This window comes from Akebia trifoliata, chromosome 3 (genome assembly GCF_017979445.1).
Source record: "Akebia trifoliata isolate Shusen 1 chromosome 3, ASM1797944v1, whole genome shotgun sequence".
Classification (NCBI taxonomy): Eukaryota; Viridiplantae; Streptophyta; class Magnoliopsida; order Ranunculales; family Lardizabalaceae; genus Akebia; species Akebia trifoliata.
Window position 1 is genome coordinate 51,649,972 of NC_141377.1, and position 64,772 is coordinate 51,714,743.

A 64,772-nucleotide genomic window follows, 5' to 3' on the forward strand; every position below is an offset into this window, starting at 1 on the left:
AATAAGATTCTTCGATATCTATGTGGAGTCGATATGGATAACAATGTGAACAATCCAACTGCATAGTGAAATTTCCATGCCTTAAAAGAACATCCTTTAAAAATTTCAAGCCAATCTAATAATCTTTACAAGGAGCGTCTCTAACCCACCATCTTCAAAACATTTCATCAAATTGACATCTTCAAATTTGAAGATGGAGGTCCCCTCCAACCAACATCCCCTTTAAAACACTGTTCATCCTACAAAGAGAATGAAATTGGTTGGGAACAAAAATGATGTTTAAAATATATTCAATGAAAATTTGACATTTATGAAGAAAAATAAGAACAAATAGTTATTTAGAAGGATAAATTCTCAAATAATTACTGAAGTTTTCAAAAATATCATAAGTGTTACATGTATTGACATAACTACCACATAATATTGACAAAATATTATTAAATAGTTAACATTACATGATAATTTTGTCAACATTAACAACATTTCGGAAATACCAATTTTTGTTGTTGTAATTATTTGAAAATTTACTTTATTTAGAAAAGATGAATAGTGATATAGAAACATCCTTCCAAATTTCTCTCTATTTGAAAGCGTAAATAGTGATATAAAAGGGGTAACTTCAAAAAAGAAGACCAGTCGGAATTAGATTCAAAGGTTCAAAGGTCTCTATCTCTATAATTGAACTTTCGAAACTTGATTCGATTTTGAAGTTGGACCGTTCAATAAACCATCGTTGAGATCTGATGTGGTCGAATAAGAAGTATAGGATCAAACCTAGACTTGCCAACATAATCTTTTTGAATAAATACCTTATTTAACCATGGTCCATTGGCAGCCCTACTTGACAGTTGTATTTGCATTTTTGGTGTTGGACCCTCTTTACTCTGTACTCTTGACAAGCCTTGTTGCCAGCCTTCGAAAGTGGTGGTGTCCACAAAATAACACCCAACGCCAATCCTAAGATTTCGAAATCTTCGTTTTCTGTTCATGGATTCCACTGGGACCTGTACTGGCTGTACGTATCAAATCACTCTTCTTTTTCTAAGAGTTTTTTTTTTTTTTTTTTTCAAGTGTTATTTACATATTCTTCTCTAAGAGTTGGAAAACTCTTTTCAAATTTTATTTTTAAAATTTTGATACAAATTCTTGTGTTACCAAAGATTTGGTAATACTCCAAACAAGATTATAGGTAGTAGGGTTATGGTCATCAAATGTTTTTTGACTAAAGGCAATCACACTGACTGATGATGACAGAACAATGCTTTTGAATTTTTTGAAAAAAAAAGATCAAAATGATTTCCTCACAATTAAAATTACTAAAATGCCATTATGTATATTTTTAAAGGAAAATAAAGATATCATGTACATCATTTGATCAAAAGATCAAACACTATAGACTTCATCTTATCCCTAGGAACTTGGTAATGGTAAGGATTCGATGCTGAATTTTGCTCAACTAATTTAGGTTCAGGGGCGGATTAAGGATTTTACCCATGTGGGGCCAACGTAAGAGTGAAAAAAAATTGTGAGAGCAACTTAGATTTATTCATCGCTATTTTCTGTCGCAATAGCCCATTGTTGAATTAACGGGCGGATTTGAATTGCTAACTTTGTGAAGACTTTTTATTGTTGGATAATGCAATGAAATAGACTAGGTGAAGTAGAATTTAACTCTTTTAACACAAATGCAAATAGTTCTTTAGGTTATATCGAGTGTGGAAAAAAATAGAGTGATTGTCAAGATTGATTTCCATGAATTAATTTTTATTCGAAGTTTGTAGATAAAACAATTGAAGGAAAAAAAAAAAAAAAAAACGTAAAGAAATGCTAAAGCATATTTGTAAATGATTTGTTACACCCGTATTTGGATCTAAGTCTTGAATATTAGCCCTTCCGTCGAGCATTTTTCATTCATGAATCTGATTATGCTCTATAACATTGGCAAAATGATCAACTATTGTTTTCATCTCTTTCAATGATCTCATTGAAGGACAATCAACGGTTTTTTTCGATCAACGAGATTGACAATTAAAATTGACGTTTCTAATTATTGAGATCGGCGTTTTCAGTCGTAGAGGTGACAATGGAAAATGCGACATCTCAACAATTCAGTTGTCAATTTTGATATTGACAATTCAATTTTTTTGACCTTGACGCTTGATAGACCTTCTCGAAATACCAAAAATGCATATATTATAGTAATGAAATGTCATAGCCCAATGTATCTTATTGTGATTTGAACATGTTGCGGCTCCTAAGACGAAGCTGTCTTCCATGGACAAAGAAAACAAAATATTCAATATCTTTTTGCGGGCCTACTTCAAGATATAGTACCTTCTCCAACTCAGGGTCTTTTTTCTCTCACTCGACCTTTCGGAGGCGAAAGACCATGGGGGAGTGGAGTAGAGGATTTGGTCAACTCATCAAGCTCATGTCCTAAAGACAACTACTTCGTATCTAGTCCCCACCTAAGAAAGAAAAGTAGAACTCAAATCAAACATTATAATTAAATCTTTGAAATTTTGAGTATGTCACTCTTCTTTCATTATTTATTCTCACAAATAATCCAAAAATATTAAAAGTTATATTCAAAATTCTAAGTATAGTATTCTATAATTGTCATTCACTATCACAAATCGTTGGAAGAAATCGTAATAATCATCTAAACATTCAAGTATGTTAAAAGAGATAAGATAGTTTTTTTTTTTTTTTTCATTAAAGAAAGGGGGCATTAAGAAAGAAAAAGAATTCTATAGCTAGATGATCAAGATACTAACTAAAAGTAAAGGGGAATTTTAAAAAAAAAAAATCCCTTCCACAGGGTGCATTAAGTAATTTTTCCTATAATTAATCTATATTGATTTATCTTTTTACCCATAGATCCAACTCACCTTAATCCCTAGTAGAAAAGCCTTGGTTTTTCCATCCAAATTACTATCGCCTTCTCTATATAAAATAAATAAAAAAATTAAAAAGAAATTCCTATATTGTTGGTGAGGTTCGTAGGTTGAAGTAGATAGGATCTTAGTGTAAAAATATTTTACCTAAGAAGTTGAAGATGCCTAATTTTATATAGAAGAATTAAAGATTTTTTTGTTATAGGTTGAAGGTGAGGGCATTTAAATCATTTTCATTATCTAGAAAAACGACTAAGGTTAAAGTGTTGTGTCACCAGATTGAAAAAAATGCGGAGGGGGTATTTCATTTTGAATCATGCTAAAATGACTTCATCATACATTGCATTCAACACTGTACTACCGTGACAGTGAACAGATAGCCATAGATTTCTTTCCTTGAGATATAAGTTAAAAAATCAACGGTTCTCTATGCACTGCCACTTCAGCGCAAGTTGAACGCAGTGTCCAAAGAAATCAGTCCAGCATTTTACATTTCTTAATTACCAGCAAAGGAAAAGAAAAACGAATGAGACGAGTGTGGTCATGGGGTCCACTAACTGGAGCCCCGTGAAGAGGTCAGACATGTGGGGGTGTTTTGGTGGGACAAAGCGTGCTGAAGACGTCTTTATGAAAATTATGATAAAGATAGCTGAAAATTTTATGAAGCATACTGTTGGGTTTACCAACCTTGTACAACTATTGATGAACGTGCTTCAAAATTACCATATCAATCTGATACTTTTGTTGTGTGTATATATCCAAAAAAGGGGTGAGTCAGAGATCTACTAGCATTTGATGCTCCTTTAATTTTTTTGATAAAGACACCTTTTATCTTAGTTCAACAAGTACATGTTAGGGGTGTCATAGGTGCACATTTAAAGGGAATAAAAACCGAAAGAGCCGATTCTAGATTTCTTTGTATTGGATTCGATTATAATCGGATCTCTTGAAATTGAGTCCATTGAGAATTGAAATTGATAAAAATTAGTAAGATTGAATTATTGAAATCGTTTAAAGGAGAAAGTTTTTGATAATTCTAATTATGATTTTATTAATTTGAAACTAGAACTAATCCTAATTCCTTCAAGAATTGAAGCGAAACCAACTCATTGACACCCTTAATAGTGTTGGGTCTCCTCTGATTCTTCTCATCTTGTTCAATTATGTATTCCAACAGGAGCAAAGCTAGGATTTTACTTTCGTGAGAACAACTAAAAGAACAAAAATTTGTGGGGGGCAACAACGACGGATTTTTTTATTATCTATCGGGATAATTCATGTGTCTTAGTAGTCTTCAAAATAATAATAATAATAATTGGGGGGGCTTGTAGTCCAGAGAGTTGGAGAGTTACCCAACTCCTAATGAAAATAAATAAATAAAAATTTCTATTGACGGTTTTCTTAAGAGAAATTCTATTGCCATACCAACTTTTACTAACGACACCTTAATTCACATGTAAATGATTAAAGATTAGCACACATCTTGAGGTGGCATTAGCAAAAGTAAGTGTGGTAATATCAATTCTCTTTTTTTAAGTATTTTTTTCTCACGAAAAATGCCCAAATCAACTGGTGTATATTAAGTTTGTTGCCCAAGAGAGATTTACCTAGTAAACCTAGCGGTTGCGCTTTTATGACAAAAACTCCCTTGAAATTTTGACAACTCCAAGGGAACTTTGATTTATGAAGTTTGTTGCCCACTAAACTTCACTTTATCAAGTTCATTACTGAGCAAACCTTAGAGCACGATCCACGTCATAAATTCCTAATTTTTTGTAGTTAATTTGTTATTTACCATATCTTGGAGTGGATTCTAACCACATTAATTTGCAGAGTCCAAAAACAAGATCTGACGTACAAGATTATAAAGGAAACAAATTCTAAGAACTTTAAAAAAAGAATTTGAAAAAAAAAATTAATTTTTACCGTTAAATTTTAATTTTCAAATTTGGAGTTCGATATCCATCCATTTTTAACATCTACTATCAAGATCAAATATATTTATTCTTTTAATTTTTTCTGTTGAATCTGAGTTTTTACATGCAATATATCTGTGTTGTTGGATTTCTAATTTAATTGGCCATGTGGGCCCAATGACCCTTAGTAAGATTTAAAATCTTACTAAATTAGTCACGGTAATCTGATTAATAGAGTAAGGTTTGTCCATGTGACAAACTTGTTAAAGTAGGGGAGTTTTTGTAATAAAATTGCAACAGATGTCTGCCCAGTAAATCTCTCTATTACAAATTAGGCTGATTTGATGGCAAGTTTATAAAAGTGAGGCAATAGTGGTGCTCTGGCACGGACTATATGACACGTGGAATGTGGTGGAGGTCAGATGTCAGATTGGCATCCAACGGCCGTGAGTACCATCTTCGCCATCCTCAAACCTTTTCTTCCAAACTTTCATGTGGAGACGTGTAGTAGTGCTACCACAGCGATTACACTACCTTCACGTCGAAATTACGTAATTGCCCTCACTTTCAATGTCATAAAAACTTGAATTTTGAAATTGAAAACGACAGCGCAACTCGTAAAGGCCCTACTTTTGCTTTTCATAATTTCAGAATGTCTAAAGTACCCTTTAGCATTACTTCAATTAATGCCTCTAAACAAACTTTCACTTTTCAAACCTACTTTCAAAAATTAGGTCTAACCAAGACCAAGTCTAATTAAAAAAGGACTTAAGGAGATAGCTTTTCTTCTTGAAACAGCTAAAACATTCTTAAAATTTCACCCACATTTCAAAATAGCATAAAATATGTAACTTCTCGGTGTATCCTAAATTCAATTAATGAAATATTGATTTCCATCAAATGATGCTAGTCATCATCATCGATTCACAAAGATGGAAGGCTTGTTTTAGAATGATTGAATCATGTTTAACTAATTATAATCTTAGTCATGAGTCACAACGTGAAAAACTTCATATTCGACAGTTCAAGACCGTTAAATTTCATAAAATTCAATGGATAAAGACTTTAAAATTATTATAATTTTTTTTCCGACTAGTTAAAACCTTCAAATTAATAGAAGATTAAATAAATTCAATGACTTTAAGCCATCAAATCTGGGGAACATAAAAAATTTCAAAAGCCTTGCAACACCGAAATTTGATTTGAAATAATGAATTAGACACTTTCATTCACCCACTATATTAAGGATTTTTCGTACGACATCAAATAGCGACATGTGGCAAACGTGAGACATATTCGTCAAGCTCTTGTGTTTGAGAAGGGAAGAAAATTTGACCTACAAATATTTACCTTTAATTAAGATTGGAAAAAAGAAAAATCGAACATATAAGATAATAAATCTCAAGATAAGATGCTGGGGAATGGATGAATAGGCCGGTTGAATTGAATCCTTGAGAATTAGGAATTCGATCATACTTGGGAGGATCAAGGGAAGTCCTTAATAAGGAGGAACCACTCAAATGGAAATGGCTAAATTTAAGGAGAAAATTGAGGAGGATCAGAAGGAAGAAATATCTATAAATACAAAAGGAAGGGTTGCGAAATAAAATACGCAATTCCCTGTTTCTATACTTTATACTATTTTTCATACTAAGATTCTAACTTAGGCAACGAAGAGGTGTTGTAGGCACATCTAGGAGCACATGAATAGAATTCAACAAATTAATGAAAATTTGAAGTAATACAAGTTTTATCTAAAAAGAAATTAAGGATTTTGATATCATTGTTCAATAACGTCTTTATGAATATACAATGTTTCAAAAAATATTATCAAAATACTATTGGACGATGACAATAAAACCTAACTTTTTTTTACATTAAAAAATAAATATAAAGATTATTTATGAAACAAACGTAATTTTATATGAGATGATAATGTTCTTTTACAAGCATTAGATGTTAGCACTTTAACAACATCCAAAATTGTGTTTTTTACTATAGATATTGCAAAAAACATATTTATTTTATTTTTTAGTAAAAAAAATATCTTTGTAAACTATAGTACTATGGTCATTGTCCAATATCATCTTTGTAAATAATTTTTATTTTTATATTTATAATGGAGGTGTTTGGACTTAAGTTCAACTTGGGGGGGGATGAGCTAAGACTGGAACCAAGGTATATGGGACCCTCCCCTGGGCATGTGCTACGTCCGTACATCACACGCACTAGGTAAGAAAGGGAATACCCTCGTGAGTGGCCCCGAAGAAATATGGTTCATACTGGGTATCAAACACACAAATAATTTTAAATTATTTATGAGTATTTACACAATTATTATTGAACAATAGTAATGATACCGCTTTTTATTTATTTTATGTTTTTACATTTATGGGACCCTCCCCTGGGCATGTGCTACGTCCGTACATCACACGCAATAGGTAAGAAAGGGAATACCCTCGTGAGTGGCCCCGAAGAAATATGGTTCATATTGGGTATCAAACACACAAATAATTTTAAATTATTTATGAGTATTTACACAATTATTATTGAACAATAGTAATGATACCGCTTTTTATTTATTTTATGTTTTTACATTTATGGGACCCTCCCCTGGGCATGTGCTACGTCCGTACATCACACGCACTAGGTAAGAAAGGGAATACCCTCGTGAGTGGCCCCGAAGAAATATGGTTCATACTGGGTATCAAACACACAAATAATTTTAAATTATTTATGAGTATTTACACAATTATTATTGAACAATAGTAATGATACCGCTTTTTATTTATTTTATGTATTTACATTAAAGGATCTATTAACATTTAAGATTTTTTTTTTATAAAAATAATGATTTTAGTGAATACTACATCTAATATTTGCCTTAGAGAATAGTATTTCCCTATATACCTGCACACTACATTTCATCATATCGACGAGGGAGTGTATAGGACTTTCAATTAAGAGTTGTGATAATCTAACACCCCCCTAGCCCCCATCACAAAACTGTAGACCATTTGCCTCGGGATACATAAGAAAATATTTATGATTCTACGTATCTCAAGGCAAATGCTCTACGATTCTATGATGAGGGCATAGGGGGACATATGCAGGGGAGAGCGTCAAAAAACATTATTCTTCAATTAATCATTGTTCAAATTAAATTAGGATTGATTCAAGGCCAATCCAATAGCAATCCTATTGGATCTGTGCCTAAGTTTATCCAAATAAATTCTCAATGGTTAAAATTCAAACCATATGGGAAAGTGACCGCTAATTGATAAAATGTAAAAATTGGTCACCATTAATGGATATGAGGAGTAGACACTGATGGTGATATTGATGTTAAAGTTGACATTTTAAAAAAGAATAAAGAAAAAAAGTATAGAGTTTCAAATCAAAATTATAAGAGTCGTGCTGGAGTGACGTCTGGCTCGAACCTCGTATTGCATTTCTTGACATAAAAGCGGATAGGAATCATAGATGTTTTTTCACTCTTTGATGTTTCAGCCAGAGGTAACTGCAGCATTATTCAAATTAAAAATGTAATTGGGTCAGTTTGATCTTATAATAGATATGCTCGAACCACTAGACCCAATGCAAACATATTTGATCAAATCTTGGGTTCAACCCAAACCGTTAATAGAACTGTAAATTTGATTTTTTGTGCATAAATGTGAGTGGAAAATGGTTTTCTGTGAAAATACAAATTTCAGGTGTACGATTGCGCATTTTTCCATCCAAACAAATTTTTTCGCAAGGAGGAACAATATTTTCTCTACCCATTTCCCATTAAAATGATTTTTCCCTCCTAATTCTCTCATGTATGGATCCCAAAAGTTAAAAACAACTCTCCCTTTAATATTTTTCTAGGTGCAATGAAATACTGAAATTCATTGTTCTAAGGAAATTATTTTCTCCAGAATTCATATTTTCTTGAAAACAAGTTCTGTGAACTCTGACAAACAGCTACTTGCTTATACAGTTTGAGACAGGTCTTGTGAACAAGAAAACCTTGGGAGATATCAGTCTATCCTGTAAAAAGGGGTATTTTAGGTATTTTCTGTGTTTTCTGCTGCACAACTGCGCTACGAAGTAACTCGTGGAGAGAATATAAAATGAATATAATTACGTCTTTGCCCATTCTCCAAGTGATTTTGATGGGTTAATGAGAAAGACATTGTTTAAATATACATATATATTTGTGCAGGTGTTGTCTTCTTGTTCTGCTCTTCTGCATCTTTAATGGCGTCCTCTGCTTTTTCTCTTTAAACACAACCAAAGAAGAAGAAACTTTATCTGGCTTAAAAATGGCGAGGTCGACTTTCTGATATTTAAGCTTTTATAGAGACCAGAAACCATCAATGGGTCTGATGCTTGGGATCAGACACCAAAAAAGTGGAGGTGGAGGAGTTTCAGTGAGATGGGTTTCTTTGTTCTGCATTTCGAGTTTCTGTCTTGGAGTTCTGGTCGTTAACAGGTCTTCTCTTTCCCTCGATCTTTGCCTCTCTTTCAGCTTTAGATTTGCTTTTCTTTTTTCTCTGCTTCTGGGTTGTCTTGGAGACCTTCAATGCTGTCCTCTCTTTTGTTCCTTTTGGCTGTTTGGCTATCTGGATATCGGTGAAATTTTCATATTTTGATGTAAAAATGACATCTTTTTGTGTGTGTGTGTGTGGGTGGGTGGGTGGGTGGGGGGAGGGAACTGTTTTGGAATTTGGATTTCTGGATTCAAGATGCATGAGTATCCATTTTTATGATCTGGGTTCCCTTTATCTTCTATCTTAAAGTTTTTTTATTTGAAGATTATGTTTTAATTTCTGGTGTTGGAGAAGAGGAGAGTGTCTTAGCTTTGTGAGTCGTGACATTACAACATATGGTTAATGATTTTTTGTTCCTGGATGCTCTGCTGATTCAACTTTGTGTTCTTATGAAAGAATTATTTATTTTGGTCTTTGCTTTTGCATATTCTGAGGATATCAGAGGTATAAGAAACAATTGATCTAAATCCAATCAATTTGACTTAAAACGTGGTTGAGGGGATTTCATTGTTCCCTGATCTGAGTGGTTTGTTGTCAATGAGTGTACCACTGATTGACATTGATCCCTTTTCCCTTGGTCATAATTTGTGTGTATGTATGGCTTGACTGTTACTGTAGATTCTAGATCAGCTAGGATATCCTTACCCTTGTGTTTAGGTCCCTTACTGTCCCCAAATAAAGAGGACTTTGTCGTAAGGTTAATCATTGATTTAGTAGGTATTTTAGTAAGAGTGGAATTAATAAGTTGTTAGGAATTTTTATTTATAGAAGGATGTAAACCCATTAATAAAAGGTAGAGAATATTTGTTTCAATCGTATCCTTGGTGTGTTATGTGTTGAGCATTAGAGATCGCTCTTTCTCTCGTTTGAGTGGGTACGTTAGGAACTAGGGAACTAGGTTCCTAATATTAATTTTAGTATGTTCACATTAGAATCTTTAACTTACATGTTCCTAATTGGGGCTGATATTTTTCTTTGTTGCACATGACCAAATCTCCTCAATGTTTCTTCCCTTAATTTATCACCTATTGATATTATTATACTTTCACGAATGTTAATTACTAATTTTATCTTTCCAATCATCCATATCAATGTCCTCTTTTCTTTTACACTCATATATGAACATTTTGTTTCTTAATTGCCCTAACATTCAACTCCATTAAACATAATCGGTCTTATTGGTGTCTTATAAAAGTTTCCTTTGTCGAGTAAGATGCGATCATCATATAGAACTTGAGGAGTATGTCTGTAGTGATGAATGGGGAAATTTGTATAATATTACATAAAAAAAGGTTAAGGATCTTGCTCACCCCCTACAAATTAAAAAGCTATGAAAAACATATGGGTTTTGAAAAGTTCAAGGCAAGGATTTTTACAAATGGATTTGCATAGTTTTGAGGTTTAGGCTGTGAAAGTTCCTTATAAACTTATTGCACTATCTCTTTAAAGTAATTTAGGATTCTATTGCATGTTATGCTACCTTACAGTGTGCCCAGTTTCCACTATATTGTTGTAATGACATCTCTTTGACTAGAGTCATTTGTTTCTTGGTGATGGTCTTGGATTGAAATTTCTCCCCTTTCAAGCATTTGTCCCCTAATCAGTCTTTTGGACCATTAACTGTTCATATATGCCCAGCCTTGCACTCTATAAGGTGTTTATTATCACGAAGGAGATAATATTTGTCAAAGTGGTAAAAGCGCCATATTTTCATGGGGATTATGTTAATTTTTATTTGATTGGTTCGTCTGCTAGGTTAATTAGTTACTAGATAGGAATGATTGCAATTTCTTATTGATTAACACCTCATATTTCCTGCTGAAGAAATTTTTACATGTTTGTAATTTACTATATGTGGATTATATATGGGGCCAACTGCTTACGGCGGCTTGTTTATAGGTTATGGGATGTTCCTGGTCCAGTCAAACTAGATGAGGAGACTTCATCTCTCAACACACATCAACGAAGAGAGCTTCTACCAGCAATTAGTTGTGGAAAGAAGGCAAGTTAGACACATCGAATGCTGATGCAAGCTACCTTTAATGTATTATTAACTTGTGAAAATAATTTTTCTTGCTCTATTTCAGGAAAATTCTATTCAGGATGGAGATATTCTTGATCGAGTTTCACAAACACATGATGTAATAATGTAACTCTCTGTATTCCTTCCAAGTTTCTAAGATTATCTTTCTTTTCACTACCTTCTCTCCTAGGGCTTTTTCAGTTGGATTAACTTCAAAAGCATTTCTTGGTCTCTGGGATTCTAAGTTTATTTAGATAATATATATGACAAATGGGCTTTAGAGCCATAGCTCAGTTGGTTTGACACATTGTAAAACAAACTCATAAAATATAAATATAAATATATATGACATGCATCTCACGATGGTTGTTTTCAGGACTTTGGACAAAACAATCTCCACATTGGAGATGCAACTAGCCACAGCTAGAGCAGCAAAAGCAGGCAAACAGGAAGGATCTCCAATGGTTACAAAGCAAAAAACTGAGCTATTGAAGGAGCACCAGAAGGTTTTCTATGTTATGGGAATCATTACTGCATTTAGCAGCAGAAAGCGTAGGGATTCAATCAGGGAAACATGGATGCCCCAAGGTTCAATTCATAAATTTGTCTCTTCTATCATATATACCTTCATAACATTAGAACTAGGAATTGATCAAAAAAAACATTAGAACTAGATGTTAGGGTATAAAATGGGCCGGGTTCAGGCTGAATAGGAGTATCTCCATATCTAGATCCAATTTTTTTATTTATATGGATCTGAATCCTTATTCGAATCCGACTCGGATCCTACTAAACTAAAACTATATCTGAATCATTTTACTTTCACTTAATCCGAATCCGCATCCAACCCTACTGAATTGCTTGATTCAGATTTGGGTCGGATAATTTCAGACCGTTCGATATTTTCTGCTATATTTCTTTTCTAATTGCTATACTATTCTATTTTATCATAAAATTCTTTTATTTTATAAGAATTCATGTTATATTAAAGTAGTAGAAAAATGATATTTTGAAAAACATAAAAATATTTTTCAAAGCAATTTATCATTCGGATATGGATCCACATCCGACCCGAATATAATTCAGATCAAGGGAGATCAACCCATATTTGACCCATTTTTTATTTGGATATACTCCAAGGGTCCAAACCCGCTAAATTCGGATTGGGTCACTCAGATTTCGGATAAAATCCTACTGCCATACTAGATATGGACTGATGTCCTTTTCGGAAATAATTTTGTTTTTCTGGGTTATCATTATTGCCAGGAGAGGACTTGAGAAAGCTGGAGAAAGAAAAGGGAATTGTAATGCGGTTTGTTATTGGCCACAGGTACGTTAGTTAAAATTGCAAGTTATGAGCATTTGTTTACTTTCTTCATGGTCATTGCTTTGACATAATATGCGGGATTCTTTTTTGTTCACTAGTGCAACCCCAGGTGGTGTCTTGGACCGTGCTATCGACGCAGAAGAGAAACAGCATCAGGACTTCCTAAGACTGGTTTGTTATAATTTTCGATTTCTAAGGTAAAATAATTGAGGAACTTCCTTGGACTTCTTATGCAGGGTTGGGATCTTTTCTTTTGCAGGACCACATTGAAGGGTACCATGAATTGTCGTCAAAAACTCAAATATACTTTTCAACAGCTGTTGCACTGTGGGATGCTGATTTCTACATTAAAGTTGATGACGATGTTCATGTCAATCCTGGTTACTTTCTTCAACCATATTCGATTCATCTGAAACTTTAAACAATAATGAATTATTAAATCAATTGGGTTAGAAACTTAATTTTTCTTAATACATGACAGGTATGTTAGGTTCAACTTTGGCACGTCATAGGTCAAAACCCCGTGTCTACATGGGTTGTATGAAGTCTGGCCCTGTCTTGGCACAAAAGTAAGACTTCTAAACCTTATGAAGTCTTTCCAATTTAGTTCTGCTTATTGGCTATGTTTATGCTTCAATAGAAATGCTTGATAGAATTGTGACTATTCTATGTAGAGGAGTCAAGTACCATGAGCCAGAGTACTGGAAATTTGGTGAGGAGGGAAATAAATATTTCAGGCATGCAACGGGACAGTTGTACGTAATCTCCAAAGACTTAGCTACCTACATTTCGGTTAATCGGTAAGATCATATTTCCGGGGCACCATTTTGTTCTTTCTAAATGGTCTTGAAACTGCTCAAAGGGCAATAATATTTTCTCTTGTAGAAACGTACTTCACAGATATGCAAATGAAGATGTCTCTCTAGGTTCTTGGTTCCTTGGTCTAGATGTTGAGCACATCGACGATCGGACTCTCTGCTGTGGGACTGCACCAGGTATTAACCTTGCTGAGACACTGTTTTACAAGAAATGGCTTTGTGTAGATAGATGTGCTCACGGGCTTCATGTCCTTTTCAAGTTCAGAGTTTTGAACCTTTAATGAGTTCATCCATAAACACACTTTCAAGCAGTTACCATATTATGATTGATCAAATGTTCTTGGAAAACTTAGTTGCGATGCTAATAGGTATTAGGTACTTTAGTTTCTCAAGCTCTCCATTTGATCCACAGTAGGCCATTCTGTGTTGTCAACATGGTATTAAATCTCAAAACATTTCCATGAAATATACCGAAATGTTTTCATTTCCACTGCTTGACAGGAAATTCAACTAATAATAATATTTGAGAGCTGCTATTGGCACCCCAACTTCTACTCATTACACCCCAATTAAAAAAAAAAAAGTGAATGGTTGAGAATAAGTAAAAGTTGGGGGCTGCCAACAGAAGATCTCTCTTTGTTTTTTATTTTTTATTTTTTATTTTTATTTTTAAGATTTCTATTTTTTAGGTTTAGGATTTTAAATGAGCCTAATCTTAATTGTAAACAATTACTGAAATTGTTTGATATATTTGAATTGTGTGTTTTAATCTTTAATTGGGGTGAGATAAATAATTTAAGAAATTGGGGTGCATGTTGATGTTTCAGTACCCTTTCTAATTTGATTTGTCAACTTTGTTCTGCTTTTCTCTCTAAAGAGCAGAAATTTGGAAACATTTTCAGTTGAGAATTCCCTTATAAATATAACTAGTTTTGGACAGATTGTGAGTGGAAGGCCCAAGCAGGAAACCCTTGTGCGGCATCGTTTGATTGGAGTTGCAGCGGCATTTGCAAATCAGTAGAGAGGATGGAAGAGGTACACCAACGTTGCGGGGAAGGTGACGGAGCTGTCTGGCATACCAATTTCTGAAACTCTTCTTTTATCTTTCCTCATTTCTCTTATTGGTTGTTGTAATATAGTTGTCAATGTGTCCAAAAACCTTGTTCGGAACCATGCCATCTACCCGATTTTTGCGCATAGATGTCACGGGAGGGGATGGGTATACAGTTAAATTAATTAATTTCATACATACTCTCCCTTCAATCAGTTAAAATATTGGAAAGCACCATGAGTATCAAATTTTGACCTGAAAAAGGATTGTTGCTCTCAAATGATTCTGATACTGAGAGAGGATTAAAATTAAAGAAATATATCAGAGGGAGAATTGTTTTCTTTGTAAAAATGATTTTTCCATGAAAATGTACAGCCAAACATGTGGCTGACTTTTTTTTTTTTTATATCCAAGTAAGCTAAAGGACCCTTGCGGAGGGACTTTTTCTAAATAGTCCCTAAGTTTTGGGTGCTATCTTAATAGTCCATTTAATAAACTTTTCTTTTCTTAACAGTCCCTGGATCTCATCTCCCACATATCTCATGATTGAATATTCCAACTGATCGAATTCGTCGAATTATTATTATTATTATTATTTTTGGGATTTTTGGCATTTCAATTGAGTTTCGGAGACTTCTTTCCGTTGGAAAGGATTTAAGCCTATTGCTTAGAATTTCATTGCATATGGTTAATCTCCTATCTTTGTAATTATAAATGTATTGATAGAAGCCGGAGGAGGACTAGAGGAACCCCAAGCAATACAAGCAAAAAAACAAAGAACAGAAGTGCAAATACACAATGCAGATCGATCCTCACACCATTACAGGGAGCTAAGCTCCCTTGCTTAATTGAAAACAAAGTCCTTACTCATCTTGTACCAATAGAAGAGCAGCTCCAATGTCTTCAATATCACCTCATGGATTGAGTTTTTAACTGCATGAAAGGCTCTTTCATTCCTCTCCTTCCAAAACCTCCCAATAAATTGCTATAGGGAGAATGGTCCACAGATCTCTTTTCCTGCTAGCATAGGAACATTGACTCTGCCCTTGAAATAAGGAAAAGATTGAACTGGGGAACACCCACTCGACATGGAAAAGGCAAAGAAAATGACTCCACACACTTTGAAAACGAAAGGACGATGAATCAAGCTCATTTTCCTGTCAAAGACAACAAACGTTTAGCCATTGCACACCCTTTTAATCTGATTTTCCAGAGCGAGAATTCTGTCGAGAGAAGCCAACCAGATAACAAAAACACTAAAGAAGGAACGAGGCCAGACCAAACGGAAATGGGGTCGCAATGTGTGTGGAATGATCACACAGAAAAGACTATTTCCCTGTTTTTGCTCCGTTCTCTCCTATCTTCCTCGATAGCCTCAATATGGGTAGAATTGATGGTTTAAAAAATGATGCTATTTCGTTGATCTCCCAATCATTGAGATTATTTCTAAACCCTAATTCCAGGCTTGCCCATTGTCATTGCGAGTTAGACACCGTTCCACCATTCTATTTTTATTCAAAGACAACGGGTAGATGAAAGGAAATTGTGAAGATGAAGGAGACTCACTACACCACCTGTCTTCCCAAAATCAAACCATGCTTCCTCTCCCTACCCTGAACTTTATCCCCTTAAGAGACCGAGGAGACACTTTCAGCACATCTTTCCAAATATTGCACCCACAAGACGATTTAGGCTCCCACTCTCCCCTACTTTGCACTGATTCTTCTTCTCCACAAACTCCTTTTCTCCTGCAAAATGCCTAAGTGTTTTTAGCTCTTCATTTCCACGGAAAAGGGAGCTCGTGGGGTTAGAAATATCGAAAAAATTGCACAAAACTCAGAAAGGAAATGAAAGAACAACTAATTCAATTACAAAGTCGGGTTATGGATCAGTCGCTATATTGTTCCCCCTTAAATCAAATTAAAAGGTACTATTTTTGGACTTAGGCCTTCAATGGCATTAAGACAAAATCACTCTGGCCATAGAACCACCAACAACAATTGGAATAGATCCTCTTCGGGTGAAGTTTTATCGTTTAGTATTAGAATCCAAATTTGATCTGTTAACAATTGGCTTGTTTGATAACAATTGCTTCTTTTGGTTGTGTGTTTGAAACTTGGTGATATGTTGCTGTTGGGAAACTTTTGTGAGGTTGAGTCCTGCGATAGTAGGGACTAGTCTAATTCCAAAAGAACACGGAGATATCCTGCGATAACTAAAAAATAATTGGATGGAGTCACCATGTCATATCCTTATCAAAATCAAAATCTTAGTGACCCAATCATTCTCTAATCCCCGCTCTCAAAATATGGGAACTTGCTCTTAAATAATCTTATTTCATCTATCATATTAAATATATTTTTATTTCTTAATTGCTATTAGTCATGTATGTCCTCAGAAGAAAATATTCTAATGAAATATTGTTGAGTATTACAACTGAGACAACAATAGTTGAATATTTAAAATATATAATATATATATCTATATATATATATATATATATCTATATATAGATTATCGTAATTACAAAATTAATTTGAAACATTTAAAGTAGAAGAAACTTCAATCATTTAAACAAATATTGATTATTTAATTACAAGGAATAGTAATCATATGGATTATGAATTATTTTGTTGTAACTAATTGGAGGTGATGAATAGCATAATTACACTAAGTCAAGCTATGTTAAAGGGACTGAAATTATAACAGCCATGGACCATAGTGAACCATAATTGTATTGTTCAATACAGAGTTTATTAAATAAAGTGTGTTTATTTTCTTAAAAAGTTATTAAATTTGAAACCGTAATAGAGGTGTTTTCTTAAGAAAGAGCAAGTTGGGATGAATTTAGAAAAGTAAATGAAACATAGAACAATGAAATTAATATTTGAATATATTACATATAATTCAATATGTAACACTTTGGAAGCGTTCTGCACCCCAAGGTGTTCCCACATTCACATTTCCGCTCCGTACTCTGGACTAGGGTTACCTAATTTGTTGGTGAGCTACCGAACTATGTTCAAACTAGTTCGTGGTACAATTTGCTATCAAGTCATCAAATGTAGCAAATTTAATGAACTGAATTTTTCTTAAATTTTTTACATGCCCCTCCACATGTTGTTAGTATTTGAGACGCCCCTCATAATATTAAACTGATAGCATGTTCCTTTGACTTTGTTTTTTATTGATAGATTAAAGAAAAATGACTAAAATACCTTCATCTTCAATCGATACATTTTTTTCTTTCTAAAATCTGCAATCTTCAATCTCTTTTTCAACTTACAAATCATAATGCCATCATCTCTGTCTATCATGGTTTTTAAACGCATCCGAGACCGAGACGTATCACCTAAGTTAACTTGGTATCGGAGTTGAACGAGACCAACTCACAAAATCATTTTTTGATCGAGATTTATGACTCATGTTCATTTTTTTTTATTTGACTCACGAGACATCTCAAACGTATCGGAAAACTCGTCTGAGATGACTTAGTATCGAGCCTAGACGAGATGAGAAGAGATGAAATACCGAATTTAAAAATCATATTGTCTACCCTAGGAATCGGGTTCATTTTCGATTAACGAACCATGAACCCAAATTCAAACTGAGGGACCCATGAATAAGGTAACATAGCTCTAGACACAAAGATTCAAATCCATGCTTTATAATTTGTTTCCAAAGTTATCCGATTGGAAAATATTGGATCTCTTGTCCGATCCGATCCATCCACAGCCATAAACTATATAAGCAGTCCGTGATAAAGTATTAAACCAGTAATCCCCATAATCAAACTTGTTCGAAGAGGCACCATCGCACCTAATATTCGCTAGAGGTTCGAATATTCCAATCAGCAACGTTAAAACCTAGAGCATGGCCATCCAATCCATTTAGTCTAAAACAAGGCTAACCCTTTATTTATGAGTAATTTAGGCAAACCTCTTCGATTTTTTTAAATTTTTTAAGAAACCCTTACTTTATCAAATTGTTGACATAATCGAACCACCATAGCTTTTTTTTTTTTTTTTCCTTTCTTAAATTATGAAAATATCCTTTTTTATCTAGAACTATAAAGTCACGTTAGTTATTATTTAATATTACAAAAAGATCCTTATAATACATTAAATAGTAAAGTATATAAAATTAGATTATTTATTTAATTTTTTAAATAATTATAAAATATTTAAATCATGCATAAATCCTAATTTATGTAATACATGTGCGCCTGCACATCCCACCTACAAGTAATCTATAAAGAACTAATACAAAATGACCGAAAATTCCCTTATCCTCAATCTTTTGATTATTTTTCTCAAAAAAAAAAAACATTGATTTTTCAAAACTTCAAATTTATTTATTTATTTTGCGTTTTGTTGACAACTTCTCCAACTAGTTTTTTGAACGAATTGTTTAATTACTCTCTCCATCTTCTTCTAAATAAATTAAGTTTTAAATTCACTAAATATATCAAAATATTTAAGAGTTGTGAAAATAAACATATTACAAAGCTTGAAGAGTCCAATATTGTTATTAATTATCTACAACTTGCATTGATTATCTTTATCCTTTGTACATACTTTTCATTGTTGCTACCAATTAAATGATCCCGTAAAATATTCAGATCACAACGACATGAACAATTCATCGTTGGTTATGTTGCAAAAAATCTATTGAACCTTATTATTTAAAGGAATGGAAAATCATACAAAAACTGTTCATAGATGAACCAGAAAAAATGTTTTTTTTTTCCTCAAAGATTTTAGCGGTGTCAATGGGTCGGTTCTGATTATAAAATAACTGGAATCAAAACTAGAAACGCTAGTAAGTCGGTTCGGTTCTCAAGAATTGAAATGAGAAAAAAATATTTCAAACTATTGTAAAAAAAAAAAATTCTTTTAATAGATTAAATCATTATCTACAAAAATTTCAACTTTACTTCATTTTATTCTATTAGAGATAGAAGTTAATGATTTTCTTTTTTCAAAAATTAAAAATTCATCTTCTTTACAAATAATAAACTTTTAAAGGAGATGCTCATTTTAAGTTCTAATACATAATTTATATGAAATATTGAAGAACTTTTATGTAATTTATATTAATTTTAAAATATAAGAAAATCTTAAATCATCTTTAATATTTAAAAAAAAATGATAAAATATCTATTTCGAGTACTCGAGAGTAATCCTCAGATAAAATCTAACAATTTCGACTCATATTAGCTCGATTCCATTTTAGACCCAACTCTAATATATTCCAATAATAGATTTTGAGTACCCATTGACACCCCTCAAAGATTCCAGATATGAAACTTGTTTTTTAATGTGTTTGTTGAGAGATTGAAGGTGAGGATATGGGTCATTTTTTATTATAGTCTCTTATAGAAAGCCAAGGTCAAAGGGTCATGCCATCAATTTAAAAAAGTTAAGAGGTTATTGCACAAATATAGAAGAAAACTCAAGAGGGGTATGAAAATGATTTGAGGATTTCTTAAGCATTAGGTGGCGACTCGTCTAAATTTAGCCGCGCAACAGTAAGTGAAGGATAACAAATTTGGGCCTACAGTAATCTTAAGAACGTAACTCTGTACCGCTTATCGCTCAATCCTTATCCGAATATCTGCAAACACTTGTGTCTTCTTCTCCACCTCCTCTGCTCTGCGCCTCTCATTATTAACCTCTCCACCTCTTTTTCATCTAAAACCTTAGCCAAATTTAACTGACCCTTTTGTCTTCTAGGGTTTTTTTTATTTTATTTAATTTTATTCGTTGTTTTAGTCTCTCTCTCTCTCTCTTGAAACCCTCGAATAGTCTCTGTGCCATATTGTCTTTAATTCCGATTGAATCGAGGGTTTCACTTCTGGTTCTCCGCTTGAATTTAGTGGATTTTTTATTTTTTCGAATTTAATGGCTTTGATATCGGTGATGGTTGAGATTTTGGGGAGACCGAAAATTGGGGATGTTTTGGCGGAGTTGATGTTGTTTTTGGGTCCTCTTTGGATTGCATTTCTTGTGGGGGTTTTAATTGGATGGATTTGGAAGCCGAAATGGGCGAATTTGGGGAGAGATAAATTGGATTCTTCAATTTCTAATGATTCTTCATCTCATATTAACTCATTGTCTCTGGGTTCGATTTTGCCGCCATTATTTAGTTTTGCATCGATTTCGAGCTTTAATTCATTGAAGGTGCAGCTGCCAAGTTGTGTTTCTCGGAATTTCGAGGATGGGGCAAAGGAGACGTTTTCAGTCCAAACCATTCATTCTGATTGCAGGTTTGTGGATTTTCTTCAACTTCGCATTTATTATTGTTGAATTTTGATAAATAAATAAATTATCTTTTAAGCTTATATTGGAAGGAATTACTTGAATTGGAGGATTTGATACTTAAAAAAACTATTTAAAAATTAGGATTGAGTGGTTTGATTGAAAAAGTTATGTTGGATTGTTGGGCATTTAATCCTTCTTTGTATTCTCACTGTTTTTTTTTTTTTTGGCTCAGTTCATCTGAGCACGAAAGGTTGGAGCTTGAAAGAGAAAACCCAATGGTTGTGACGGGAGAGGATCTAGAGCATTTATGCCAACTTGTTGAGGTGAAAGATGGAGGTCCCGCATGGATACAGATGATGGATCGTTCTACCCCAACTATGAGTTATAAAGCTTGGCGTAGAGACCCTGAGGTAGATTTTTACCTCTCTTAAAGTGTTTCACTATGGGGACATTGGCATTTGAAATTTTAACATGAATACAAATTGTAGAAAAATTATGTTTTCGTATTTCCACTATTTTGTAAGTAACCATTGTTAATTAAGTCTTTTTTTTCCCGTATTGGTTAGACTGGTCCCCCACAATATCGTAGCAGCACTATCTATGAAGATGCTACACCAGAGTTGGTGAGGGACTTCTTCTGGGATGATGCGTTCCGAGCGCATTGGGATGACATGCTTATACATTCTTCGACGTTGGAGGAGTGCCCCACCACAGGAACCATGGTAGTACATTGGATACGGAAGGTATGGGTGTTGCTGTAATTCATTCTTTGGATGGATACCTTGTATTGGTTGCATCTGCTTATTGTTCTTTATGTTGTTGTGGGGCACAGTTTCCCTTCTTTTGTAGCGACAGGGAATACATAATAGGCCGTCGAATTTGGGAATCAGGAAGATCGTATTACTGTGTGACAAAGGTATGGCAACATAAATCATTTAAAAATTTTGTGGGTCTTCCTTCTCTTGTTTAGTTTGATCTTTATGTTGAAGTTGGGTGAGGACATTTAGTTAATTATTTATTGCTATCTCATGTCGAATCTCTGCTTTAGAAGTCAGGAAGATCTCCAAACTAGTAGGTGATGAATTTGTTGAGGCTAGTTTTCCTCTTAAAACTAGGAAAAGGAAATGTCTCTAAGAAGATTTGCGAAGGAGTGGGTATCCTTTATTTGTTTGTTTCTTTTCCTCTTAAAACAAGGAAAAGGAAATGTCTCTAAGAAGCCTTGCAAAGGAATGGTTTATAAGCATAAAAACTGGTTGAAGATAACATCGATCCCCTTTCTTTACTTGGATGAACACTTTAGTAATTGATAATGGAAATTTTACATTGCTTCAAGGAGCTAATACTGTGTGCTAGTTATCTGCTGAATATCTCCCCATGTAACAAGAACTTGGCAACATTTTTTTATATATTATTATTTTAGGTATTTTCATGGTATTCTTTTACTTTTTGAATTTGTCTATTTAGATGTCATGAAGTCACAATGTCAGATAACTTGTATCCATTTCTGATACTAACACACTGACCGCTTGTATTAAGATATACTTGGTTTTTGTTGTTTTTAACTTGTGAGTGGTGTTAAAAAATGCTACGTGATCTAATAGAACCAATATACTATTAAAAAAAATAGAACCAATATTGGGGCAGCTGCTCCCTATCTGACAGTATTTTGAGCTGAGATCATTTGTTACACCCAATGATCATCATATCCCAAAAGTTTTGAGTTAGCTTGTTTCAACTGATAATGCAAGGGTTAATTATGTTCTGTATATTTTATGGTTTCTTAATTTGTGACAAGCTATTTTTCTTTATATTTCAGGGAATACCATGCTCCTCTGTGCCAAGGCTCGACAAACCAAGACGCGTTGACTTATATTATTCAAGTTGGTGCATCCGGGTAGGTAATTAAAGCTTACCTTTCCCCCCTTTTTTTCATTTCTGCAGAAACTTGTCCAGTATCCTGTATGATCAGTGGTATATAATTCTACGATTTACTTGATAGAGTTGAATGGAGGAATAAGACTCGTTTGGCTGACTCCAGTTTCAGTGATGATGATGACAATTTGAATCCAACTATTCAAGTCAAATCTTAACCCAAATGATTTGGATCATATCCCTTTAGATAAAATCCTATGATTTCTTTGTGAATCTTAACATTCACAATTATCTTAGGGGAACTTATGATTTAAATAAAACATGGGGTACATTTTCAAGTGCAGACAGTGACTGCTATGTTTTACTCTAAAATACTGTAGATAAGAAAAAGAAAAATGGTGGATGTGGTTCTACTAAGTACATGAATGGCAAGAAATGCAACAATACAGTTTGAAAGCCTCAGGTTGTTGATCAGAGTTTTAAGTTTGGCAATTAAGTGATGCTGCCTGGGAAAAAGGATCATCCCAATAAATTTTTATTCCTTCTTCCTTGACTGCTTGTGATCGTACATGATTTTCCCTTTTATAAAAAAAATAAGTTTTTATTTTTATCATAATGCTTTAGAACTGCCTATTGGGATTGCATCATAGATTGTTTTGTTATTATTTGTTGGCGCCACCGCACAACTACCTTTTTCTTTTATAATTATAAATTTATTTCAGAAAAACAGAAGAATGTACAAAGGCAGTCGAGGTGACTGACCTAAAGTAAAGAAAAAGCAACAAAAAGACTACCTGGAGCGCACAGACTCCCATCTAAATACTAAGTCTTCAAAAAATACACCTTTGAACTCAAAGTAGAGTTTACACTAAAAAAACACAAACGGCCCAAGGATCGATAATCTAATATCCTGAAACTCTGATTCCATAGGATGTCTCATGGTGTACGTCTACCATGATACAATAAACTTTATTTGTGATTCAGCTGGTAGATGTACTCCATGATACTATGTTCTTCATTCTTTTTAGTTTTCTTGAGCAAACACAATAATAAGATGTCTCATGGTGTACATCTACCAGCTGAATCACAAAGAGATGGACAGTTGACAGCATGTGAAGTGCTACTCTTCCATCACGAAGACATGGGAATTCCATGGGAAATTGCAAAGCTCGGTGTTCGACAAGGAATGTGGGGTGCTGTCAAGAAGATTGAGCCTGGTTTACGTGCCTACCAGAAGGCTAGGGCATTAGGAGCTTCACTCTCTCGGTCCGCTTTCATGGCTCATATCAACACCAAGATCAATGCAGATTATCTGAGGTCTTTGGAAAGCACCAGCAAATCGTCCGAAGTTGAAATGCTGAATTTATCTGAGAAACCATTGGGGAGGAACATACCCAAACTCCTGGTTATTGGTGGGGCTGTTGTACTTGCTTGTAGTCTTGACCGCGGACTTTTGACGAAAGCAGTTATATTCGGAGTGGCCAGAAGGTTTGCAAAGATCGGGAGGAGGTAGTGATTCAGGTGTAAACACTGCAATCTTTACATAGAACTTTTTGGTACTACTTTCTTGGCCCGACTGAGCTGCGCAATGCTGGGATCATCCCTTAAGCAGATGAGAGGTTGCATTTGTTTTTTCTGTTTTAATTATGAAGCCGGCAAAGATCTTGAGAGAGAAAGAAGTGCAATATGGTTGTATTCGGTGGAAATAAATAATCATGTTTAAAGATATGCTGGCACATTCATGTACCCGTTTCCACTGTTCATTTAAATTTCCTTATTCATTTATTTTCCTCAAGTTTTTGGTATGCAAATACATGGCTCCAGTCTCCTCATGCACCATTGCATTTTCTTACTGAAATTGGGCCATGCCATACACATACAGAGTAACAGAATCACATTTTTTTATGAAGACTTCACCAACTAAGTTATTGAGCGCCTTCAAATCATTGCTGCTGCTGTATATGGTCCAAAGGTTACAAAAAGACCAGTAATCTTAATCATCCAATATAATGGCATAACCCATTCCATTGTCTAGATTACAATAATTGAATGGTCATGACCATGACAACCAAAAGAATGAGCTGACATTCATGGGAGGGACCTGTTAAAAGACCTTTGAAAAATAAATATGCCCATTCACCCCTTTGGGAGTTTTCTCAATCAGAACAGAACTATTGTTTAGTTAAACAATGAAAAGGAGCTACGTCTAGAGAAATCGATCCAAGAACAAAAACAAAGAAAAGTATGCGAGATGCAGTCACACACAAAACAAAGATTTTATGTGGTTCCCTCAAGTTTGAGGTACATTCACTGATCACACCGATTCCAAAAATTCGCAGTTACAGAGTGTCTATATACCTTTTAAGAAAACTACGTAATGCCAGTGACATTATGAAAATGCCCTTGAAAATTTCTTTCGGAGGCTTGATTAATAGTACCTCCTTGTTGACCAGTGTTATCAGGCTCCAAAAAACCACAACATTACATGGGATGCAGTGGCAACACACGTGTACACTGATTATCAAATTTCATGGCTTACAACCTCAATGATTTAATATGAACTCAAGATTTCCAAAATATTAAAAAGGAAAAAAGACAACAAAACCCAAGGATGTCTAGAGAAGGTTGTAACATTGCAAAAAGCTAGTAATATTTCTCAACATTGCGCACGGTTTAAGATCAACCACAATCATGATCCATATATTTTTGGATGACCATGTCAATCTCACTCAAATCTTCATGAAGTTAGGAATATCATAATGGATTAAAAATTTCCCGTCGGGAGTAAGAATGGGGAGTAGGCATAGACGAACTTATACATGCAACTATGATTGACAATTGACCACCTCATTCCAACAATCTTTTTCCATTATTTCAAAAACTTGCTTATGATTTTAATCGGTGGTCTTTTATTTTGCAAGTAAAGTGTAAAATATATATTTTAAGGAAAAAATATTAAGAAATTATTCAAAAGTGTCCATTGCTAAAATGGCATTTCTATCCATGGGGGGGGGGGGGGGGGGGGGTGAACCTCATAATATCTATTCATTTAAACCCGGTTCAAATCTGAGCTTTGTGTGGCCTATTTGGAATTTAATTGAATGAATATTGATTTTATATTAATTATAATCGTCTCACGGGTGTTCTTAATACTGTCATTATATTTGTTTGGAAACAACTTGGGGTTGATTTATTACAATAAAATCGAAATTAAACTCGAAGTACATTTTGTTCTAATTGTGTTGATATTATCTATCTAGAAACTTGGGATCCATTAATTTCATTATAAACCAAACTAACTCTTCAAAAACTTTTTCATTTGCTTTCTCTAACTAGATGCCATACAAAAATCCTGCACCGCTTCTCTATGTACTCCAATATTTAAGTTAAGAAATATAAAAATACTTCAATCGTTGACATCCTTGGCATAAAGTCAATGTGGTTATTTAATATCCACAAATCTCAAGAATGATGTTTTTTTTTTCCCTTCAACCAAAATAGAATCTATTGCGTTTTTCACTGGATGCTTTCTTGTTTGGTTGTTCCCATGTCAGTAACTATGAGAACAGCATTTTAAGTACTCGTATCCAATCATCTATATATATATATATATATATAGAGAGAGAGAGAGAGAGAGAGAGAGACTCCTTGATTCCCTCAGACAATAGAAGTTGGTTTTACAAGGTAAGGTTAGTAATTAATAGGTAAAGGCAGGTTTTGAACCCAAGCCGAGGTATCAACATACAGACCTTAACATACTTAGCAAGCTGGAACCTTAAGAAAAATACTTCTGTTGTGTTATAATGAAAACTTGGTGTGGTAATAAAAGTCCTGTTTACTAATTTTCTACTTAATGCTTTAAGCTTCACATTTCTCCACAGTAAGTCTTAAGAGTTCAACCTAAATGCCTGTGTTACCCAAAGATTGAAACAGAGCACCAAATCACCCTGTTAGGCTCCAGCATTTAAAACACTATTCGATACATTCCTTGCACTAAGTAATAGTTCCCATGAAATGATCAAGATGGGTGTTAACACAGTGCGGGCGAGTGCACCCAAATCATCCTGCAATAAAATTGGTACAAGTTAATTCAACTCAAGTCGGTTTCTCCAACAAAATGCCTCTGTTTCCCCAGGCCAATTATATCACTACAACTACATGACCCCTCTTTTGCCTGTCATTAATATTTACAGAGTAATCAACAATCAACACAACCCCTCTATACCCGGAAAAAAAAAAGGATTTTTTTTTAGTGATGAAGCCAACACAGTTTAGATCATATTGTAGACCATCACGGCCGTTGGGCAATCTTGTAATGGTAAATTACTTCCATTTGCATGATTTATTGGTCTGTACAAGGTAGTTGTATTATCGCTTTCTTGTCTTCTGGTTACCTACAAAATGACTCCTCCCACATTTGTAAGCAACAGATATCATTGGGAGAGCATTTAAATTGAGGAAAGATGAAGTAACTCACCAAATATACCAGTGGTGAACCGAATTGATGATTCCTTCATTTTACGTGGTCTATCACTTTTTACAGTGGTGCTACTGCTACTTTCACCCAATAAAACACCAGCTGCTTTCTTTATTTTCTCGTGGTAAACTGCGGGTGGTGCAAGCCTCAACTGAGGTAAGTTTTCCATTTGGAAAGTTCTTTGGGATTTCTGAAGATTATTCAATATCTCAAACTGAAGAAAATCCAAATTCAGAAAAATTAGTGATAAAGACATGGTAAGTACAAGATCATGGTTCAACCAGAAAGCAGAAACTTGTTTACCCGCGAGAGTTGCTGAATCCCATATGGTTTCTCTGTTAGATCAGATTCATGTGGGTGTTGGACAGTACCAGCTCCTTGTGTTAGTTGAGGTCTAGATACAGCATTCTTGACCAATCCATCCTTTTCAAGGGCTGATATGCTTTTTTTTCGTGGGGGGGTCGTCTTCTTAGGCAAACAAACGGGGCATCCCACTGAGTCGCTATTCGATTTTTGATTTGCTTCACATTGGAGATGGGTTGCATGACCACAATTGAATAGTCGAATTCCTGAGGTAGAAGTTTGCTTGGTAAGGAAGCCACTGCATAAACAGCACACTAGATTCTGTGGGGCATATCCATGAGAAGCACCCTTCTTCAGTAAGCTCATGGTATAGAAAGTATCCTCCTCAATCAAAGACATGGCAGTGTCCTGACATTGCAAAGCGCAAGATAATATGAGTGAACTATCAGGATCATAAGTAATGAAAAACAGTAAATGGTTTTCATTAGCTGTTACACTTGCATAATGTCATAATTAATGACATAATGAAAAATTTGACTGATGAACACAAACAAGAAAAATGGCAGATTGAAAGCCTGCCTTTATATGGTTCCCTTCCCCCCATCCTCTCTCTCTCTCTCCAATGTCAGATATCTATAAAGCTTAGCAGTGCGTGGTAGACAGGAGAAAATAGTTGTCTACTTAAAGAAAAAAGTAGAGAGATGCTATTGACACCACAACTTTTACTTATTACACCCCAATTAAAATAAAGAATATAAGTAAATGGTTGAGAATAAATAAGAGTAACAGTGCCAATAGAAACTCACTCTCATTTTTATTATTTTTGTTGCTAGAGTTCAATTTTTTTGGATTTAAGATTTTATACGAGCCTAATCATAATGGTAAAAAACTACTGAAATTATTTGAACGGGTGTTATAATGTTTTGTAATGTTGAGATAATAATTTGAACCAAACCTCTCTAATGTATGAATGGTGCGTTTTAATTTTTAGTTGGGGTGTGACAAATAATTTAAGAAATTGGGGTGTGAGAAGTAAAAGTTGTGGTGCCAATAGAAACTCTAAAACAATGTCGGCTATATTGTAATGCAACTATAGGGCCCTACATGGTGCATCAATTTACAAAATTTAATCAACTAAATAGAAGATTGACTAATATGAGTATGAATATGAACATAAGCAGTGATACCAGAATTCTTCTCTCAAAGCCATATGTCCCCAGCATTCCCAATATGGTGAGTTTAAAATCACCAAACTCCTGGCTACCATTGTCAGAAAGAAGCTTTGCCATTATTATAGGGAGCCGTACATATCCAATCATTCCCTCAACGATTTCCCTAATGAACTGAGAAAACACTCTTCGTAAAATATGTGCACCACGGTGGAACTTTGAAATCCTCCATTTAACAACAGATGCTTCTTTATCCTCCTGTACACCAAATGTTGATGTTGGTGTGCCAACATGATTTCCTCTGGAAACCATTTTATCATCATACGAATCGCTCAAAGGCTCACAAAACCTGTATTGAAATGAGTATTATTACCATTAAAAGAGGGGGGGGGGGGGGAGGGGAGGTCATATTAGACTTCTTATATATAAATAAGTCAACACATAATGAAACTCTTAAAGGGCTCACATGGAGATGTATCAAGAACTAAATTTTTGTAAGGATGGTCTCTTCACCATGGAGACCATCCTCACAAACTCATCCCCATTAGAAACTTCTAACCTCAATAAATGTGGAATTCAATTTAAATGTTGAAATGGATGGTCCAATTTTTTGTCCACCAGTAATCCACTTTTGATTAAGCTAGAAATGTAGTGAAAATGATCTCATTCCATGTGAACCCACAAGTGTGTTATTTGATGTGTAAAAAATGGGCCATCTATTTCATCGTTAAATTTGTCACAATTTTTTTGATAGGGTTAGAAGTTTTAGGATGGGCACACATTCTAAACCCTAGATGATGCCTGAATACGATTGAAGCGTACCTAGCTAAGCGAGTGAAATGATTGAGTTTTCTTATTGAGGTCTACAAGACAGTAACATGAGCACTTTGTCCCGGGATAAAACGAGAAAAAATATTCAGATCAATTTTTTTCAATTAGTGATCTACATTAGAGAAATTGCCAAATGTTCATTTTGATATATTCTACATATTGACATAGTTGTCGAGTCTATGTTGCATGTTAGTGTGGGAAAATAGGGTTTTGCGAAAGAAAAATGAGTGATTTTTTTAACAAACTTTGAGATTTATTGAGAAGACAGGACGGTTGTCGGTCTTGGCATGTCGAGAATAGCCTTGATTTTCGATCTGTCAATATCGATACCGTGTTTATGCACAACAAATCCGAGGAATTCGGAGCGGTGACTCCTATTGAAAATATTAGAATAGTTAGTTCTAGTTTGACTAATATTAGATAATATTAGTTTATTTCTCTATAAGGGCATTCATGTCCATTCACTTATTATTGGTTATAAATATATGCCAAGCTCTCATTATGAGACTTGACTTTTCTTTTCTAAAATTCTTCTCCAAATGCACATTTTAACGGATTCATCTTAGAATAATATTCTCGACATCGCGTCAACACTGTCCTCCGAACCTCAACAGACTGGCTATTCTCGACCCCGGTAAACGAATGCTCTTCGAATTGGTACCTAAACCCTAGTTAGTTCCTGCCACCTATGTAGCTTCCCCTGCTAGTAGGTGATCAACGGAGACTAGTGCTTTTGCTGCTATCTCTGCCACAACTGCCTCTGCTGTTCGGATGCTCCAACGGGGGGGGGGGCTACAATGGAGAAGAGTCTCGATGGTAGCATTCTCAAAAACGTTGTAGATGGAATGACTACTTAAGTGGGTCCATGGGGTTGTCTACTTTCCCACTCCTGGGATGGCAAGTTTACACTAATAACCTTCCACTATTTTACCCTAGTTTAATTTCAAAAATTAGAAACATGATTCCTTTCCCACGTTCAAAGAACACTAACTTTTATGCAAAGAGAGCTATTGGTCTAAAACTTGTCATATTGGAGTGAGGTAGCAACTCGCAAAACATTTGGACAGCCAACCCCAGATATTTGAGCTAGGACTTCAATGACGATGATTTCTGATTGAAAAACCTTATTATCAAAAACTTTTTAATAGTGCTCAATGTTGATCTCCTTGTCACTTCATAAAATGTCTCACTTTATCAATAAGTCGCAGAAATCTTTCTAAACTGATTTCAGAAATTTTTGCAGCTTAAACTTTCTTTTCTTTCTTTCTTTTTTATTCTTTTATTTACCAACTTCAGTATCTGCTTAATCCCTTTCAAGATGGAGAGATGTTCAATACTTTCCATTTCTTAAAATGTCCTTATGTTTTATGCTAGTTCCCTAAACTTCGGACATACCAGCAACTTGAATAATTGATATACACCTGAAGATGATTACACCAGTTCTTATGGTACATATTTTATTCAAATTATCCTGGGTTCTGGCATTAATGTTTCTGAAAATCCAGTAAATACAGTTTTCTTGTTTAAAAAGTTGAGATATTCATGTTGACTTGGGATAAGGTTTAGATGATTGTGACTATATACTTTGCTGTATTGTATGTATCATAAATGGTTAGCTCAGAAAAATGGAACAAATTGACAAATAGAACGAACCAGTAAACAAAAGTAAGTTCAGACTGTATTCGGTAAACACCTGATCTACGGCAAGTGTCGATATAAACAATGATTCTACCATGACATGTGAGATTGAAACATTAATGAAAGATTTTGTGGTTTATGGATTTTAACTTACGAGTCAAGCAACTGGAACCACAGGGACTCTGACTCCTCCGGATCTAAACGCTTAGTGTTCCGCTGGCATAAGCCTATAGATGCATGCAATACATTACATACAGCATTGACCTGAATAGCATATATATAAATCATGCAACAAGTTAATGAGACCTCCACTTAAACCAAATTTGTCAAATTAAAAAGCCAATAATTTATCCTACAAACCTCGGCCGTTTTTAAAACTGTATTGAGCTGCTCAATCTCAGTAAGACTGCTGGAAGATGTGCTAGAAACTATATTTTCCACAGCTGTATCAAGCATGCTTAATTTTTCATTGAGCCCAGAAAGCGTAAGTAATAGAGCACTCCCAACATCACCAACTCTTTCTTGCAAAAATGCAGCTGCATCTATGACCCCATATTCCTGGCACAAACGGAGACAATGCTCCAGCCTATAGTTTTCAAAAGTCTCCAAGAACTTGAGAACTGAATTGCGTTCATACTGACACAATAGCTGCACAAGAAAGATGGACACATACTTATAACTCGATATGCCACAGCTGTAGGATAAGCCAGTGAACAGACATAAGAAGAGTATTAAAGAGAGGCACGAGGCATATGACACTTACCTTGATTTAATGTGACCAATGTTACACAAACGCAGTATATGATGGCCCTTAATAAGTTACTTTGGTGGGCATTAGGGGAAAAAAAAGGAATTCCAAGCTAGTATATTGCCATATTTAAGGAAATGTACGCTGGAGTTATAATTAATTGGTGGTGAGAGAAAGGGATTTTCAGTTACAATGGCCTTGAACCAGAGATCTACTCTAAGTGCTTACCTTTTTGTACTAGTTATAGATGGATCAACTGCCTATAAAAATCAAGAAGAGATCTGTGTTGCATTGTTGCATGCTATTTGTGGATGATATGGTATTGGTCCATGAAACGATAAAGGGAATAAATTCAAAACTAGAACTACAAGGGATAACTTAGAAATTAAGAATTCTAACGATAAGACCGAGACAAAATAAAATGCATCATAAATTTTAGTAAAAACACTATGGAGAGAGAGGTGAGGATTGACTCATATAATTAATACTGAGTGGCTATCATTTTTTTATTTTGATAGGTAAATGCAACTTATATTAAAAAGTGGTCAAGGAGACCAACAAGAAAAAATACAAGAAAAGAAAAAACCAAAGAAACAGCCCGGACACTAAGGCAATCTACAGACCCAATCCCACCTCCCTGTAAAGTCTTCAAAGAAGACACCTCAAAACTCAACAAAAACTTTACACCAAGAGTATACAAAACCTTTAATAGAAACAAAAAAATCCTCTAGGGAAGCTTCTAATCCATCAAACACTCGACAGTACGCCCACTTTTGTGGGATAATATCCTTCCTATCACCCACTTTTACCCCTTTTAACCTACTTTATTGTTTTTCATCTTTTACCCCTTTAGCCTCAAAATTCATTTATAATATCCTTCCAATTTTATTTTCCCATTAAGCTAAAGTTTTGTGGGATCTACTTTATTTCCTTTACACTTCACCCCCTATAACTTTCCTATATTTTCTCTTTACCCTTTTAACCTTAAAAAAATTTAATAATACCCCTCCAACTTTATTTTTTACACCTTTACCCCCTTAACCTGGGAGAGGATGTCCGTGCCATAGGAATGGGCTCTAGCATATATATGTATATATGACCATTCAAATTAAAGAGAATGTTTTACAAGGCAACAATAAGATCAGATGTGTTTTATAGAGTTAAACGTTAGGCCATAAAGAAAGATGTTCATAGAATTACCTTAACAGAGATGAAAAGATTAGGTGGACAAGTGATAAGAGTAATAATGACAAATCACAAATGAGTACATTCAAGGAATTAGGGATAGCCCCGATGGAAGATAAATATAAAGGAAAGTTGACTGGGATGGTTTAAGCATGTAAAACAAAGGCCAATGACACGTCAACGTGAAGGAGAGCTTCAGAGAAAGTTGAAGGCCAAACAAAAATTGAGGGAGGCTGAAAATTATGTGGATGGAGGTAGTAAGAAGGTATCAAAAGACCCATGGATAAAGATATGGCTCAAGGTAGAGTAGAATGGTGAAATAGGATTTATGTTCCTGAACCCAATATTTAGTGTAAGATATGGCTCATGATGATGATGTAAAATACATAAGTACAATTTTCTTTACATGAACTTGATCATTTATACACACGGGGCACCCATTTATGCTTCTGTTTTCCAGTATACAATCATCTGATAACAGATCCAAATATTAGATTTAGAGGCAAGCATTCCACAATCAAAAAATATTAGTACCATTTTTATAATGAGACATGGAATCATAGAAACAAAGAACAATTGTTCCAGGAACAACTTTTACATATTTATAGTAACATACACATAAAATAGCAGAACATTAGTTGTTATGCAAACAACTAGTAATGTAAAATAGAATGCAACATGCAATAGACAAATAACAAGTTTCATATGTGAAATCAATGAGAAAATCACTAGTAATGTATTAGGCAAATATGACAGAAGCCAGGGTACAACATGACGGATGAGCCATGCACAGGGAAAAATTGAAAGGAAAACCAAAATACAAAAATAAAGTTTCTCAATCCACAATTGTTAAATTTGTAATCATGTAACCCAACTATGAAAATACTCACCTCGAGATAAAGTTCTATCATTTCATCAGTAACATGAACTGGATTTTGATGTAGAAGCTTTGGAAAAACAGAGATCCTTTCCAAGTAAGCCTCAAGTTCACTTGACTGATCCTTCAGCTTCCTTCCTTTTGGAACATCCAGAACATAACCCTTCTCCAAGGAAGAAAAGTTGAGGGTGCCAGACAAATGAACCTCAATGGTTGTCTTTAAATAAAGAAATAGGCTTTTTGGATGTGACTGAAGTTCATATAGGATTTGTTCACTTTCTTTATTGAAATGGTCAGTGACCAAAAAGAATGTGCCCTCTCTGCAAAAAGCAAGAGAAGAAATAAGTCTCACATTAACAGAAGATACAAAAACATGATTAAACATAGGGCTGCACAACTTGGATGGGCTAACCCGAACTCAACCCAGGCTCAACCTGATTGATGGGCGAGCCTGGGTTGAGTTATATGGAAAATGAGTTGAGCCTGGGCTAGGAAATCTCAACCCGAACCCCGATGCTATATGTTTACATATAAATATTTTTATTTATTTTTAAAAAAAATATTAGTTTTCTCTTCCTAAATATATTTGTAAAACTAAGGGGAAAAAATTATAGATTTGGAGGTTGTGAGCAAATTTATTTACTAGTGATTTTATTTTTTATATTGTGTTTCTTTTTTAAGATATAAAATAAAATTTATGTGTTGATCAAAATGAAATTGGGCTTGCTCAATGAGCCCAACTCACTAAACCTGACCAACCCGCCCAAAATTACCTAACTTGGGCTAACCCAAGCTCAACCCGATTTTAGAAGCTCAATCTCGGGTTGTGTTAATGATGGTCGGGTTGAGTTGAGCTCGGGTTGAGGGTTCTACAACTTGGGTCGAGCCTGGGTTGAGCCTCCAACCTGCCTAGGTTGCAGCCCTAATTAAACATGCAAACAATAGATCAGAAACTATCTACAGATTTACCTGCTCAAGTTAACCAACTCAGGAATTCGAGAAATTACTGCTGAGTGAAAATTCACGTATTCAGTACCTCTCTGCTGAAGCAACATGTTGATAAAAGAGAAGGCATGAATGGGCTCATCCAGATCTTTCATATAGCTATCTAAGGTAGCAACATGGTGACCTCTTGTAGTATGTATTAAGCCACAAACCTGGCAAATAAACAACAAACTAATTAGAAAAATGGTTGAATAATTATCAAGTCTTAACTGTCTAGAAAACAACAAACATCAATAACTGTAAAGGACTTTACACATTCGTACCTAAACTCTAAAGAATTTGTATAATAAAAAAATACCTGGTAAAATTGTGCCTTCTCACAGAAATGTAATACATAAGATGAGTCCCAGTCTGTTTCAGGAACCACTCTCAAAAGAGCAAGCACCTGCTTCTCTCTTTTTTTAGAAGTCTCGATTTTCTGACCGGCAATTGAGAAATTATTCTCTGATGTCAAGTACTCCAAAATATGATTTAATATGGTTTTTGAAATAGTAGCTCTTTTGCATGCAACAAAGTAAGCAATGAACTCAAGCACATGGCCTATGTCTTTTTTTGAAGGCCATACTTGTATAGATCCAATATCATCTGTGCCAGAAGATTTCTCCACTCCAGAAATGTCTATGTCGAGAATATGAATAAGAGTGTTCACTGTATGTTGAACCACCAAATTTTGATATCCTGCGTTCTCATCATTATTCTCCTTTTTATCCTCTTTTGTTGAACTGACCAAATAATGGTCAGTTTTTGAAATTTCTTCCATAAAAGCACATCTTAAAACTTCTAAAGTTGCTTCAGTATCCAACCATAAGAGATGGTAGAGGTTTGGGCAAGTTCCAGTTGGTGATTTAAAGCTTGCTGCAACTTCTGAATTCATGGCATTTGATTCCTCTAGTAGAAACTGCACAAGTTCTATCCTAAGTGATGGCAAGCGGGCGAGGGGAAGAGTACCATGTCCTGCAAAGAAGATATCTTAAGGCCTCAGTTAGAATAGAGGATGCTAGTTTTAGAAAGGTGAAATGGTTTCCCAATGCATGATCCTGATTTCGGTGTTAAAGGTAGAGCATCAAACAAGAACACCGTTTGGGGATATAAATTTAACAGATTCACTAGAGCAAGCTGCTGAATTTCAAAGTATCAATCAGTCAGAAAAGTTCCATTAGGAAAATGAAACTAAAAAATTGTTTTATGGGTAATATATAATATTTTTTGCACATAATTAATTAAATGGTCAAGTAGTACATATTGGAAATAATCTAGTTGTTATTTTAGTTCTAGGTGTTTTCTAAGTAATAGCTTTTTTATTTATTTTTATGTAAGGGCAGTTTTGTCTTTTTACTCTTTTTATTATTATTATAAATTCCTGCCAATATCTCAGATTGAGACTTGACTTGATTCTTCTTGGTATCAAAGCCAAGAAATTCCCCCCCCCCCCCCCCCCTTCGCTCCTCTCCTTCTCTTTTTTCACTAAACCTAACATAGAGCGGCCTTATTCAATCTTCTCCCCTTCAGGGGTCTTTTAATCTTCTTTTTTCTTTTATCACATGCTGCATTTACTTTTCTGTGCTGTGTTTATACCCTATGTTAGGGTTTGTTCCTTCGACTTTTTTTTTTGTTTTGATAATAACAGAAGTTGCTGTTCTGTATTGTTGTTTTTGGGGTGTGCGGCAGCACTGGGAGTGCTGTTGAGAGGATCCACAGCCCTGCAACGGCCCCTCTCCTTCAATCCTGCCTTGTGACAGCCCTGCCACAGCAGTTGCTGTTCCTTCTTTGTTGTTTTTGAGGTGTGCGGCAGCACTAAGATTGCTGTTGAGAGGTTGTTTTTGAGGTGTGTGGCAGCACTGAGATTGCTGTTGAGAGGTTCAACAGCCCTTCTCCTTCCATCCTACCTTGCGACAGCACTAAGAGTGCTGTTGGGGAGACTCACAGCCCCCACTAGGCCCTTTACAGCCCTGCGGCAGCACTGGGAGTGCTGTTAGGAGCTTTACAACCCAGCAACACCAACTTCTAGCAATCCTCTGTCTTGCAGCCGCACTTGGATTGTTGTTGGGAGGATCAACAACCCTGCGACGGTTCCTATTAGGCGTGTTTTTCAACTTGCGACAATTCTTTTAAGTGTTGGAAGACATGTGACAACATCTTCACATCCCTGGAAGGCTTGCTATTGCACGTAAGGTGCCCGTAAAGTTTTTCTTCTTTAGCCCTCTAGCTTCTTTCTTCAGACCAAAACAATGTCTTCAGAACAAGGAATTACGACTTCCGCTACAGCCCTTGGGTCTAACTCTTCAGCCCAACGTATCACCACTGCTCTTCTTGATGATCGGAACTTTCAGTCATGATCCCGATCTGTGCGACTCTATCTAGGTGGTAGAGGAAAATCTAGATGATTTTGAGACTATTACTAAACCACCACTTACTGATCCTAAATTTGAATCGTGAAAGATCGATAACTGCACTATCCTTGGGTGGCTATTAAATGTCATGGAGCACCGCATCTATATCATGTTCATGTATCATGAGACAGATCCATCTTTATGGTCAGCACTTATTCAGACATATGTGCATACTAAGAATGACTCGAGAATTTATGAGCTTTATCAAGACATTGCCCAGGCTACCCAAGGAACTCAGAGTGTCGCTGATTACTTTTAATTTCTTCAGTCACGTTGGGAGGAACTTTCTCATTATGAGTCTATGGTTGAATTGTCTTCAGAGACAGTCAGTTTTTTGGTTAAGAGGATTGCTCGACATCAAACTTACCAATTTTTTATGGGTCTACGTCCAAAGTTTGAGGCACTTCAGACACAGATCCTCAACACCACTCATTTACCTTCTTTATTTGAGATATTTGCAACCATTAACAGTGATAAGCGTCGTCATCGAATTGCTCCTCTTCAGACTTAGGTCCCTGGCATTCTTTCTGCTCCAGCTACAAATCAGATGACCTTACCTGCCAACTCGAATTTTTCTGCCTCTCATACCCTTGGATCAAGGAATCATGGCCATGGTAGCCGTGGTTGTGGTAAAGGGGGTGACCTTACTTGCAGTCATTATGGAAGATTGGCCATAAGAAGGTCTACTGCTTTCACCTTTATCCTCACCTGATACCACGATCTTCCTCCTCTTTGTCTTTGGGACAGACTGCTCATCGTGCCGCTACAGTGGAATCATCATCTATTCCTCTCACTAATCCTCTTTGTTCACTTGGCACGATTGACTTGCAACAGGTACAGTCTCAGATTGTCACTATTGTCAGAGATCAACTTCATGCTCACACTCACCCTTCTTCGATTGTCTATGCATCTAGGTACATCCTCTGATTTTCATGTCACTCAATCTGGCTCTGCTCCTCTTACATGAGTTATTGACTCTGATGCCTCTGATCACATGACTGATGAGTCTAGCCATTTTACTTCTTCTATTTTTCCTACCGCTCATAGGGAGGTTTGCCTTATTGATGGATCCCTTACACTTATCCACAGTAAGCGTATCATCCTATTATCCTCTGAGATTTCACTTGATTTTGTGTTTCATGTCCCCCACCTATCTCTCAATCTTTTATATGTGAATAGTATTACTAAATCGCTAAATTGCTCAATTATATTTTTCCTACTCACTGTTATTTTCAGGACTTGATTTCAAGGAGGATTCTTGGCAAGGGGTATGAGAGGGATGGGTTGTACTTGTTTGGATCTCAGACTACTGTTGCTCCGACTTCTATACTTCCTTCTTCTGGAGGTCACATGTTTTCATCTCAAACTCTAGACTTATGGCATACTCACTTAAGACATGCCAATTTTCAACACTTATATTCTTTGTTTCCTACTTTAAAAACTACTTATAGTGACCAAAAATTCTAGTACTCTGTGTGTGGACTTTCTAAACATACATGTACTTTTTATATTCCTCGTATGCATCGATTTAATGCAATGTTTGATTTAGTTCATTCTAATGTTTAGTGGCCCTCTGCTTTTAATTGTCGTAGATATTATGTTACATTTATTGATGACTATTCTCATTGCACTTGGGTTTATTTGATGCGTTTTAGCTTTAAGACGTTCCCTATTTTTGTCAATTTTTAAAAAATGATTTAGACTCAGTACAATACTACTGTTAAATCTCTTAGGTCTGATAATGGAGGGGAATATTTATCTAATGGGATTCGCTCCCATCTTCATGAGCATGGTATGCTTCATCAATTGACTTATCCTTATACTATTGAGTAGAACAGGGTGGCAAAACGTAAGAACCGCCATCTCATGAACATTGTTCGATATCTTCTTCGAGGGATGCATATTCCTAAGGCATATTGGAATATGACAATCCTCACTGTGACTTTTCTTATTAACCGCATCCCCAATCGCAACTTAGAAGGACCCTCCATGTCCTTCAACCTGATAGTATACTTTTTCCCATTACACCTCGAGTCTTTGAGTGCACGTGATTTGTTCAAGATAAAATCCCTAATCGTACGAAATTGGATGACAAAGTTATTCGGTGCATTTTCTTGAGTTACTCTTTTATGTCAAAAGGGTATCGATGTTATGATCCAGTTTCTCACCGTGTTATCCACTCTCTTGATATTATTTTCTTTGAAAATGTTTCATACTTTCGTGCCACATCTACTTTGCAGCACCCATCTCCTATAGTGTTGTCCTCTCTTGTCTTTTCTCCATCATCACCAACACTCAAGATCTACTCCAGTCACCCTCACCCTCTTCAACCTTTGCCTTGGATTCAGGTATATCTCCTTCTACTTCTACACATCTTGTCCTTACCCTTTCTATTTCTGTCTCTCACTTGCCTATTGCCCAATTTGTTTCCTATCAGAGTCTTTCTTCCTCTTATCAGGCCTACCTTTCAGCCATTGATTCTATCCGCATTCCTCGGTTCATATCAGAGACTTTGCAAGACCCTCATTGGACTAGAGCTATGACGGTTGAAATGGATGCTTTATAGAAAAATAATACCTGGGAGCTTATCACCCTTCTATCTGGGGAATGGACTATTGGTTGTAAATCGGTCTTTACTGTGAAATATCTCGCCGATGGGACTATTGATTGGTATAAGGCATACCTCGTTACTAAAGAGTTTACACAAACTCCTGAAAAAGATTTTGGTGTCACATATGCTCCAGTTGTCAAACTTTCAACTATTCAACTTCTTATCTCTTTAGCTGTATATCACTCTTGGCCTCTTCACCAACTTGATGTGAAAAATACATTTCTGAATGATGATTTGACTGAGATTATTTATATGGGAAGGTATGCCGTCTTCTTAGATCTTTGTATGGCCTGAAGTAGTCCCCGTGAGCCTGATTTCAGCATTTTTCTGAGGTTATTTTATTCATGGAGTTTTCTAGATGCCACTCAGATCATACTTGCTTCATTCGTCAAAGAGCGGATGGTCGTTGTACCATTGTATTGGTTTATGTAGATGATATTATTGTGACTAGTGATGATGCACAGTGGATTGATAGAATAAAGATGCTATTGGGTCGTGTTTTTTAGGTTAAGGACTTGGATCCACTCAAGTACTTTTTGGGGATAGAAATGGCCCGCTATCACCGTGGTATTTCACTATCTCAGCGTAAATACACATTGGATCTTCTTCAGGACACTGGGATGCTTGGTTGTTGTCCTGCTTTGTCCCCTATGGATCAAAATCATCATCTTCATGCTAACTCTGGTGATCTTTTATCGGATCCTATTTCTTATCAGAAACTTGTAAATCGTCTGATTTATCTTACTAACACTACACCAAACTTGTTCTTTATGGTCAGTGTGGTCAGTCAGTTCATGCATACTCTATGTACTTCTCATCTTGATGTTGTTTCTCATATACTTCACTAGTTGAAATCACGTCCTGGTCTTAGCATTTTCTACTCTTCTACTGCTCAGCCGCATTTGTCTTGTTTTACAAATGCTGATTATGTTGGTTCTCTCACAGATAGGAGATCTACCTCTGATTTCTGCACTTTTTAAGGAGATAACCTTATCTCGTGGAAGAGTAAGAAAAAGAATGTGGTCTCTCGTTCTTCTGCAGAAGCTGAGTATCGTGCTATGGCCCTTGGCACATGTGAGTTACTTTAGCTTCAATTCTTGTTGACAGAATTGGGGTTTCCTATTTCTGACTCTTCTACTCTATTCTGTGACAACAAGTCTACTATCATGCTTGCTTTTAATTCAGTTTTTCATGAAAGAACTAAACATATTGAGGTTGATATTCACTTTCTCAAAGAGAAAGTTCGATCTAGTGATCTTCAGACCGTCATCGTACCTTCTTCAGATCAGCTTGCCGACATGCTTATGAAGTCTGTTGGTCCTTCTATCAATAATTCTCACATTGTCAAGCTGGGTTTAGTAGATATATTTTCTCCAACTTGAGGGAGAGTATTAGAAATAATCTAGTTGTTATTTTAATTCTAGTTGTTTTCTAGTAATAGCTTTTTTTTATTTATTTTTATGTAAGGGCAGTTTTGTCTTTTTACCCTTTTTATTATTATTATTATTATAAATTCCAGCCAAGATCTCAGATTAAGACTTGACTTGATTCTTATCAAATTCTTATGTACAAACCTTTGATCCCTAACTATCTTATCAGTTGTGATATGGACCAATATTGACACAATAAAATTTGGATACTCCTAAATATTACATGAAAACTTGTAGCATAAAGTTCTCTCACCACACAATGCACCAGCACCAGTTTTTTCTCACCATTAACTTTAATGCCACATGTCATAGGAAAGTTTTAAAAGGACCGATTTTTTGTGAGGTTACATGGGTTGGGACAGATATTTACGTCCACACAAAAGCCCTTAGGCCAAGTCGCATGTGGTCTATTTTAAGTCCCAATCCACAACAAGTAGGTCCGACATGCAGCCCATTAGAAGGATGAGGAATTTTGAGTGTTTGAACCGCAAAATAAATGGATTTCATCAGTGCTCTTTGTAAATCGTTTAAGTAGAAATTTTGAATGGATAAACCAGTCACTTGTGGGTTGCATCTCATCCCCAACAGAAGAAATTCCTGTGCTGGTCAAACAGCTCTAAAAGTGGGGATTCCGGTGTTGACCACAGACAACCAGAAGGGTCTTTAGTACTGATCAAACACTTAAATGGGTCCCATTTAAGCCCTAAAAGGAGGGGTATCTTTGGATGTGGTTGACACCACTTAGGTGTGCCCTACAACGATCAAAATAAAAGGGAGAATTTAAGAGCCCGTTTGGATAAACTTAAAACAGTAACTTTAGTTTTAAAAGTTAAAAAAAAAAAAAAAAAGTAAGTTTGCATTCATTTTAGAAATCCAAAAATCCTAACTTATTGACAGGCAAAAGGAAACTACTTTCTTCTTTTTAAAAGTTACTTTCTTCCTAGCTCTTTCTACTTTCTATCCAAAAGGGGACTAGAACATCTAAAAGTAGAAAGCAACAAACATGGCATTTTACAAAAGTCCATAACAAAAAGATTATACTTCATGACAGGATTTATATCCATAACCATATGAACGATATAATTCAGGGTGCAAAAACTTCAGATTTGCTTCCATTAATGTTGGAAACAGTAAAATGCATCCATATTTTGATGACATTTCCAATACGCTAATGTATCAGGCAACACAGGACAGTATCCATCCCACTCATATTTCAAAGGACAACCCAAAAGAGTGTGGATGGAGATAGTGAAAGCAGATATAAATACTTATTCAGCGGTAGAAGATATGCCTCTGGACAAAGTGCAATAGAGGAACAAAATTTGTTAGCCAATCCTAAACCTTTGGGATAAGGCTTTGAGGAGGAAGAGGATTTAACAAGTAAATTCAAGATCAACATTATGAACTCCATGAAAACCTTAATTGAACAAAGCTGTAGTATTTACCAATCCTAAACTAAATGCATACCTGGAGGAAAAGCAAGACCTGAAAAGCAATACTTTAGATAAACAAGCATCCTGTACCTGTTTCCAAAATCCATACAAGAAACTAACCACTGAGAAATTGAAATAGAAATCCCACAAAGTGACATGGCTATACATAACTTGCTTTCATTATGTTTTATAATAAAAGATCCTGCATAAGTAACCAGATGGGAGAACAGTAAAGCAACACAGAGCTCTTAAAAGTACACGACTCTAATGATGATGCAAATTTGAAAGTCACACCACCAAAGTCATCTTGAATGCCCCCAGGAGATCACATTGGTAGGAACATTTTTCGTTTTTTATTGTCCAGCACTCAAAGATTTATGAGAGCCTATTAGTTAGAGGTGAAAATGAATAGTTGAAACAATTTACCCAATAGAAGCAGCATTTTCTTTTTGGCTATTTCGTACAACCTGCAAAAGCTCCTCTAAAGGTGCTTTAAAATCATCTAAACCTCTGTTAAAAAGATATATGAGAGCCCCATACAAACCATGCTCTCGACATAACCTGACCACCTACAACACGAATCAAAGAATGTTCCAATTAATAAATTAATATGAATATAAATATACCAGAGAACAGGTCCAAGTAATCAAATGGCATTTTGCCCAATTCCTAGTAATCACTATTCATCAAGCTCACTATAGAGCTATTGACCAAGAGCTTCAAAATACATGAACAAATTACCTGATTAAAATCCAAGGAAGAGATGTCCATGTGAAGAACACATTGCTCAACTCGTTGCAACCACCCTTTGCTGCTGTAATGTTCTACCAGTGCTTGCATTATCTATAGAACCAATACAATCAACATGGTCAATATATATAACCAATACAATAACCCCATTAGAGTTTGCCTTTTAATCAAGTAAGCACAATGAACAGCTAGGTAATACCTCAGGAAGTAAACATCCAAGCATGTCCTTTAATATATATGGTTCCAGAAGCTCCAAGAATGTACCTGGTACCATAGAAAGATTAGAAGCCAACAAAGTTATCACACAAATTAACGAGAAAACAATTCTATATTTAAAGTGAGAAAAATGAAATGATGTACACACCCAAATTAAGTACATATATTGTAAACCCAATGCCAATAACGTCTTTATCGTTCATAAAGTACACAAAGAGCATACAATTCACTTGAACTTAAAAACAGAAATTAAGATTCAAAAGTGAGGAGCCTTATGTGCTTCCTTTCCCCTAAATCAAAAAAGAAAAAAAGATTCCAAGCACGTCTGGTCAAAGTCTATCACATCTTGTCTTCACCAGAAGTCATTTATACTAGTAAGTAGAAGGGATGCTGAGAGACCAACCAAACAAAAGCACAATTAAGACCTAATACCCCTATCAATCCTAAGTATATGATCAGTGGCTTGCACCTTATCTAAAGCTCCTAACCAGAGGAAGAAAGCCACCTTGGGAGGAAGCTTAGAATCCCAAATTGCCGCAGCAAGAAAGAGAGACCATAACTCAACTCAAGAGCTAAGTAGAAGGATTTGATTGAGAATTTTCCATCACAATTGCAGGTCTATAACCACTAATCCTCGTCCTCAGACGATAAAGGGCCTAGGGAGATTAGATTAGTGAGGAGGCATGTGGTCTCTTGAATCTCTCAAGCATTGAAGGTACTCTGAAAAGCCAAAATCCCAAGACACACCTCCTCCTGCACGAGAAATAAAATTACAAACCAACATACCTGCTTTTGAAGAGATCATATACGACGAAAAAAAACTGCACAATAGATGTGAAGCTCCACACTAGAGACCCACTCACCAACAAAAACAAAACAAAAAAAAGCCTATCGTCTCTTCTTAATTGAAAGATGATACTTTTCGAAACTCTACAAGGATTTTCACAATAACCCTCCACACATCACAAACAAAAGATCTGCTCTCCCACACAAAGCAACTCTCACCAAACTTAGCCTCAACCACTTTTACACAAAACTATCACCTTCAGAGTTAAACCTCCACAACCATTTACCCAACAAGGAAAAATACATCACATTGAACTTTCTAAAGCCTAAACCACCACCACACTTGGTAGGAGCACAGATACATTTCCACTTAACTAAGTAGAACTTCCGATTACCTTCTTTGTCATTCCAACAAAAGTCTTGAATGAGCTTGTCCAACTTCAGTTCTACTTTCTTGGGTGTGAAAAACAACAAAAGAAAGTACACTAAAACCAAGGCCAGAACACTTTCAATAAGGATCAACATCCCCTCTTTGAAAGGTATCTTGACTCCCACAACCCAAACTTCTTGCAACCCTCTCAATCATAGGATCCCAAATTGATGAGCTCTAATAAGACGTACCGAGGGAAAGACCCAAATATGATGCTGGGAAAGAATCCACTTGACAACCCAAAGACTCCACAGGATTGGAAAGAAACCACCCCAACCCCCAAACACTTAACTTTTCAACATATTCATAGATAAACCTGAAACCGCCTCAAAACAGCATAGGACACTAGGAAAAATATCTAATCTACTCATAAAGGCATCAAGGAAGACTAAGGTATCATATGCGAAATTTGCAAATGCGACACGATTAGACCTACGTAATTATTAACAAAAACTTTCAGCACCTTGATGGCCCCCGCCCAACACATTAAAGATAAAATTGGCAGATATTTTAAAATAAACAAAATTAAGAGTAAAGATATGTTTACATTAGTACAACTTCATTCAAACCATGTCTGCCACTTATCACCAACATGATGCAAACCATAAATTGGAATCTGACCAAGTAAGAAAAATAATAATATCAGGAATTACGTGTGTTATCAGCAGGAACCCATGAAGAGCAAATGGATACACTAGCACAGGTAAGTAAAGCCTCCAGTAAGATGTCACTTCCTAGACGACTATCACTTATCATCTTGATCATATTAAGATAATCCTATACATGCAGTATCCAAAAGGAGCTTGTAAAGTAACAAACATGATTTTCCATATTTCTGATGGAGACTTGTCTCATTGTATGTCTAACTTGGTTATTGCTGGCTAGTATTAAACTATCACTTGGTCGAGTCTTTCTTGTTTTCTTCTTTGATAATGTATTGTTAATATTAATGTAAAATAGCTGTATAGTAGCTTGAGATATTAACATATCACTACAAGGATAGCCACTCCACAGAACCTGCAAAGGTCTTGAGGATGAGATCAAAATAAAGCATTTGTGATGTAAATGAATCATACAATTACAAGTGTTTCTACGAAAGATTTGTTAGACAAGGTACCACAAGAAAATTCAGTATTAAGTATCCTCTAAGAGGTTGAGCTCCAATATGGGACTTGAAATTTTCATCATACAGAGTTAAATAGATGTGTGCAATGCAAGCACAACATAGGCATGGATACCTCCGTGTTGAACAGCCACAAATTTTGAGAAAATGTCATCAAAAAGGATGTCAGTCCTTTTGATATGGATGCAAAATTCCACTGCAACACCACCAACACGGGCAAATTGGTCTTCCATCTCTGAATGCGCAGTGCTGCTTCTACTATTAGGCTCGCCCACTTGTTCTTCCACCCTTCCAATTTGGTTGCAGAATGCCACTGAAATATAGGAAAATACTTCATCTACGTACGATAAAATCAATTCTACCAGATATGGCATAATGGCCTCCCGTATGGCATCCAGGGTCCTAGGAAGATCAATAACACCATGTGCATGGCCATCATAGAGCCTCATTGCCATGTCTAGTGCACCCATCCAGTCACCTGCCTTCCGCAGAACCTGAATTCGTTCCTTCCAAGGAAGAAGACGAGAAACCACAAGATGCATAGGCCCAAGTACATATATAGTAGCCCCTCTTACAGCTACACAGTTGTGATAAGCCTTCTCAGGATTCCCATAAATATTAATGAAGTGGGTATGATACGCAATGAGATCATCTGCTACAGAACCGTCCACAGAGAAACTCGTTCGGTGAAGCTCATCTCCTTCCTTTGAATACAAACAGAGTTGCCCTCTTGATGTTAGAACCACCAACATCTGGCCAACAAATACAAGAAGTTTATTTTTGTGATAAATAAATACAAGAAGTTTATAATCTCTTATATTTTTCATTTTTTATCAGAATTGAAAAAAAAAACGCACAAAAGCTTACCTGGTCATCTAACCATGCCACACCAATTGCTGTACTATCAAGGGTCCATTCCCTGTATACTTTTAGCTCAGACTTAACCAACTTTGCTACTTGGACTTTCCGATCCCATGCTATCACAAGCAAAGAAACTTTTTCTACTGCCTCGCCATGCATATTTTCTAGAACATGATCATAACTTCAGAAACAAGCCAACTTGAAATGCGACAATCAGTGTTGGTTCTTACCAGTAGAGGAACCTCGTGAATGTGTCATACATTTCCAAGCAGTGTAAGGCATGGAACCTTCCCGAACCCCTTCTGGCTTAGAAAGTCGGGCATAGACTTCCAAATTGGGACTTAGCCTTATCTGCAAGAAAAAAACAAGTGGCTTCAACAAGTTTCAAGCAATCGAATGTCTACACAATTAAGAGTATAAAATTAACAAGACAAACTAGGTAATAAGATCACGTGTGATCATCCAAAAGACTCCATACCACCAGAGCAGTTTGATGAGTGACAAATATGACCACACCTTCTTCGACCAACGAAGAGCCTTCGCTGAAGAGTTTCCAACCAGCCTCTCCCCCGACTACACCCCCCCTCATGCTACCAATACCGCCAGGGGAAGCCGTAACATTTCCCTGGGAATATGTTAACGTACTCCCAAAATCGTCCATCAAAAGAGGAGAAGCGGACAGTACAGTTCCATTTTTTTGGCCATCAAGAAGTGTCTATCCAAAGAATAAGAGTGAAATCCAATTAATAATTTTCCAACTCTGCAATTAGTGATTACCAAGAATAAGGTTCCAAACCTGTGTTTTGATGGAAACTAGATTCAGCAAGGGAACCAATGTGAATGAATGTAAGAGGACAAGCCCTTTACAATCACCACTAACTGCTTTAAACTGACGTGTAACCTGAGAATCCTGCCCTAGAAACAGTGTATGTACTACTGGTGCTGTATGTCCGCCAGTAATTACTTTTGCCGCTACTGCCTTCTGCACATCCCAAACTATTAGATGGCCATCACCATATCCTGCTAAAAGCAGGTCTCCTTGCTGATTGAAGCATATGGAAGTTACAGGTGAATGAGATTTATCACCTTGAGAAACAAGCAGCAACATCTGCAATACATTAGAGTATATTTCAGTAATAAAAGCCAGACATTGAAGCAGTGCAGCAACAAAATACACGCATGCATATATATATATATATATATATAGATGTATACGTTCAGCAGCCAATGTTAGAGAGCCAACGTTGGGAGCTAAAATTTGTCCTATATGGCTTAAAAGTTTTGAATTGGGCTGATTTTTTGTGAGGATGATGTCCTCACCATAGAGATCATCCTCAAAAAATCAGCCCACTCCGAAACTTCTAACCCATATAGGACAAAGGCGTTGGCTCCCTAACGTTGGCTGCCGAACGGGGCGGATCATGGGACATAGGTAAAAACATATGCAAAAACAATCCTTTTTCAAAATATGGGTTAGAAGTTTCGGATTGAGCTGATTTTTTGTGAGGATGATCTCTATGATGAGAAGATCATCCTCACAAAAAATCAGTCTAATCTGAAACTTCTAAATACATCAAAAGTGGTCTACAAATTATTGGTAAAAAACAATGGTCCACATTCTAAATCACTTATGATGGGGTTAGAAGTTTCAGATTGTGCTGATTATTTTTTTAGTATGATCTTCTCATCATAGAGATCATCCTCACAAAAAATCAGCTCAATCCAAAATTTCTAACCCATATTTTGAAAAATGATTGTTTTTACATATGTTTTTACTTATGTCCCATGATCCACCCCCTTATATATATATAGGGGGCGGCTCAAGGGCCATATGTAAAAACATATGAAAAAACAATGGTTTTTCAAAATAAGGGTTAGAGGTTTTGGATTGAGCTGATTTTTTGCAAAGATGGTCACTATGATGAAAAGATCATCCTCACAAAAAATCAGCTCAATCAGAAACTTCTAAATCCATCAAAAGTGATTTACAAATTAGTGATAAAAATTGGCAAAAAATCGACGGTCCACATTCTAAATCACTTTTAATGGGGTTAGAAGTTTCAGATTGGACTGATTTTTATTTCGGATGATCTTCCCATCATAGAGATCATCCTCACAAAAAATCAGCTCAATCCGAAATTTCTAACCCATATTTTAAAATTTTATTAATGTTACATTGTTTTTACATATGTTTTCTCATATGGCCCTTGAACCTGACCCATATATATATATGGGGAACGGATCAAGGGACATATGAAAAAACATATGTAAAAACAATGTAATAACAATCATTTTTCAAAATATGGGTTAGAAGTTTCGGATTGAGCTGATTTTTTGTGAGGATGATCTCTATGATGGGAAGATCATCCAGAAAACAAAATCAGTCCAATTTGAAACTTCTAACCCCATTAAAAGTGATTTAGATTGTGGACCGTTGATTTTTTGCCAATAATTTGTAAATCACTTTTGATGGATTTAGAAGTTTCAGATTGAGTTGATTTTTTGTGAGGATGATCTTCTCGTCATAGTGAGCATCCTCGCAAAAAATCAGCTCAATCCAAAACCTCTAACCCATATTTTGAAAAACCATTGTTTTTACATATGTCCCATGAACCGCCCCCATATATATATAAATCTATTGAAGTAAGTGCAGCAACTAAATACACACACACACACGCACATATATATATATGGTGGGCGTTCAGCTGACAATCATAGGATGACAATGTTGACAAAAATTTTGTCCTATGTGGCTTAACAGTTTCAGATTGAGCTGATTTTTTGTGAGTATAAGGAGATCATCCTCACCAAAAATCAGCCCAATCTAAAACTTCTAACACCATCTTAGAATTGTGAACCGTCGATTTTTTACCGAAAATTTGTAAATCACTTTTGATGGACTTAGAAGTTTCAAATTCGGCTGATTTTTTATGAGAATGATCTCCTCATCATAGAGATCATCCTCACAAATATATATACCATGTAAGAAACAAAAAGATCATATTTACCATACTGAACTTCAGTTTAACAAAGAGAATAGGTACCTAAATAAATTGAGCTTAGTAGAGATGAGGATGTTGAGAAGAATGAGCTCAAAAACGCAATAATCCAAGAGAAAGTAGATTGAGATGATTTGGGCACATTCAACGAAGGCCGATTATAGCCCCAGTTAGAGAAAGATACAAGTTCAAGGATCAAAAAGAGGGAGAGGAAGGCCCAAAAGAATGTGGAATGACATAGTGAAAGTAGATATGAACACACTTTCAATAACAAAAGGTGGCTTTGGACAATATTGAATAGAGGAACAAAATTTATTTAGCAAACCCCAAATCTTTGGGATAAGACTTTAATGATGACCTAGCATAAGGCATGAATTCTATAAAACCCATTACTCCGCACTATGTTCCCCAAAATTGGCCACCATACCGGTGGACACATTTCCAAAGCTCTTATTGAGCTAAACGGAGACAATTCTTGTTTTTTTAAAAAAAAAACAACAATTGATTAAGGGGATAAGGCTTTAATGATGCCCTGGCACAAGGCATGAATTCTACAAAACAAATTACTCCACACTATGTTCCCCAAAAACGGCCACCATACCCTGTACATTTCCAAAGAAAAGGTCAAGCTCTTATTGAGCCAATGGAGATAGTTCTTGTGAAAAAAATCAACATTTGAATAAGGATCTAGTGTGAAAAAAATGAAGTTCTAATACAATTATTTACAGTAGAACTGAACAAATACGTAACAAAATGAAGATAAATATCCTCAAAGAACAATCAAGATATCGAAACTATTCAAAAACCATAAGTGGATGAAGTAGAGTGTAACCTTAGCATCCATATTGTCAGCATTATGAGCAGAGTATTTACTGGGCACAACAAAAACAAGCCCTTTCGACATGCCCACAGCAATGAAGTTGACATGAACTGCTAAGACTTGAGGTGAGCCGTGATCACGCTTGAATGCATGAGACAATATGGTTCGTGTAATTGCATTATTAGGATCAATCTGCAAGTATCCAACAGCAGGTGGTCCCCTCCGAATACCTTCAAGCCTCATTGGTTGAGCAGCGGCACCCTCCTCCCAGTGCAAACCAGAAGAAGCGTGTTTCTTCTCCAGTTCCTCAGCAAATTCTAATGGCTTCATCGATGAACGTGATTTCTTCCCCGGTCTTTTACTTCCCCTCTTATTCTCCAATTGAACTACTCTGTCCTCAACACTGTCGGTTATGTCACTTTTTGAACTGGTGTCATCCACTACAAGACTGACTGCACTCTTCTCCAAATTGGATGTTTCGGATCCCAGTAGCAATGAATCCTCCTCCAACTTAGTGTCCTCATTTGCAGGGGGCGAGGGAAGATTATTCTTTCCAACAGAAGAAGTTGAACGTAGAAATGTAGAATCTTCATCCAACTTGCGATCATTTTCACCTATATCCGAAGTTGGGGTTATTGGATTATGCTCTTGGACCCCATCCTTGGGATACAAAATTGACAATTTCTCATTCGTATCTTCAGTCCCATTAGAAAAAGTGATTTGTGGCTCGACAAATATAGTAGAATCCAAATAATTTAAATCTTTTGGCAACTCTGGTCCGATTTCATCCAATTCAGAAGCTTTAATAGTAGAAACTTCATTGTTATCCTGCCAAATCTCAGCAACCTCTTCTCCTCCTGAGAATTCTCCATTTGAATGTGCTCCCAATACCGAACCCTCCATACAAGACTGAAAATTTTCAACCTTTTCATCACCAACTCCTAGTTTTGAATCTAACCGAGTGATTACAGATCCAACACGATTGGAAAAATCATCTGACGCACGTAATCCCTCAAATTTGACACTTACATCCAAACCAATCTCTGAATCACCAATCAAAGAAACCGATTCTTCACCAAGCCCAACTTCCTCAAGAACAACACTATTAGTCTCTCTTCTGGACTTGATAGCGGCGGCATGAGGAGTTGGGATGGAACGCGAAGCCGCCGCTGCAGCTGCAAGTGCAGCCCCGGGCTTAGGGTTCGGTTTAACGCCTCCGAACAATGAAGGCAAAGGGCGCGAAGAATTCCGACCTAATGAGAACGAATTTCCGGAAAATTCACCAGTTTTTCTCCTACTAGAAGAAATAATCTTCGACTCAACAAATTTCTCCTCAAATTTTAATGATTTTAGGGTTTCTGGAGACTTGTGGGTTTCATCGAGTGTAGAAATTTGAAGATTTTGGGGGGTTTCAAGACTGCGTACCGAAGAATCTTCGTCTTGAAGATGATTCTCATCTTTTGGGAGAGAATTTGAGTTTTTTTTAGGGATTGGCAGATTGGACAAGCGTTGACGTCGAATGTCAGTTCTGTTGAACGAAGAAGAAGAAGATGATGATGACGAAGAAGAAGAATCAGAGTCGTTGAGGATTTCATCAATGGTGCGATGAGGGATACTGTCCAGATCTTCGTCATCGCTGCTACTGTGTAATTCAAGAAACGAATCAAGATCGAACTCCATGAGAGCTGAGTCGAGCTTATTAGTCATGGTTGAACTTGAAGCTTCTTCTTAGATTCAGAAAACTCTTTGATCTCTTAATTCCCCATAACCGTCTCAGAAATAATTTACAGTATAAACTACAAAGTACAAAGAGAGGGGTCGCTAGGATGAGTTGAACGAGCCGAGTAGGAATTGAAAACCAAAGTTTTAAAACCCGGTATCTCGTTCTCGACTGCATTGACTCGTTCGAGAGATCTCGTCTCAGACGAGGCAAATCGTTTTATACAGTATTTAAATTATTAAAAAATTATTATCATTTTATATCGAAAAACACAAAGTTGGTGTTTGTTAACGTTTTTTAAAGCGCTTTTGCGACGTGAATTTGCGTCTCACTCACAAATTACCGTTTGACAAAAAGAATTGCATTTAAACGCAGATATGAAAAGCTGATAAAAGAGGTTTTTTTTAATTCACCTATGCGGGAGAAGCGAACACCGAAAAATGATTCATGTAAAATGACCAATATGCCCTCTTCTTCTCTCATCTTTGTCGACAGAAGCTCTCTCGGACAACACTCTCTCTATCTCACTGGTCTCTCTCTCTGCTTCTCTTCTTCTCTTATCTAATTTAAACTTCTTCCATTTCAACCAGTAGTGTTGGAAAGAAGTTTATCGTTCTCTCTAGTTCTCTGTGTGTGTGTGATTTGTCAAAGGAGGCGAAGGAGGTTGATCATAGCTTCCTTCACCCCTTGAAGATGAACGCTGGCTGATCTGATTTCCGTACGTATTTCCCCATAAAAATTTAGAAAAAACCCATTATTGTAGACTTTTTCATCAAATTTTATTAATTATTCCATTTTGTACTCACAGACAATGCACCTGTTACAAGAACATTTGTTATTGGGAGTGCCCTCCTCACGATCTTCGTTGGGATTCAAGGTTGTTCTTCCACACTTGGTTTATCCTATCAAGTGCAATTGATTTACTTTTCCTTTCTAAAGATATTTCTAATTTTATCTTCTTTTTTTTTTTATGATTTTCGATGCAATATTTATCATATATTACATGAATCGAAAGTGGGTTTTGTCTATATTGATGTGTGGATAACTTTAATGGAGATTGTAACTCTTTGAAGTTTCTTCTAGATGTTGATTGTTTCTGTTTCTTGATGTGTAATTTGAACTTACTTTGTTTTTGGTCAAGTGGATATTGATTGAATCAGATAATTTAGTTTTATTCACGATTTCCTACTTGGTTTGTGGATCTATTGAGGTGCATTGTACTTTCCCGCCATTTTAAGCAATACTCGTCGACTGCTTGGAATTGGGTTAAGGAAGAAGAGTGTATTTGGGTTGAACAACATCGATGTCTATGCATTCGATATAAAATATTAAAATTTCATCTTTTGTCGTTCTTTTTGTGCAAATTTAGACTTTTTTTTCATAGTTGAACTCGATCTTGAATTAATTGATTTTTTGCATATTATGCCTTCAGATGAAGAATCATGACATTGTAAATAGACCCGATTTGGAACATTATTTCATCCTGAATTTGGTTGGTTAGTCTGCATTGTTAATTTTTAGGGTGTCAATGGACACCCAATGTACCCAAAACCGATTAGTTTGTTTTGGGTCTACTAATGTGGACCCGGCCATCTTCTAGTCCGGTTCTGATTTGCTATCTTAAGGATCCAATAAGAATCAGGTCTCCTTCGGGTATCCAACGCGGTACCCGATTAGTGAATTTATCACATTATAAATAAAAAAATTAGTAGTCTAATTAAATGCTTACAAAGAAATATCTTTAAGTGAATATAGTTGAAGTAAAATTAAAGTATAAAGAAGATGTGAAGTTTTTAATTTTTACCTTTTCTCTACATTAACTTTCATTAATTTTCCATATTTTTATACAATTTCAACCACAAATAAATGGTTCATACTATAATTTTCTACGATTTTATTCTCAAAAGTTTGAGTTGCTTAAAGAATTTATCGTCGATCTTAACTTTCAAATGATGAATTACAAGTTAAATTGTTATATTTATAAATAATCGTCTATTTTATTGATACCTATATTTTTTTTTCTCAATAAAAAAATTAGTATCTATCATAATGGGTACCCCGTGGGTACTTGATGGGTATTAGGTATTTGTAAGGTTGGTTATGGTTATTATATTTAAATGATGTCAAAATATAAATGAGATGTTATGTGGATGAGTTATGTATATACGATATAATGTGGATGAGTTATGTATATATGATATAATGTGGATGTTAGATTGCTTATTATGCAAGTATTTTGTTTATCAGGAAAATTTCATATGTCTATTTTTAAGAGGAGAAGTTGCCAAAATTTCTATAGAATTATAAATTTTTATAATCTTTTAAAGAATTATAAACTTTTTTAAATTATAATAATTATATTTATAAATTTTTAATATAAAATTATTTTATATATATTTAATGTAATTATATATTTTTGGTAATTTTTTATGCATTATGAGTGCATTATCAACCTTAAGGGTATTCTGGACATTTTACACTAATACAGCAGATTCTAGAAGCTGTAACAAACAATAATTACCAGATTTTGGTAAACAGCACAACACTTTACAAAGCTCTATCAAATAAGTTTTTCAGCTTCTGACAGTAGATTCTGACAACAGATTCTTACAGCAGAATCTAACAGCAGATTCTGGCAGTTGTATCAAACATGGTCAAACTAACTAAAGTAGTACTGATCTGTGTTTTTAAACATTTAATTGATATTTCTTTTCAAATATCTAACGAGTCATTTCAGATACTTAAATAAGTATAAAAATAAGATGAAATTTTGAGCAAGTCAAGTAGGGATGGCAATCTAAACACAATCCGCGGACACCACTCGAAAACAAGAAGAACTTAGTGGGTTCGGATCAAATTAAATTGGGTTTTAATCATATTAGTATCAAATCCGTCTAATATGATTATTAAACAGATTGTGTCTAGGTTAAAGACGTCAACCCACTTAACCTGTTTTAGCACAATTAGTTAAAGAGTTGTTATTGCCACACCAACTTATGTTAACACTACATCAATTATGTGCAATTTTTTTGGTGATTTACATAAGAATTAGTGTGGGAATAGTAGCTATTTTTAATTATTGTGTTATTAAGATGTCATTTAAATCATGGACTATAAGAGATATTTCAAATATTAATAATTATTTAAGAAATTTTAAAATTATCTAATTTTTACTATAATTTTTTCATAGGAAATTTGTTAAAAAAATCCCGTAATTTTACTGTTGATTTCGAACAATGCCTTTGTTTTTTGTAAAATCTTCAAAATAGGCTCAAGAATAGGGGTTTTTTTAGAATTTCGAGCAAGAAGATGTTAGAGTTTTGATCGAGCCACAAATTTTGTCCAGAACAAGGCTTGGAGATTATAAAGATAGGCTTTTCATATGATTTAGATAAACAACATACTGGAAATCCTAATTGAACCATTGATATTTTGTCATAAACAAGGCGAAGGTCGATGATATAAGTTCAAAGATTCAATGTTAGGCTTTTCGTACACAATATATTTTGGTTTGAGCCAATTTTCAACATTTAAAAAATACATATAGCACCATTTCGTCCGAAAATAAAATTCGCTATGGCAAATCGCATGATTTGCAATATTTCTTTTGTTTCATACCTTTTTGATAAAAATAGGAAAGTTATGGAATTTTTTGTCAAAATTCCCTTTTTTTCATTATACATTTTTTTTTCTTATATTTATAAAATACAGAGGATTTATTAAGATACTTTTTCAAATAATTAAGGATTAAGTTTTTTACTTTGGGAATGAAAAACACTTTCCTCACTAAGGAAAGTTTATTGATTGAATCACTTCTTAGCATCCAAAAACATGATTTGATGCCACAAAAAGATGTAGCAAACAAAACTCTAAAAACTTTTGAATTTTTTTTCTTATTTTATGCTTTGTAATACTTAATTTATGTTGGTAGATATTGATTTATGGTTGTGTGGCTTTATTTTTAGAAATGAGATTTTATTTTTTTGTTTTGGGAAGGAAAATTAATTTTTCCACTTGGAATTATAATTTTACTGAACAAATTACATGAGTTAGGTTAGGTTGGGTTACCTATTTAAATAACGTGTCAGGTTCAAGTTTAACTTTTTGACACTATTATTAAATGAGTTGAGTAAATTTTCAAAATACCCATAGCTTAACACAACACAACTCAACTCATTGCCACCCCCAGAGTCCACCAATTTTAGAATTGTATATGTAAAATAATCGATGTTAACATCGATACAAATAAGATTTTTTCATTTTATAACAAAAATAATAATTATTTAAATATAAATGCATGTTTGTATATGAAAAATATTTACCTTACCAAAAAATGTAGGCAAAAAGATTTGCCTCACCCATAAACTTGAATCTCGATAAAAATATCTTTCTTGATTCCTGCAAAAAGTGTCAAATTTGGGAGTTATTCTCATATTAAGACTCTTCGATGATTCAGTAATCATAAATCAAAATAATTATAAATTAAGATCTCTCCATTTTATCTTCTTTAATTTTGTATCGTATTAAAATTATTTTTAATAGTAATCACCTAATATGGGAACATAATTGGGTTTAGAATCCTATTATCATTGGAAATCTTCGATTGGTATTGGCTATGATTCATTTGTTATCTCCATAATCTTTTTTTTACAGGACAATCACTTAGTTGCGCTCAACCGAGTACTCTTGTTTCGCCACGTATCACTCTAGCCAAATCTTCTTTGTGACTCAGGAGACTTAACACGTGAATGTCTCGGTTCAAACCATTCCTCACCTGGGTGGGCTTATTCACTAGCATAACACGTGTCTTATCTAACTCATCGTTCTCATGTATTAGTGGTCACATGGAGGCTTATCATTAGTCCACGTCATTGAACATAATTATACACTTATAATTTGTAAAAATATTTAAACTGATTTTGAATGATTTCCTCGAGATGAGATGGGATACACAAGAAGATCACATGTAAGATCAATAAATGAATATCAATATCCAATTTAGAGTGACCTAAACATTGTAACTCATATCACACATCCTGACATGAATCTCGATGAAAATTGTCCATGATTCTTACACACTTTCACGTCAAGATGTGTGATATGAGGTACAATCTTGAGGTCACTTTGGCACAACCCATAATTAATATATAAAATTAGTATTGATATTTTAGAATTTCATATTTAAACGAAGAAAACTTAATATTTACTATTATAATAAGACGAGTTGGAGTAGAAGGGATTTAAGACTAAAATTTGGAATCCCAAAAATACCCTCAGCTTTGAAAAACAATTTTTTTTTTTTTAACGTTATTTTCAAAATGCCCTGAGTTAGTATTTTAAACTACAAAAAGACCCTTATAATACATGTGCATTTGCAAATGCCACCTATCGGTTAAAGCATTAAATCCAACTATTTAAATTAAACACATATATTAAGAATATTTCACATATTAATTAATATGACAAATCCTGATGGATGGATTTCACGTTTTAACGATTGGGATTCTACAAGTCCTAATAATGGAAAATAATTTCAAAAGCCCAAGCCTAACCTTATAGTGGGCTTCAGGTCAAGCTTTGGGTTGAGCTTAGGCTCAACTTGTAATTTTACAAATCAGTTTGTTATCAAATTATCAAAAGATCTTTCAAAATCAGATGTACTTTCCTTTAATATCCCCGACCAATGTCAGGTGTATCCTCGATTGTCTAAGGTGTTGTTTTGGTCATCTTAGGGGACACATATTTGAGTGGAATTATCAGAGCATTGTCGATTGCCTATCAGACAATTGATAGTCTCACTTTTTCAATTCTTATTCCTCCTCACTCTATATAAAAGATCAAGGGCCTCAAGATTTTTAGGCTCATTTTTCATTCATCGTCTCAAATTAATTTGATCGTTGGAGTGTCCTTGGCAGGTACTAGTTGACATCTCAATAGAAGAGTTTCGTCAAAGAAGAAAATATTCATCAGAAAAGAGTGGAAAACTTGAAAATTTTGTTGGGGAATAACATATATGCTAAAGGTAAATATCTCGTGAGTGTGCAATCAGTAAAGAAAAAAAGTTGTCACACGATTCAAATATTTACTTTCTCATGACCAACAACCTTCTAAAGAAAAAGAAAAAGAAGTTGCCACACGATTCAACTAACATCGAGCCTTCTAATGCATTGTAGCATGTGATTCTCATTTCCATTTTTTAACTCCGGTGCATCTCACATGTAGTTTACTAGTTGTTACCATGTACTATAATGAGAGAAGGTGAGTAAAATTGTTCTAAACCAAATTTCACACACTAAAAAATGCTTCGATGTTCACATTTAATTTAAAGAGATTCTATTGCCACACCAACTTTTGCTAAGAGCACCCATCTTGGATGTTCTTAGTAAAAGTTGGTGTGGCAATAGAAACTCTCTAAATTAATTATTGTCATCAAGGTCATTTTAGTGATGGCAAATAAAATTAGTTTTTAAAAATTATAAAAAGGCCCTTTTTTTATATTATCTTCAAAACCACCTTAGTTAAAATTTTAAATTATAAAAAATTAAGCCTATAAAATCTGCCACATACTATTTACATAGACCAATGCCAAATCTTTTTGAGGACTGCTATTGACACCCCAATTTTTACTTATTACGCTCCAATTAAAAATAAAGAAAATAAGTAGGGATTTTTTTTTTCCAAAACATGCCGCAACTTATGTCCAAATTTTGATTTCAGTATTCTGTTCATTTTAATTCCCAAAGCATGTTTTTTCAATGAATTTGTACTTTTATAATCAACGAATTCGTTGATAAATTACTTGCGAGATTGCTGATAAAGCATAATTGCTAGAATTTTATCAACGAATTCATTGATTATAAAAGTTACAAATTCATTGTAGAAGCATGTTTTGGGAATTAAAATGAACAATGTACTGAAACCAAAATTTCGTCATATTCAACATACAAAATGGAGATTCATCCAAATAAGTAAATGGTTGAGAATAAGTAAAAGTTGGAATGCCAATAGAAGTTCTCTCAGATTATTTTTTTATTCTAGATTTTTATCCAAAATTTTTTTATAGATTTTATACGAGCCTAATCATAATAGTAAACAACTATTGAAATTGTTTGAACGAGTGTTTTAATGTTGAGATAATAAATTGAGCCAAACCTTTTTAATATTAGAATGGTGTGTTTCAATCCTTGATTGGGGTGTGATAAAATAATTTATGAAATTGTGATGTAATAAGTACAAGTTTGGCTGCCAATAGCAGCTCTCATCTTTTGCTTCTACAACTAAGGTGGTGTTTGTTTGCACTATTTTTCAGTGCTTATTGCTGAAAAAAATTAAATTCAGCACTTTTGTCAAAATAGCGCGTTTGTTTACTCGTGCTTATTGCTGAAAATAAGTGAAAAAAATTCAGCACTATTTTGATGCTGAAAAAAAGTGCTGAAGCGGTAAGCACTTCGCTTTTTCAACACGGACAAGTATGCCCTTTGTTTTTTTGAGCATGGACAACTATGCCCTTATTCTTAAAAGGATATTACCTCTTATATCCCATGGATAAGTATATAGACACCCCACAAATTAATAAACCCACACCATAGCTAAATTATTTTGTCTTATATGGGTTAAAATTTTTGGAATGAGTTGATTTTTGGTGAGGATGATCTCTACAACGAGGAGATCATTCTCACAAAAATCAGCACATCTTGAAACTTTTAACCCTATCAAAACAAGTTCAAGAATCGTAAATTGTCCATTTTTTTTTTTTGAAAACTATTTTTAACGAGTTAGAAGTTTCAAAATAAACTGATTTTTGGTGAGGATGATCTCTAGACCATATAAATTATCCTCACTAAAAATTTGGTCATTCCAAAAATTTTAATCCATATAAAACAAAACAAAAAATGGCTATAGTGTGGGTTGCCCTTATTAATTCATAGGGTGCTTTTATAATTACACATCCTTCATTTCCATCGAAAATTATTCATAAAAAATTAAGTTCTTTTTAAAGTTGATTTCAAATTTTGGTGACTTGTATGACATTATTATTTTTAATTTGAAATTTGTGGGCTTTTATAAATAAAAATTATTATTTATAAATTGAAGATTTGGGTATTATTTATTATTTAAAAATAAATTGTATTTTAATTTTATAAGAAATAATATATTTTATTATGTTTGATAATAAATAAGCATTTAAAACATGCAAACAATGTATAATATGATTGTAAGGGTAACAAAGACAATTTATCAGTTTCAGCAATGTGTAACAAACATGATTCAGCATCTAAACAAACAACTTTTTTAGCACTTAAATTCAGCGCTTATAAGTTTCAGCGCTTAATGCTATTCAGCACTTATTTTTTTCAGTTTAACAAACAGCACCTAAGTTGTTCCACATCTCATTTCAAATATTTAGACGGACTAATATATATATATATATATATATATATATATATATATATATATATATATATATTAATAATTGGGCCTCCCTCTGGACAGTGAACTGGACCCGTACCTGAGCTTTGTCCAGTCCATACATCGTTGTCTTGTCCAAGGACTAATCCTGGGGAACGTGCAACACTCGCACATCACACACACCAGGTAAATGAGGGTGTGCCTTCACCGGTGTCCCCTGAGGAATTAATACTTATATTGGATATCCAACTCACAACTTATGGACTTTCACCGTTTATCAATTCGAAATTGCCATTGAGCCAACTCCTTTGGGTTTTAGACGGACTAATGTTCTTTGAAGAAAGAAGCAAACAGATACACCATCACATCACGTGGAGATGAAAGCCTCCCTGTGTTGTTGTCGTCAACTCATTGTCTCATCCTGTGAAACGTTATTATTTCCTAATTTGGCAGAAATTATTCAGACAGCAAGTTGTGTTCCACACGATCTCATAGGCAAATTAAGTTGTAACCACAGTTATGTTTGTGGTGCTAAAGTCATTAATCCCCACATGATTATAATAGTTGAGAAATGCTAAATGGACGTGGTTTTTGGCCAATGCCCTCTGACGTGTTGTCTCACATTCCAACAGATGTTTGACATGCGGCACAATGACATCAGTAATAGAGAGAACTTCTCTCTTCCCCATTGTTTACATATTTATTCTTTTTAGATTTTAAATCTTAAAAAGGATCGTTGGACTCACATTGATTATCATATTGACAATCCAACAATATAGACCTTTAGATTTCATGAAAATATCCATATTCAAAAAAAAAGAAATTTAAAAAATATTATTGTTAGAGCTTGATTCAAGGCGTTGAAAATGGACGGTCACCAAGCTCCTAAATTTAAAAATAAAATTCAACGGTGAAAAATAACTTTTTTAAAATTTTTTTCTTCTACAACTCCATTGCATCGAGTCATATTTTTGAATGTCACAAGGTAATCAAATCAGAAAATTTACTTTTTTCACTATGGGTAGGAGAGAGAAAAGGATGTCAGGAGCGTTGGTAAAAAACAACGTGCATTTAACATCACTTATAACAGTTTAGAAGGACTGTTAACAAGGGCAACTTAGAAGCCCTTGCATGTTAATCACGTGGTTTACTACACCACCACACCCTTCTTTAAAATCTTGGATTGTTGAACGATTCCACCCACTGGATCAAATATTGTAATAAGATCTCTTTGCTCGATCTCTAGGGGTGAAACCTAGGTGGGTTAGCTCGAACTCAATCCAATTGATGGGCGAGCCTGGGCTGAGGTATGTAGAAAATGAGTTGTAATATCTCAACCCGACCTCAATTTGGATTGAGTTTGGGTTGAGCAATTTGACTCAATTCAAACCCGATGTTATATATTAATATATAAATATTTTTATATTAATTATAAATTTTTTATTTCATTTTATTATTATGATTTGTGGACGGTAGGATATTATTAATGTTAACTTTGACTTAGAATGTTTTGTCTAAACAGTTTCTCCATAATGAATTAATTGATCAATCCCTTGGGGTTTGGACGGACTAATGTTCTTTAAAGAAAGAAGCAAACAGCTAAGATACACCTTCACATCACGTAGAGATGAAAGCCTCTCCCATTGTATTGTTGTCGGCATCTCATAGTCTCATCCTGCGAGACGTTATTTCGTACCACGATTATGTTTGTGGTGCTAAAGTCATTTACCCCCACATGATTATAAGAGTTGAGAAATGCTAAACAGACCTTATTTTTGGCCAACATCCTATAACGTATTGCCTCACATTCCAACAAACGGTTGATATCTGGCACAATGACATTAGTAATAGAGAGAACTTCTCTCCCTTGCCAGTTGCCTACATATTAAATATTATTTTTTTTCAAATCTTAAAAAAAGTCGTTGGACTCACATTGAATATCATATTGACAATCCAATAAGACAATTCCTTAGATTTCACGAAAATATTCATATTCAAAAAAGAGAAATTAAAAAAAAAAAATTATTTTTTGAACTTAATCCAAAATGTTGAAAGTAGACGGTCATCAAACACTCAAATTTTAAAATAAAATTCAATAGTGAAAAATAACTATTTTATTATTATTATTATTTTTTAAATTCATATAATTTTTATCTCTACAACTCCATTGCATCAGATCATGTTTTTGAATGCAACAAGGTGATCAAATAAAAAAAATTTGTTTTTTTTCACTATGGGCAGGAGAGAGAAAAGGGCGTCACGAGGCGTTGGCCGAAAACAACGTGCCTTTAGCATCACTCATAATAGTTTGGAAGGATTGTTAACAAGGCCAACTTAGAAGCCCACGCATATTAATCACGTGGTTTACTACACCACACCCTTCTTAAAAATATTGGATTGTCGAACGATTCCAACCACTGGATCAAATATTGTGATATGACCTCTTTACTCAATATCCAGGGTTGAAACCTGGGTGGGCTAGCCCGAACTCAATTCGATTGATGGGCGAGCCTGGACTGAGTTATGTAGAGGATGAGTTGTAATATCTCAATCCGACCTCAATTCGGGTTGAGCATGGGCTGAGGGTTTGAGCAACCTGAGTCGATCCAAACCCAAGGTTTTATACTAATATATAAATATTTTTATATTAATTATAGATTTTTTATTTTACTTTCTTATTTCATTTTATTAGTATGTTTTGTGGACAGTTGGATATTATTAATATTAGCTTTGGTTTAGTATGTTTTGTCTAAACATTTTTTCAATAATAGATTAATTGAAGGTTGTATACTATCTTATTTACTAATCAAAATGAAGTTATTCAATGTACCCAATCTGACGAAATTGCCCTAAATTCCCTTACTCGTGCTAACGCGAGTTCAACCCCAATTTTAGAAGATCAAGTTCAGGTTGAACGGTTGAGCTTGGACTTGATGATCGAATTGAGTTGAGCTCGGGTTAAGAGTTTTGCTATTTGGGTTTAGTCTGAATTTACCCTCCAACTCTCTCAGGTTGCAGCTCTATTGATATAAGATCCTTCGACAAAATAATATTTGGCCCACCACATGGTAGACCCATTGACCGAAATTTCTAGTAATTGGAATAATCTCACTAGTAGATTCCACTTCCAGGATGAATTAAATTACTATAATTGAGGGAGCAAGAAATAATTTCAAGAAGTCTTGGGTATGCGACCAGCAACTCTTGGTCAGATTAAAATATTGATCAACTTGTGGAATTGAGGATTGAGTCCTGGAGACAGTGGTATGGGACATAAGTAGAATTATTAAAGGCACACCTCCCAAGTCTGCACATACATTGAACATATTGACTATACTTACAAGTTAATCGTGATATTGAGTGGACACGTGGACTCTAAGTAAAATGGAGATTGCCTAACACTAAAATAGAAAAAGAGAGATTTACCTAGGGATCGATCAAACATCAACCAAACGAAAGATTAACATTAGGGATCGATCATAATCATCAATTTCTGTATTACATATTAACCAAAGAAACTAGTGGGCCCAAAAAGTATTCCACACAGTTCTCTAAAGTTCCGTAAGTAGGATTGAAATTCAACTACCTAGAGTACAAGAGCAGAACAAATGCTAATGCTAATTGCTAAAAATACCCTTACTAGCTCGTAGCTCATTGCTAGTGGACACTGAACGAGTACTGCGGAGAAGAAACGTCAAATTTCGGTAGTAAAATAACTTTTAACAGCTGGGATGTCGTTTTGTCACTTTACATCGCATCAGTTGGACCCGCATGAGGGCCCACTTGGCACGGACGTTCTACGGTTGTGAGATTTCTCCTTGTCGTTTCCTGACCGCCTGATTATTAAAAAAAAAAT

The 64,772-nt window shown here is 35.0% G+C and overlaps 3 protein-coding genes across 5 annotated transcripts; 2 read left to right on the plus strand and 1 right to left on the minus strand.

Moving 5' to 3' along the window:
• Nucleotides 1-8,947: 8,947 nt before the first annotated feature.
• LOC147407825 (Galactosyltransferase family protein) lies at nt 8,948-14,801 on the plus strand. Of its 2 annotated transcripts, none has more exons than XM_086436574.1 (11): nt 8,948-9,293; nt 11,251-11,353; nt 11,439-11,492; nt 11,751-11,962; nt 12,641-12,704; nt 12,800-12,872; nt 12,961-13,081; nt 13,183-13,270; nt 13,376-13,501; nt 13,587-13,696; nt 14,460-14,801. In XM_086436574.1, exons 2-11 carry the CDS (start codon nt 11,283-11,285, stop codon nt 14,606-14,608), a joined length of 1,068 nt encoding a protein of 355 aa, XP_086292700.1. In that variant the 5' UTR covers nt 8,948-9,293; nt 11,251-11,282; the 3' UTR covers nt 14,609-14,801. The 2 variants fall into 2 exon arrangements, with proteins under 2 accessions (XP_086292700.1, XP_086292699.1); XM_086436573.1 differs by having other exon boundaries at nt 8,950-9,293; nt 11,439-11,500.
• Nucleotides 14,802-20,166: 5,365 nt separating this feature from the next.
• Nucleotides 20,167-24,500, plus strand: LOC147407826 (uncharacterized). Its single transcript, XM_086436575.1, has 6 exons — nt 20,167-20,838; nt 21,066-21,243; nt 21,400-21,576; nt 21,666-21,749; nt 22,650-22,731; nt 23,785-24,500. The coding sequence occupies exons 1-6, from the start codon at nt 20,474-20,476 to the stop codon at nt 24,216-24,218; spliced, it is 1,320 nt and encodes a 439-aa protein (XP_086292701.1). The 5' UTR covers nt 20,167-20,473; the 3' UTR covers nt 24,219-24,500.
• A 2,235-nt stretch (nt 24,501-26,735) lies between these two features.
• SETH5 (transducin family protein / WD-40 repeat family protein) lies at nt 26,736-52,613 on the minus strand. 2 transcript variants are annotated; one of them, XM_086436576.1, is made up of 19 exons: nt 50,800-52,611; nt 47,765-48,076; nt 47,447-47,683; nt 47,199-47,319; nt 46,975-47,132; nt 46,223-46,859; nt 43,752-43,816; nt 43,544-43,645; nt 43,229-43,371; nt 42,837-42,892; nt 35,237-35,892; nt 34,903-35,090; nt 33,947-34,253; nt 31,484-31,771; nt 31,278-31,387; nt 28,673-29,003; nt 27,486-27,893; nt 27,183-27,396; nt 26,736-27,099 (listed from the first exon to the last, which is right to left on the minus strand). In XM_086436576.1, the coding sequence occupies exons 1-19, from the start codon at nt 52,492-52,494 to the stop codon at nt 27,074-27,076; spliced, it is 6,054 nt and encodes a 2,017-aa protein (XP_086292702.1). In that variant the 5' UTR covers nt 52,495-52,611; the 3' UTR covers nt 26,736-27,073. The 2 variants fall into 2 exon arrangements, with proteins under 2 accessions (XP_086292702.1, XP_086292703.1); XM_086436577.1 differs by lacking the exons at nt 26,736-27,099; nt 27,183-27,396; nt 27,486-27,893 and having other exon boundaries at nt 28,862-29,003; nt 31,278-31,350; nt 50,800-52,613.
• Nucleotides 52,614-64,772: the final 12,159 nt, after the last annotated feature.

Coding starts and splice junctions, on each gene's coding strand:
- LOC147407825 (XM_086436573.1), top strand. CDS start 9,178: ATGGGTCTGATGCTTGGGATCAGACACCAAAAAAGTGGAGGTGGAGGA. Junction 13,082..13,182: donor CGATGTTCATGTCAATCCTG/GTTACTTTCTTC, acceptor AATACATGACAG/GTATGTTAGGTTCAACTTTG. Junction 13,697..14,459: donor CTGCTGTGGGACTGCACCAG/GTATTAACCTTG, acceptor AGTTTTGGACAG/ATTGTGAGTGGAAGGCCCAA.
- LOC147407826 (XM_086436575.1), top strand. CDS start 20,474: ATGGCTTTGATATCGGTGATGGTTGAGATTTTGGGGAGACCGAAAATT. Junction 21,244..21,399: donor CTTGGCGTAGAGACCCTGAG/GTAGATTTTTAC, acceptor CGTATTGGTTAG/ACTGGTCCCCCACAATATCG. Junction 22,732..23,784: donor AAGTTGGTGCATCCGGGTAG/GTAATTAAAGCT, acceptor TACATCTACCAG/CTGAATCACAAAGAGATGGA.
- SETH5 (XM_086436576.1), bottom strand. CDS start 52,494: ATGACTAATAAGCTCGACTCAGCTCTCATGGAGTTCGATCTTGATTCG. Junction 47,320..47,446: donor CTCATCAAACTGCTCTGGTG/GTATGGAGTCTT, acceptor TTTTTCTTGCAG/ATAAGGCTAAGTCCCAATTT. Junction 46,860..46,974: donor TGGCATGGTTAGATGACCAG/GTAAGCTTTTGT, acceptor TTTGTTGGCCAG/ATGTTGGTGGTTCTAACATC.